Here is a 71,048-nt window from a genome sequence, read left to right on the forward strand (position 1 = left end):
GTTACTTAATACTTACTCAATCTGCCATTCACACCTGACAGTAAACTGGACTAGTCTGGGCAGCAGTTCCACATATGATCCATTAAACCCATTGCCAAAACTTAAGGTAGATCAAAGCAAACATGCAAATACACATAAACAGTGTGGAAAGATTAAATCAGACCATTTAATATGTAAGCTTTAATATATTTTCTTTATTCCTTGAGAGGATAACAAACATGTTCATATTTTGGGTGATGGGAATATTTCAGCCAATTCCTAATTCAGTCACTGTAATATTAGTCCACGGATCCGATCACTGCTGGCGAGAGCTTTTAAACAGCAGTGTGAATCACATAATCATGGAGGTTTGGATGTTTTTCCATTAAGAAAAATATTGTAAACATTTATTCTGTATCTGACACATTTTACATTCTAGGTCAATAAAAGAAGTCCGCAATAGTGCATTGATCCCTTTTTCTTTTAAAGAAATATACGTGTGCCACTTTCAGAGGGCACGAACCTGGGTGCCAGCCATAAAGATGTCTGTTTGAGTCGATTTCATGAGGAACCTCTCTGCAATCAATAATACTTCCCAAGATTAAAAGAGACAGAACAAAAAAAAAAAATGTAAAAGAGAAAAGATTTCATGCTACTTAGTGTATGGCACGCCAGCACTTGATAGCGATGAATTGAAATAATGCATTTGTATTGGCAAATGATGGGCCTTTACCGAGTGGTGAACTAACCTTTCAAGGACACACAGTCAGACAGCTGAAGTGCACACTCAGGTTTGAAGAGAGGATGACAAAGTTGTGCACGGCCGTCCGTTCCACCCTGAGAGTGTGTGAGGAAGGGGCTAGCTTTTGGTTTGGCACCCACTGAAAGGTTTAGCTTAAAAAAACCGAGCTCAAGGCAACTGTATAGATTACCACAAATTCTGGCATCCATCTTAATAAAATAATAACTGATAACACTAACCGTCAAGATACTTATAAGAGGGAGGAGAGGAGAGGAGCGGAGATGAAGAGACAATGAGAGCATGGAGAAAGGAAGGAAGGAAGGAAGGAAGGAAGGAAGGGAAAGAACAGAGAACAGAGAACAGAGAGTGGGCAACTGATTGATACAAATGGAATATATGGTTGACAAAAAAAACAATGAACAATGACACCTGACAAAAAAAAATCCTGATTCCACCAGAAAGTAGACAAAATAAACACAAAATAATTGTGATAATGATGTCTCTCCATGGTCCTGTATCCCTGCATATCTGAATAATTGCACTGGCCTGGCTCGTGAACAGTACAGTGCAGTTCTCTCTCCTAGTTTTTCTAAGTCTCAGACAACAGAGGATTTCCAGTTTAGAACAGGGCTCACACAAAGGGGGTAGCTATTTCATTAGCCCATGAAGAAACTCTCACACATATTGCATTTAATCTAAAGTCTTGAACTTTTATCGATATGTTGCAGTTAAAGTCAAGGCTACGGTAGTTTAACCTTCTTATAGGGCCCCCTCTGCTTCAAAAATATAATCAAGGTAATTTGAGATGACAAGTTGCACCATCTTTATCTACATTCTTTTTGAGAAGTGAATTTGCGAAATAGGTCCACACTAGCAGAGCCTGGCCGAAATTTTGTCCACATGTGACAAATCCAGCATGAGAAATTCTGATCCGTCTTCGTGGGGCCGTTCATGTAGGGAATGCCAGGTATGATGATGGCCATGCAACACACACACACACACACACACACACACACACACACACACACACACACACACACACACACACACACACACACACACACACACACACACACACACACACACACACACACACACACACACTGCAGCAATACAAATAAAAACAAAGCTAGCACCCGGACGAAGATTCAAGTCACGTTCCACATCTGAAACACACACTTACCACACACTAGGCTGTGGGCCTTCTAAATAGGAAGACCCAGCACACACAGCCTTTTCTAACAATGTCTCTGACCTGAAAAAATGGTGAGCTATAATGTGTCCATGAGTGTATGTGTGTATGTGGGAGTGTGTATGTGTGTGTGTGTGTGTGTGTGTGTGTGTGTGTGTGCGCCTGCGTGTGTGTGTGCCAGGTGCGTGCGTGTGTGTGTGTGTGCCAGGTGCGTGCGTGCAAGTTGTCACACACATCAGCCTCCGCCCAGCCTCTGGGTCACCACCTCGCGGTACATGATGGAGATATAGATGAAGAGGAGCAGGATGACGAAGAAGTCGTCCATGAAGCCCAGCAGGCCGAAGACTGCCTCGGGGATGAAGTCGAGTGGCGAGGCCAGGTACGTCAGCGCCCCCACCAGACACAGCAGTATGCGCAGCCGGAACATCCAGAAGAGCCCGCCCACGGAGAACATCTCCCGGAAGGCGTGGCGCAGCAGCGTGGGCACGTCCCGCAGACGCTCCATCAGCTACGGGAGGGCAGGAGGGACATTAGCGACGGAAGGAGAGGAGTGTAGAGAGAACAAGGAGGAGGTGGGAAGCAGATAAGACGAAGGGGAACCGAGTGAGAGAGAAAACAGGACAGGAGAGTGAGAGGAGTGACCAGAGGCGGGGAAAAAACTAATTTAGGCTGCAAAGATACTGTATTTTAAGACTACATTATCAGACTATAGTAATTAGGGCTATATTGGCATAGATGGATAGTTGGCACAGATGCCCCGATTTGATTTGATTACAATTACGATTCACAAGCTACCGATTTGATTCAATCCAAAAATGTACAGATTGACAAATAAAAAAAGGATTAATCACACCACTAACATTAATTATGTTAAAGGATTTTCTGCATAATATTTTTTTTTACCACACGCCAAAAACAAAGAAAAATAGACAGCTACATATTGAAATATCTCTGTTTTACTGCTCTCCCTTTAAGAACAAAAGTGTCTCTTTCCAAAATATTCCATAAATCTAGAGCACCAAGCTAACTACCTAAAAGTCAACAAACCTTGGGAACACCAACAACAGCACAGTTGACACTGTTAAAATCAAACTAGCCTGCCAACTGATGTTTTGGTGATCGATTTGGTAGAAAAAGCTACAAAACACATTTTTGCAGGGTTTCTGTTAAAGCAGCAATAAGGAACTATGTTCCAAAACTAGCAAGCTAATTACCTAAAAACCTTGCAAACACCACCAACAGCCCAGATGACACTGATAGAAGCTTGCCAACACACTAACTGGTGTCTTTTGTCAGTAAAGCTGGCAATGTCCTGCTGTGAAAGCTTTTCTTCCATTTTTGCAGGGTATTCCAGCCCGGTACACAGAACTACATAGGGCATATCCTGGATGGCTAGTGGGAAAGACACAGGTGTTTATCTGTCCTTCACATGACCATATGCTATCAAACTGAATTTAAGGATGGTACCAAAACTAGTTGCCTATAAAACCATACCTCAAAAAGTGTCAAATTGTTGCATAGTGTTACTTTAAAGAGCGCCGAACTACAGAGTGAATAGCCGAGGTGGCACGTGCGATTGCTAAGTGTTTTTCTGTCCTTCACATGACCATACTTCATCAAAATAGATTTCAGGATGATAATAAAAAGCAAACCTCAAAAAGCTGCATACTGTTGCTCTACATTAAATTAAAAGAATAATCGAGATTGCCACATCAAAAGCCCCAACCCCAACCCTTCCCCATTGCCACACGGAGCAATCACTGATCTGGGCTGGCAGGAGAACCCCCCAACCCTTCCCCATCTCCACGCGGAGCACTCACCGATCTGGGCTGGCCGGAGAACCGGCGGTTATAGTCGGTGAGGTCCTGCAGGATGAGGTTGGCCTCGGGCTGCCCATCATCCGGATGATCAGAGGGGGGCGGCTCGTCCGTCCCGTGGAAGAGCGGGAACATCAACGTCACCTGACCACACAACAGGGAGCAGTAAGTCAAACACTGACACAGGAGGTAAACCACGGGTTTACACGTGTAAGACTATAGATGCCAATTTGACTGGACTCTACCCCTTAATAGCTGGGTATAACTATATATAATTCTAAGATATACTATCAACTCAACTTTTTGAACTTCTAATATCCAGAGCTAACTCAGAGCTATCCTGAGCTAATGCACTGGAAGCAGAAGTGGAGAACAGTTCTCTTACCGTTTGTCTACATATGGGACAGCTGATTGGCCCAAGCCACGTCCCATACCGCCAGTACGCAATGACACAGGAGCCTGGCGATCAGACCAACAGAGAGAGCAGAATGTCAATCAAGAATGTCAGGCAGGAGGTTCCTCAAGATGCCATCCCCATGAGCAGACCCCCTTCCTTATGAAGTGATGGCAGAGGCCAGCCAAGTCATTACAATGCTAAACAACCTGCTTAGCAAAACTAAACAACATGCAGTATGAATACAGGACCATGTTGTGATACTAAAGATTCCTAAACACTTTCCTTTAAATTTTATTTACACAGTTCTGTGAGTCAATTGAGGTGTTTGCCATCAATTATTTCTTAACAACTGACTGCTGTCATACCAATGTTTGCTGCATTGCTAGCTGTATATTCTTTGTGAAAATAGTGGTCTATTTTTTTGGGTAGGTGTGTCATGAACTGGATAAAGACATCAGTTCTAACTAAACAAACTAAAATGACCCACTGCCTGGAAATCAGCTCTTACTTAATTTTTATGTAAAGCTAAATGCCTACATAACAGAATTTCATGAAAGCTATCTTGTTTATAGAACTAAATATAATTTACGTTAAGGATGTATCAGTGAGTTTAATGCAGCACCCCCTTTTCTACCTTATTCAGTTCTTTGCAACCAACCTCTGAAACAAATAGAAAGTAAAAAAAAGCCACAACCAGAAACCATGCCCTAGATACACCAGCAGCTTATCATCACAGAGTCCCAGCCGTCAGAGGGCTGCTACCGCCATGCTCACCACAGAAGAGGTGGCCGCAGTTGGTCTCCACAGGTAGAGAGGCCTGCTGCAGGCACACCGGACAGGACATGTCCGTGTAGAACTGGTGTCTGGGCTCTGGCGGCGTGTCCTACATGAAAGAATACCAGACAGACAGGCAGACAGACACACACACACACACACACACACACACACACACACACACACACACACACACACACACAGTAGGGACTATTTAGCTGCATCATTTCCCTTCACGCTCGGTGTGTGCATTCACGCACACACACCACTATTTTTTTCACTCATCTATTTCTGAAAGGCTCACATAAAGAAATAATTAAGGCTTTAGAGCCATGCTGGCACCATGATGCTAGGGCAACCATAACCACGACCTTAAATGTCAGTGACACCAATATCACTTTCATAGGTTGTGGTATTGTGGCTTTAAAAGAGAGTGAATGACCGTGATGTTTGATCGGAGAAAGAACAAAAGAGGGCTCACCTGATCTGTCTGTAGACGCTGTCGCACTGCACGTACATGTTCTTGGTTTTCTGGGTGGATTCTCTGTTGTTGTTGTTCGTTCCTTCATGAAAATATGAAGAGGGAGAGGGGAAGACTCGTTAAGACTTCCACTGTAACAACCGAGGTGTTTAATGCCTGCGCTGCCTTGGCTCCATCTCAGGAACAGCACAAAACACACAGAGAGATGATCTGGTCCTAACTGTGACACCATCTGGGTTGTTTAAAGCCTGTATTGCTGTTTGCTAGAGGTATGGACATATAACAGAACATACACTCCATGTGTTCAGAGGCACACTTTCTAATTCTGCACTTACCTGAATAGCAGTGCAGCCAATCCACCAAGAAAGGCAAGGCTCAGAACAACCACGAAGAGGACGGGGTTACTAACCCCCTCTATGAGAGAGTCTTCATCTTGTAGGAGACGACTCGCTTGCAGGCACTGGTTTTCTTCCATTCCAGCGGATCATAATCTGTGACTCTTGATGCATTACACAATGAGGTCAACTTTTTGACAAGAACCTTTCGTTAGCTACCCGATGGGTTTGCTAAGCACATTTAAACGATTTCGTGGTAATATCATGTTCCAGTGTAACAACAATTTGCTACAGCCCATTTTCTGACTTGAGTCCATTCAAGTTTGATAGACATGACAACGAAAACACTTAATAGTCAAGGACCTATATTGTAACGTTAACTAATACTTTAATTACCTACTACTTTTAATTTCAACATGTTTGCTACATGCTACGTGTGTTGTTAACTAACGCTGTCCACTGACAACCACAGAAGATTAACCTGGCTAAATAAGTTAACCAGGTATCAACAGCCTCCAGACGGGCTGTCAGCTGGTAAGCTAATGCAACCTGAATACTGTCAGTGACAATATACCAATTCAAAAAAGTATACAGACATCATTCGTCTGAACATAACACGAATATGTGTTACTAATGTACACGTACATATTTTACCACTAGACAACAATAATTTAAGCATAATGTTGCCTACCTTGAATTTTCTAACGTACAATGTTATCAGAGCTGTATTTCCGCATTCCTATTGAGGACCTCGTTTAGGTATGAGTTGTGCGCTTACCAGTAAAATAGGTTGAAATTAAAATGATAAAAATAACCATTTGAATTTAAGATTTTATTTATAAACGCATAAATGAAATTGATTTTAAACTAAAGTTATCCTTTGAATTGATGTGTTTTCTTTTCATTTGTTTTTTTTTATACAGGCGCAAGGCTGTCCATATTGTGCAGGGTGGCATCTTAAGGACCCCGACTGGGCTGGAAAAAGGCACAGAGGGATAAACCGGTGGGGTGGCTGTGTGTGTGTGTTGGCGTTTTGTTCTTAACAATTGTTTAATTCCCTTTTCGAAACTGCAGACCGATACACACGCGAAAGACTAAGAGGGGTGTAAGTTGTCCTGTACCACTCGGACGAGATCGCAACAATTCGTCACGTTGTTCTGATCAAACCGATCAGATCAGACGTCTTCGGAAATTATCCTGTGTGGATACGTTCCCCGTTAGGATAAAGACAGCCTGCCAGCAAGCAAACTAGTGCGGTGGATTAATCTAAAGAGACGATGAGTACTCTGGATTCTGTGGATCGAGTCGAGTTGTGCGAGAGTCTGTTGACATGGGTGAGTGTATTCGAATGCTGCTTGGCATTTTTATGATCGCTAGCTGTCCAGCTAACGTTAGACGAATAGGTTTAACTGGCAAGCTAACGGTAGGACCAGCTAGCTACCTACCTTAGTTGTATTGATGAATACAGTGTGTGTCACACCGGCCAAATGTATTTGTGTGTTCATAGCTAACTTATCGAGCTAGCCTTATGCTCATTCTACGCAGTCATTTTACGCAGTTTTCTTGTCTTTAACATTGAGGTTGCTACTTTGCCATTTCTTGGAAGGGGAAACACAGCTGTCCAAGAGAAAAAAATATTACCTAAGCCTAACGTTATAATTAACATGTGAAAGTCAGAACTGTTATGTAATAACTAAAATGTCAATTAAATGTCAGGACACAACGTTAGCTAACATGGTATGCTATGTTTGTTGCCCCATTTGTAATTGCCTTCTGCGAATGGAATGCTTAATTAGAGGGTTGCCCACTTTATGTATGTAGGTAACTTCCTACAGTAACGCCACTTGTAAAGATTCTCAAGATGTCATCTTTCCCGTGCTGCTGTTACGCATGGTTTGGCCTAAGCAGATTTAGAAACCTTCCTTGTGCGACGAAAAAGCTGTATTGCCACCCACTTAAATTACACCAGAATATCCTAAACATACCCCCCGCCCCAGCAAAACTGTTAAGTTTGTATTCATAAGATTCCACAGGCAGCTCTTTCTTAAACAGTGTGACTTCAGAATAGATATCAATTTTAGCCTTCGGATAGTGTTCAGTGCGCTAATGTTTTCTGGCTTTTCTTAGTTATACCTTGGTTATCGGCTCCACTCCCCAGTACAAAGCTTTGTGGAGGCACTGCAGTCAAACTGGTCTGATTTCTACCTGAACATTTTGAACAGTAACGCTGCTGCCTGTGGTGTCAATCAGCAACTCTGCATTCCTCTGGCTCTGTTATAATCACATCACTCTAGTGCTTACAAATAGGTCACTGTAGGACTACTGTTCTCAGACTTTGGTAGTCAACTGAGTTTGGGCACATCTTAGCTCCAGTTTAATGCTAATATATGTCAAAGCCCCGAGTCAGCAATTAACATTATGGCTGTGCTGTGGACAAAGCACAAGATGAAGGGGATGAGTATTTATACAGCACACACTGAAACATGATCGCGAAAGCTAGCCAGGGAGGGCAGCATGTGCTGAGGTGATGTAATCAAAACAAGCACAGTGCAAAGGCTACTGAGGGGATTGAAAGGGGACCCTGCCTGAGTGCACACACGACAAAGCTAGAGAAGGGTACCAGCCCTGACTGACAGCAGGGCCTTAGACAGAAAGGGACATAAACAAGCCTTGTGAAGAAAACCCAGGACGATGCCTTGGGGCAGCACTTATCACGTCATCTCTGTCTCGCTGTTTGTCTTTCTCTCCCTCAGTCTCTCTTTCTCTCTCTCTTTCTCCTGTAAATGTCTTGTAAACATCTAAAGGCAAAAGATATAAGAGATGTGTACAAAGAAGGACAGCTGCATTAACTGGATGGGCAGTGGTGAGCAAACAGATGTTTCACACTATCAGGAAACACTCTCTGCCTCTAGACATACGAATAAGGAAACATGGTTGATGACCGCTTAGGGAATGGATAATGGCTGTGCTGTCAGCACACATCGTGATGCCTCAGCTAAAGGAGATGGACATATAAACGGCTAAAGACTTGCTGATTCACACCCTGAAAATGTCAAAGGCAGCATAGGCTGGCAGTAACGGCATAGGCTGGCAGTAACGGCATAGTCTGGCAGAGGGGATTAAGGGCGAGTGGAGGACAAATGGCCATGGGCCGTGTCTGATGTGATGGTCAGTAGATTCAATCTCTCTCTCTCTCATATTGTGACATTATCATAAATGATAAACTAAGCCCTGGGTGTTTGTATGCTGCTCCCACGTCGACAACGCATCACATCTTGTCATGGTGTGTCAGATCTGTGGTCACAGAACTCGCTTTGACATCACTTGAACAACCACATCATCTTCTCCTCCTTCTTCAAGCTGTCAGTGAAAAGTAGGGGTGGGAATCTCTTGGCACCTCACGATTCGATTCGATTCGATTCCGATTCAGAGGTCAACGATTCGATTCAAAACCGATTCTCGATTCTAAACCGATTATCGATTATCAATTCTAAACCGATAAAACGATTATCGATGCATCTCAATTTTTAAAACATTTGAGTTTGCTACTCAGAGTCTCAAATCACTTCCTACTTTGTGTTTGATAATTAAAGAACAGATCTATTTTTTTATTAGAGAAAAAGTTTTTCCTTGTTACAATTATGACTTTCTATGAACAATGCAATAATCGATGCAGCTTGCATTTCATCACAAAATTAATGTGTACAAAAAAAAAAATATATACATTTTTTTTTTTTGAAGAAGAAGAAAATATACATTTTTTTTTTTTTTTTTTTTTTTTTTTTAATTCAAAAATCGATTATGAACTTTTCTGAATCGAGACAGAATCGTTCTAGAGAGAATCGAGAGAAATCGAAAAATCGATTTTTTTCCCCCACCCCTAGTGAAAAGGTCCTCCGGGAGAGGCCGACGGGTGTGAAGCTATTTAACATTCAAGTGGTCTTCAAAGGTGTTTTATAGACTAGTGGGACAGGTTAGAACTTTTGTGCCTCAGGGCCGAAGGGAGGGGCACGCTGCAGGTGAAATGAACAGGTTCCACAGTTGCTTTCTCACAACATAGCGGTGGTGGAGAGAATGTGTTGCTGCTTCTTATCAGAAAGTAGGGCAAGCTGCAAGTCATGAAATGCACCAGTTTGTTTTGTGTGAAAGGACCTTTCTCCTTCCTCTGGTAGTGAGCTAAGTGATCTCTGCATCAACAGTGGAAGTGGTGACTCAGGCCCTCGCACTTCCTGTCTGAAATATTTGTGCTCTCTGTGCCGAAAGCCTCTTATTCTCATCCATAAATAGAGCGTCTGGTGCTCACACACTGTTTTGTTCCCAACCGCCAGTTCTCTCAACGATCTGTCTCTGACTCCAGTGACGGGGCTATTGCTCGCTGTCCGACACACAAATACTCCCAGCTGGCCGGCTGGGCCGAGCATATGGCTTGGGAGCCAGCTAATAGACCAGCACTGGGACTTCTGCGTGATGCAACAGGCTTGGCCCGGGGCTGTGCCATGGCCCGCAGGGACAGGGTAGATGGGCAGATCGATCCAAACCACCATATCATGCTGTCCTCATCCATCTGTCATTCAGAGAACGGGGGGAGAAAAAAAAAAATCTAAACTGAGCTCTTATCATTGACATCACTTTCAGGCCCCGAGGGGAGTTGGCTGTCGGGCTACTCTGACTTGGCTTTACCAGTGACTTTGCCTGGATGTTTGTCAACAGCAGATTGCCCATAAATGGTGCAGTCATGGGCCTGACAGACCACTGAGTTGGAGTGTGCATGAGGCTCTGAAGCTGTCGTTTGCTGGTTGAAACTTGATATTTCAAATATTGCACGTAGACGTTGGTGTAATGTTGAGACAAGGCAACTTGGTCAGTTTTATTGCCGTTTTAATCAGAGTTATTATGCATGGGAATCGTTTGTCATTCATCTCGATGGCCCCTCTGACCTCAGCAGAAGCCCCATGGCAACAGTTTGACTGACACTGTGTCACACAACAGTGTCCACCTTGTTTGGTGAGAAGAAAGGGCTGGTAACTGACAGCCAGAGGCCACTGTACAGTAGGCTGGGCACGCTCAGTGGAGGCAGGGAGCCAGAGCGAGGGGCCTGGGCGGTTGAGACGGGTACGCCAGCAGGTCGGACCTGTGGCCCATTCAGTCGAGACTACTGGAGCGTAGCACCCATGGTGCAGTGGAAACTGTCTGGAGCCCTCAGTCAGCACTTCAGGCACGCCTAAAGATACTTGTGTTCTTTGTCTTCAGTGATGCACTGTTCACAGCGATAATTGTTCTTTAAAATGGTTGAATAGGCCTAAGGTCTCCACACAACAGAACAACAAGTGTTTCGAGAAGCAGCGTAGTATTTATATGCTTATGGTTATCTTTTCAGGATGATGGGCTTTGGTTTTGTTTTGGATGGCAGCTGTTATTGTTCAGGTGTTAATGGCTGCCAGTTGGGGTTTGTCCCTTGGTTGTCCCTAAGGATGTTTTTACAGTGTTAGTCTACGAAGGGCACACACAGCCTTCATGGCCTAGAGAGGCTTGTAAAGACAGGGAAAATGTTTCTCCTACAGCTGGAAATAATGTGGTTTGCTCGCATTCCACACGTAGCTGTGAGCAGCGCTGAGGGAATGAGAATCTCACTGAGCATCGCAGTCCTTTCCAGCCATTTCATGAGGGCCGTAGAGCTAGCCAGCTAACCTCATAGACCAGCTAAGCTACACCCTTAACCACACATTTTAACAGGGTGAAGTAGCGAAGGAGCTAAGCCCGAAGCCAACAAGCTAATTTCACATACAGCTTAGGCAAGAATCTTTCAGAGGCTACCAGTCTGGCTGAGACAATTGACAAGAAGTGTGCCTGCTCATCAGGAATTCTCTTTATCTGGTCATGTCTGCATGAGCACTCCTAAGCCTGGTTGTTTGTGGCTGCTTGCTTTGACAGGCAGGGTTTGTAGGCTGTATTTTTGGTAGTTTTCCTAAGAGCTGGCCAGCCCCACCCCTCCCTACTCTCTCTCTGTGTGTTTCCTCACAGTCTGAAGAGATTATGGGTGTAGACTTCCTCTGTTGCGTCATGAACTTGAGACATCCTTTCAGCAATGCAGGCAGGCCTACTTAGGGCATTTTGAGGTTTTTTGGGGGGCTCTTTTAATTTGTATTTTATTGTGATTAGGTGTTTTAGTGACTAGTTTAAAAGCTGTGGTTGAATGTGTCCTGTTTGTAGGTGTCCTGTAAAATGTGGGCAGGGTCTAGACCAATGACATCACTGCACGTTTATGGGTAATGGCTGCCAGCAGGCAAGAGCTGAAGGGAGCCTGGGTAAATCCTCAAGAATCTGGGGAAGATTTGGGGGATTATTTGGTCAATGGTCCAATCTCACTTGAGTATCAACCCTGTGCCCTGGTCTTGACCAAGGTCCTGGTTTGGACATTATGCCCAGGATTTGAATAGTCTTTTATTCCCCAAGACGCCATCATGATGCCATGTGCTGGGTGTATATTATTACCATGTGCAAGTAATATCATAACAGCAAGGTCTCCTGTACTGTTGGTCTGCATCACAGCCACATCACTGAACAGTATGATCAGTTTGATCAGCCACTGCCTTTGTGTGGTATTGTGTATATGGTTTGCAATCTTTCTTGAATTGATGCCCATTCCTACCCTGGAGAATACACATTGGTGGAAGAACACCTTGGCCCAAGTTTAACCCCATTTGAAAATGTTCGTGATTTGTGTATTTGGTCGGAAACTCCTACTTTTCCTGGGATAGCCCTGAGCCTTCTGTTTTTCTAGCGTCTGTGGGTGTTTCAGGAGAGGCGCCACGAAGGCTTGCGAACGCTTCAGCTGTACTCCTGAGCAGGCTTTCTGTCACTCACAGGGGTTAGTGTTTCTCAACCAGCATGTGGGAGCTAAATATAAAGCCTGGGCAGTTCGGTCACCACGCAATGGCCTCTACAAACAGACTTGACTGGTCGGAGGGTTGGCCTCTTTCCAGATCAGTCTGATATTTAAACCAACAACAACAAAAAAAAAAATTAGCAAACTCAATACTGATGACATGGATTTAGAGTGTTTACAACAGGCCATGTGTTTTACATTGTGTATAGAGTAATCCTTACGTAATGTGTACTCGGCTGGTCGAAGCCGTACTCTAATCTCGGTTTCAAGCAGTTCTTTCATCGATCTAATAATACCATTCAGTGCTCTTTGCTGTGAAGTGTCTAGAGCTTTGTCGTCTGCCCTTGGACTTGTTTGCGCCGGTGAAGAGGCTGTGCAGCGATGAGAGCGAGCTGAAGCCGCTACCCTGTCGCTCAAGCGCGTAAATGATTTCCGCGAAGGTTGCGCTGGTCAATTCAGCGGGAACCAGTGTTGGCCTCCTCATTCATTCGCGGATCAAGGCTGATTAATTGCGAGCCCTAGCGAGGTCATGGCAGTATGTTCATTAGTGCGGATTCCCACTCACTACCCATGGGAGCCTGCATGGTTGTTTATATAGTGAACACACAGACACACACACACACACACACACACACACACACACACACACACACAGTGTGGACTATTCAGCTGCATCATTTCCTTCCTCGCTCGGCCTGTGCATTCATGCTGCTTCTCCTCCATGTATCGCTGGAGCAGCCCTGATGGTTGAACGGACACAAGTATACACACACACACACACACACACACACACACACACACACACACACACACACGCAGCCCTGATGGTTGAACGCCGGCCCGGCCACCCTAGACCACCCCATTGATTCCACCTCCGGCCCACTGTGTCACGTCAATGGGAAACGTTCTCTGTTTGCAGACCCAGAGAACCAGCCTAGGTGGAAGCCAATGAACGAGGACGACTGAAGCGAGGGGTCCGTCGATACTGGCGCGTACCAGAATGCCTCCATCCCCATCTATCCCAGAACCCTCCAGCATCTGGCTGAGCGTGAAATGGAACAGGCAGGAGATGGAGGGATGAAAGTGGGGCAGACTGGGGGAAGGGGGAGAGTGGCATGGGGGATGGGATGGGGGCGATTCCCCCAGCTGCTTCCAGAGGCAGCCAGGCAATGATAACGTGTCTACCCTCATACGCACACACACTTAGGGAAGCCTCGCTTCACAGACACCTGCAATTTTAATCGGCTGCGCTAAGCCTTTGTGTCTGGCACCTCCGTAGATGCCTGTGGGAGGTGTGTCTGGCTGGCTGTCTGTCTGTCTGTCTGTCTGTGTCTGCGTGTGTGTGTGTGTCATGAGTATGAGTTTTTTTTTTCATTTAGTTTTTTTCAGAAGTAATTAGAGATGCATTTCCGGAACAAAATGTGACTGTGCTGCAGCCGCAGTCAGTCATACCGTGACCTATGCAACTACGTGGATGCTGACACTTGACTCTACCACCTGCTGAATATCATTTAGCAAGGCGTAGGGCCACGGTTCGCTGATATCAATGACTCAGTGACGTTCTGGCACACATAGGCAGGCAACACATCATTTGCCGTAAGTCCCCACAAGGCAATGGCCCATCAGTCTGGATTGTGCAGTCACATAATGATAATAAAAACAATGTGTGATCGCTTGCAATTCATATCTGAGAATAAAGTTGTAGAGCTGAAGGCTTACACATTGGACATCAGACATCACATTCCTATTTTTTTTTTTTCAAATAAATATGTCAAAGCCTATATAATATATCTCCTTTATGTTTGAATAAGCCTCCCCATCCTTCAACAAAGATTCCTAACTTTACCCAAAACGGCTCTCAGTAAAGGCAACCATGATAGAATGGCAGGCCTTTCTGGAACTGGACTGACGTGGCCAGTGACTCATGTGCCAGAAACAGGGCCCTGTTATGGCAAGAGACACACACACACACACACACACACACACACACCCCTGTGATCAGGAGCAGCAGTGTTCTCTCCCTGTCCTGCTGATGAATGGTGTACTCTGCTATCCCAGCATGCTCTGGTGGGAAGTATGTGCTTCTCTTAGAGAGGTGTGTGTGTGTGTGTGTGCACGTGCGTGCGTGCGTGCGTGCGTGCGTGCGTGCGTGCGTGCGTGCGTGCGTGCGTGCGTGTACGCGCACATGACGCAGTGAGCTACCCTGGGAATCACCCCCAACAAGGTCTCCCAGCCCAGAGGATCAACACCACAGCACTCTGAGCTCATTGGGAGAAATGTCCAGTCTGATGTTTCCATGGCTCTGGCCTCTGCCTCGGCACCTTTTGTTGCGCTGAATGCACTCAGGTGACTGCAGGTCACAAAAGACAGAAATCCACCAAAACGGCCCCGCAAGCGTGCAACATACATTACAATGTTTTGGGTGAAGAGATGATTGTTGAAGGATGCATGTGAGTGTGTTTCAAATAGAATTCCATGACTGGACATTCAACAGTGGAAGTCTCCTGAAAGGCCTTCTTTCTGCCTGTCATAATACCCTTCCCTCTCTCACCCTCTCACTTCTCTGTTTCCAAAACAAAGCCCCCCTTCTTTCTTCCTCACTGCTCTGAGCTCTGCTGAGTGGGCCTGGCTTTACTGTATGTTTCTTTTGTGTTTGTGTATGTGTGAGGGGGGAGTGAGAGTGAGAGTGAGAGTGAGAGTGAGAGTGAGAGTGAGAGAGAGAGAGAGAGAGAGAGAGAGAGAGAGAGAGAGAGAGAGAGAGAGAGAGAGAGAGAGAGAGAGAGAGAGAGAGAGAGAGAGAGAGAGAGAGAGAGAGAGAGAGAGAGAGAGAGAGAGAGAGTGAGAGAGAGAGAGAGAGAGAGAGTGAGAGTGAAGGAAAGAGAGAGTGAAGGAAAGAGAGAGTGAGGAGGGGGGGAGAGAGAGAGAGTGAAATAGATAAAGGGACAGAGAGGGGCCCCATCCCAGTTCATGACGAGTAGAGCAGCTTGTGCTTGTGTTACGTAAGCTGGAGTCGAGTGTTTGGGTTCATCCCCCTCTGGCCTCGTGCCTGAACTCAAAGCACAGGCCCGTATTCCCAGCTGCTGCTGCTGACGCCGCTAGCGAGCAGCGCCCTCCCTGTCTGCTGGGCCTCCTCTCCTCTCCTCGCCTCTCTTCCCAGCCTTCTGATGTGGCAGAGGGGGAAAACAAGATCTGCTAGTCTGTCTATCTTGTTCTGAGAAACAAAGATGGCTGGTGCCATAGCATTCTAATGAAGAGAAAGTTGGGTTTCAGGTGGACACTTGAAGTTGCATTTCCTGATACTAATCCAATACACTTTTTTGTCAAATTCAGCAAATTGCTCTTCGTGGTCCTCTAACTGTCCATTCTGTGTGTGCGCTCACAAAAACTCTGGTGTTCATATATGATCCTGGCCCTGATGGGTGACAAACACAGTAGCTCGGACCAAGCCATAAACAATTCCCGCCAATCTGCATGTTGCTTCAGGAGCATGGAAGGAAGTGGTGTAATTCGATTGGCTGTTGAGCTCAAATATCCGCAACCTTTTACCAAAATTGCGGATTCTGCTATTAAGTTTCTAGGCAGTGAGTGCGACCTGTTTGAGGTGTTGAAAGCGACCACCTGCCCTTGCTCAGTGGAACTTTCAGTGAGGGGGTTTCCTGTCGACATGCGAGTGAGAACTGCCACCCACACTTCTCTGGTAGATGTCACCTTTACCATTTGTCACCCTATCAGTCAGATGGACTCGGTGGCCCCCTGTCGAGTGGGCCTGCTAAAGCTGGCGCTGTAAAACCTGGCGGTCGACTCCAGTCATGACAGGGTTGGTCTGAGGAAACAGAGACTGTGTGATTTGTATGTAGATTTGGTGGTATCGATTAGTTTGTTTTTTTGTGTGTATTCCTCTGTTTATTTTGATCAAGCTGTGTACAATGACAGTGACAGTGATCACAGGAATGCCTCTGGTCTGTGGATCTTGTGCTCCCCTACTTCCTTCCTCCTCTGGATCTGAACTCTTTAAGTATGCTAGCTTGTAAAACTAAATGAGTATTTTACCTGAAGTCTAGATGGAAAATCCAAATGTGTCCACAGATGTTTTGCAGGGCTGTTGGTGGCGTGTGTGCGTGTGTGCGTGTGTCTGTGTCTGTGTCTGTGTCTGTGTCTGTGTCTGTGTCTGTGCGTGTGTCTGTGCGTGTGTCTGTGCGTGTGTCTGTGTCTGTGTCTGTGTCTGTGTCTGTGTCTGTGTCTGTGTCTGTGTCTGTGTCTGTGCGTGTGTCTGGGTCTGTGTCTGTGCATGAGGAGGCTGGAAGAGCATGTGTTTGTCTTAATAACACCCTTAGGGTTGTTCCAGAACAACACCGCTATGTTGGGACAGAGTTAAAGTACTGGCATGCACGTTAACACACGCACTCACATACACTCAAGGAGTTTGATACTCCACACTTGCTTAGGACCTGGCCCAGACAGACTGGAAGGAAGAGTGGGAGCAAGAAGGAGTTTGCCAGTCAAGGAAACAGAGAGAGGGAGAGAAAAAGAGAGGGGACAGACAGACCGACAGACAGAGAGAGGGAGTGGGAGATACTTTTCTTCTTGGAGCTCTGAGCAGTGTTCCAACATTCCAGTGGGCTGCACTGAGCACGTGCAGAGGGGCGTTGTACAAGGGGTTCCTACCCATGATGAAGTTTATGACCTGGTGTGTGTGTGTGTGTGTGTGTGTGTGTGTGTGTGTGTGTGTGAGAGAGTGTGTAGGGAGACACACAGAGGTGTTACACGTCATGAAAGAAACGTCAGCGTCTTACTGTTTTGAAGAAATGACCACCCTACTAATCCTGCTGCTGGTACACACTGCTACTAGTCTTCAGACGAAGGCCTCAGTCTTAGAGGTGGTGTGTGTATGAGAGAGAGAGAGAGAGGGGGAGAAGGAGAGAGAAACGGAGAGAGGGAGAGAAGGAGAGAAGGAGAGAGAGAAGGAGAGGGAGGGAGAGAGAGAGAGAGTGAGAGAAGGGGAGAGAGAAGGGGAGAGAGAAGGAGAGCAAGGGGGAGGAAGAGAGAGAATTGGGAGGTGAAAGAAGGGACAGAACAGCTGTGTTTACCCTACACCACAGAGAGCGCTGGGGAGGGAATGAGTTGTCAGTATGAAGCGGACGTGGTGTCTGTCTGCACACTGAGGAAATTGGAGGCTTTAAGATTAGAGGAAGCCTAACCCTAACCCTGTCCAAAAGGGAAAAAGAGCTCTCTCAAGAGCTACTGCTGTATCTGATCACGTCGAAACTCTTTTGGCCTTTTATTTGAGTTTTATACTATAGACTTATACTATACACACACACACACACACACACACACACACACACACACACACACACACAGAGAGAGAGAGAGACATGCAAATAATTAGTTATTACTGTTGTACTACTAAAAGCATTTGTAAAGGCCAGAGTTGCTATACTTATTTGAAATGTCCTTCTATTGTAATGTTGCTGTGGACTGTAGTGGTTGCCCTGTAAGCAACAATGAGGCAATGGTCACATGCTGTCACTTCACCAAACTTGAAATGGGAAGTATGACGTTTCAGAATTAAACATATGGCCATAGCATGCTTGTGGTTTATCACAGACAGGAAGGCAATTATGTGGTGGTGTTTGCATTACACGCTCTTAGTTTCAAGTGTGTGTGTGTGTGTGTGAGATTATCAGCCCTGCCTACTTCTCAATAGTCTTAAGTCCATTGTACATCATGGTCAGAGAATGGCCTCACAGTGCAGAAGAAGTGGGAGTCGGGGTTGAGATTTGCTTTCGGTTTTGCATATTTGTGACTGTGTTTGTGACTGCTTGTTTCTGTGTGCCCCCTCAGATTCAGACGTTTGGAGTGGAGGCGCCCTGCAAAACAGTGGAGGACCTCGTCGGCGGGGTGGTTATGGCCCAGGTCCTGCAGAAGATGTGAGTCTGGAGCCCTCGGCTGCTGCTGTGTACATTTACCACTTTTTGTTTCCCCTTCCCTTCTGTCTCTCCCTCCCCTTTTGCCACACGACCCCCCCCCCCCCCCCCCCCCCCTTAAGCAGATGGGCCCCCCCTTTATGTACCGCGGTTCTGCTTAAGGTTTCTTCCTGATTAACAGGGAGTTTTTTTTCTTGCTCCTGTCGCCATTGTGCTTGCTCTAAGGCGGGGTTCAGGCACTGGGCTCTGTAAAGCACCTTGAGACAATTGTATTGTTTTGGTGCGATATAAATACAATTGAATTGAATTGCTGCTCATCTCTATATGGAGAGCAGTCACTAACTCTTCCTCCAATAGGATCACAGCTCTCTCTGAAAGCAACCAATCAGCATTCCCCTTCCACACGATAGGTCTGCTGTCTCTAGCCAGTCATTAGCACCCAGCAGAAGTCTCTAAAGAAGCCTTTTAAGTTTAAAGTAAATCGATTTATAAAAAGGTCAGAACAAATGAACATGTAATCAGGAAATGTCACAAACCCCTGGGCAGACTTTGCCTCTTGTGTAAGTGGTTGAGCAGCAGCAGCAGCAGAAGCCTATCTTCCCTGATGGTGGTGTGGGTGGATTTTTTAAACATGGCCTGCGGTTGGTGTTTATATGTTGGGGCATTCACAGCTGTGCGTCTGAGTATCCTGTTTATGTGTTTGTGTTGGTGGATTTCACCATCCAAGGAGGTGTTTTGGGTCTCTTATGACAGGGCAGTGGTAGAGGGTGATGTTGGGCATTTTCACTGTGTGTGACAAACACCTGATGAAACGGCTAACACTACTAACTGATTATCATGATTACTCAAAGTTTCACCAGTGTAAATCACATGTCTCATATGTCTGTCTCTCTCTCCGTCTCTCTCTCTCTCTCTCTCTCTCTCTCTCTCACACACACACAGAGATATTGTGTATTTCAATGACAACTGGATAAGCCGGATTAAGTCTGAAGTGGGGGATAATTGGAGATTAAAGGTATGCCATACGTCAGTCTCGGGTTTTCAGAGAAACCATTTTATTGTTGGGCCACCCCAGTCTCAACTCATGTAGTGAACTCACACACTCTTTCTGTCCTTTCAGATCAGCAACCTAAAGAAAATCTTAAAAGGAATCTTAGACTACAATCAAGAGGTAAGAGTGGGCACCTGTTCAGCCTGTGTGTGTGTGTGTGTGTGTGTGTGTGTGTGTGTGTGTGTGTGTGTGTGTGATTATATCATATGTTACTAGCAGACTGGAAGACTAAATGGATAGTTCCTGCACTGTGTTCTATGTACGCACCTTTGGCTCACCTCTTGCTGCTCTCTCTCTCTCTCTCTCTCTCTCTCTCTCTCTCTCTCTCTCTCTCTCTCTCTGTGTGTATCCTCTCTTTTTTTCCTTTCTTCTCTTATCTCCTCCCCTCCCTTTCTATTTTGGTCCACTTGCAAGTGTTTCTCCTCCTCCTCCTCCTCCTCCTCCCACTCCTCCTCTTCCTCTCGTTTCTTGTCCCTGCTCCCGCTCTCATGTCTCCACTCATCTCTGTGCTGTGCTGGGTTTCATTTCCTGTCCTCTCTGTAGATCCTGGGCCAGCAGATTAATGACTTCACTCTCCCAGACGTCGGCCTCATCGGCGAGCACTCAGACGAGGCGGAGCTGGGCAGGATGCTGCAGCTCATCCTGGGCTGCGCCGTCAACTGTGAACAGAAGCAAGGTGTGGAGTCTCTCAGAGTGTGTGTGTGTGTGTGTGTGTGTGTGTGTGATTATATCATATGTTACTAGCAGACTGGAAGACTAAATGGATAGTTCCTGCACTGTGTGTATGTGTGTGTGGAGTCTCTATTAGTCTCTGTCTGTGTGTGTGTGTGTGTGTGTGTGTGTGTGTGTGTGTGTGTGTGTGTGTGGAGTCTCTATTAGTCTCTCACTATGTGTGTGCGTGCTGCATGTGTATGGATGTTTGTGTTTGCCTCTCGGCGTGTCTGTGTTTGTGTGTGCCTGTCTGTGTGGGTATGTGTGTGTGTTTGCATGGGTATTTGTGTGTCTTTGGGTTAGTGTTTTTGAGTCTCTGGGTGGGTGTTTCCATGCTTTTTGTGTTTGTGTATTGGGGTGTGTTTGTGTATGTTTGAGCATTCTTGTTTGTGTGTATGTGTGTGTTTTGGGCATGTCTAAGTGTGTGAGAGAATGTGATCGATTTTTGCATTTCAAGGCTGGTTTGCAGCGGTGTGCTTGTTTAATGAGCTCCATGTCTGCTGGTGAGGCTCGATGCCTGTGAGCTCAGGGCTTCTGTTTGGAGCAGCGCTTTGATGAATATGATGAGGAGCTCCCTGGTGGTTTAGCTTGGCTGCAGACAGCTTGCAGGCTCTGCCACACACACACACACACACACACACACACACACACACACACACACACACACACACACACACACACACACACACACACACACACGCACACAGATGCAAACTCAGACAGGCACACACACTTATACTCAGACACATACAGAGAGAGAGAGAGGGTGTGCAAATCAGTCCAGATCAGTCAGATTTATCGAGTAAGTCTCCCTTATACTTGAATCATCACAAACACTCTCATCTCAGAGACTGCTGGGCTGCTGAGTTTGCGGAGAAGTACTGAGTTCAGGATGACCGTGTCACATTTTGTGGTCCTGTTTTTTCACAGAGTACATCCAGACCATCATGATGATGGAAGAATCTGTACAGCACGTTGTCATGACGGCCATTCAGGAGGTATGCGCCCCCCCCCCCTCCCCGCCCCCCACACCCACAGTGCTTTTGAGAGGGAAGACAGTGGGTCATTATAATGTTACATCATCAGTCTCGCTGAAATAACTAAAACTTATTTTCTGCCACAGCTGATGAGCAAAGAGTCCCCGGTCACAGGAGGAAGTGATACCTACGCGGATCTTGACCGACAGGTAACACAAACATGACCCATGTGTTTCGGTTCGCAGTCTTTCGGTTTTCCATCTTGATCTTTGTGGAACCAAATGATTTATGTGGAGGCAAAGGCTGCCTTCACAGACCTTTGCAACTTTGTCAAAGTAAATAGTTTTCGTGACAAAAAAAAAACAAGTCTGTTGACCTCTTAGTGTAGATTAGTTTCTAGACAGAATCCCACAGTTTAAATACATATTTTATTCCATTCACTGAAGCTGGCATTAAATTCATTAAAAAGTCATGCCAATCACAGTGTTTTGGACAGTGCTAATGATTTTTTTTCCCCTGAATAACACACATGATTGAGTGTTTTGTTGATGTATTTATGGTTACCATCGCTGCAGATGTCTTAGTGGAGTTGTCTGTTGCTATGGCGTGATGTGAGTTTGATGCATCCTGTGGTTCTGCGTTCTGCAGCTCAAGAAGACCGTGGAGGAGCTGAACGACGCTATGGCCACAAAAGAGGAGATTGCCCAGCGCTGCCACGAGCTAGACATGCAGGTACGGGCAGTCTTACCCACACACTTCCCCCTAACACTCACAGCACACACACACACCCACACACCCCCACAGCCAGCCCAGCACACACCCCACAGCCAGCCCACAGCCAGCCCAGCACACACTCACAGCATCAGCTGAACATGAAGAGTTCATTTCCGAATAGGACATTTTTTTTAAATGAGTAATTCGGGGAAAGATGAAGGTCTAGAATTCCCCCATCCTGTTAAGCCACGAGAAAAGGAAGTAAGGCTTTTGAAAATATTTCATTATTAAATTAGATTGGATTATTCTTTGATGGTAACTGAGACAAATGTCTTCTTAAAATATTAAATTACTGCAGCTGCTTTATCTGTTTGTAGCTGTAGCCTAACTTGTTCTTTTGCATAATGGACATAGTGGAACTCCTGCTCTCAAAAAGGAAGGTGCCAATATCTCGCGTTCAGGAAATGGCTGTAACCAATAAACAAGCTAGACATGTTTGTACTTGGGCAAGTGGAAATTCTCATAACCACTGTTGGGGAACATCCTGATATGGGAATAGCCTCAGTTATATTATCTATGTCTTACGTCTGAGAGAGAATGAGTTAGCAAAAAACAATATTAACATTAGGCATTGTCAACACATTAACTTAGGCACGACACTTTCAGAAGTGAACAAAATGAGGGATGCTCTATTTACACATTGATGGAAACAACACAGATGAGGAGAAAGTGGTGTTTGTCCCATTTAGGAAAGCAACTCTTCATGGGCACAGGCAAGATCTGGCTTCTACATACACACTTCCACATACACAAAAATTCTCTCCATCCCACGGCACTCCATATCCAGGACGTGTCTGGATTGCCATTTCCAAATGTGCAGTACTCACATCAGACTCATATACATCCTCAACACTTTCTAAGTTGTTGCTGTTCATTTTCTTGTGTTATCCCACCTGCTTTCTCCTTCACTTTTCATCAGGCCGTACACTTCATGTAGTTAAGAGCTTTTAGGACAGTGGCTCCCCCCCCATCCTGTGCTTCTCTTCCTGCACGGGCAGATCTGTAGCTGTTTCGCTTAGGTTGCAAATGAAACCTTGCACGGCACAGCTCTTACACAGCATCACTGCTTGCTCTTCCATGTCAGAGCAGGCTGCTTTGATGGGTAAAGGACACTTCCACCAGTCTCACAAATGAGCAGTTAATAATGGATGCTTCAAAAGAAAAACACCTAAAAACTGCTGAGCGCATATCCTCTCCCCAGCTCTTGGGGTCTCTCGTTCCATCCCAGCCCCATTGTAGTGTGTGCTGACCATTAAACGCGTAGCGACGGTAAGATACAAGCTGTCCCACAGTTCTCTTCTGCCACGGCTGTCCTGTAGAGGGTAAGGCCTTGTGTGAAAAGATGTGTTACTGCTCTCTCTCTCTCTTTCTTTTGTGTGATTCTTTTTCTTTCTCACCCACTACCTGTCTGACGGTATCCTCTGATCTCTGCCTTTGCTTTAAAGGCCTACCTCGTTCAAGAGGAACGTGATAGACTGAGGTTAGAGTATATTGAACTAGAAGAAAGGGTAAATTTGACACTTTTTTTTTTATTCTGTCTTCTTCTGTTCATTCTGTTCCTACCTCCCCGCACTCACTCTCTGTGGCGTTGGCGTTGTCTGATGGCCCTGGATTTGCTGTCTGCTTTCATAACAGAACACCTGAGTGGCGTGGAGGCTCCCTAACTCTGTGTGTGTGTGTGTGTGTGTGTGTGTGTGTGTGTGTGTGTGTGTGTATGGATGTGTGTTTTATCCACTACCCAGTCCTAACTGCTGAGTGGTCACACGCACACAAGAGGACTAATGCCCCCCCCCCTTCCCTCATCTTAACCTACCTGTCTGTGTGGGTTCCCATGGCAACGGCTCAGAGTGCTTAGCAACGGTCACCTTTTGCAGTCGCAGCATAGATGCCACGTGTAGAGAATGCAGAAGATGCTTAAAAGTCGCTTTTTACAGGCACCAGTTCTGTCAGATGATGATTGTTTCACTACATGTTTCAGTAAGCCTTCAAGGTGTTCAGAATGGGTTTTGTCCTGAGGGCTCTTGGACAGTGGCCAATGAAATCCTTTTCATTAAATCCTGTCCTAATTCCTTGTCTTCCCACCACATGACCAGGCAATATGACTTTAATCCGTCATGCTATTGAAACATTTTCAAGCTCAGGACAGAAGGAAGACATTATAGAACCCAAGTTCCATGTTAGGATTCTGACTCATGAAATTAGAATCTCATTCATTCAGTTGTACTTAGCCTGCCACAAGCAAAGGCACTTTTAGTTGTCCTGTTTGCCGTCACGTAAAGAGAGTGTGTGTGCTCCCAGCACTGCCGCTTTGCTTTGGTGTGGAATCTGACCCTGCTCCCCGTGTCTGGACAGAGCCTCTTAAACTGCATGATGCCCTAGTCGGCTCCAGACAACTTTGAGTTTTGGTTGTGTTTTAACCTTCTTTTTTTATTTTTTTTATCTGCTTGCTTTGACATTCATTGTTTTGACATTATTCATCCTTTATGTTAAGTTGTTCAAAAATGTGTTGGCCACTTATAAACCAGTTCAGGCTGATTTTAAAGTAAACCAAATATAACAGAGTAGAGACTTCAGAATGGATGTAATTTCTGGCTAGTGGCTAGTCTGTTCGTCACCAGTCAAATCATTAATCCTATGATAGTTTACTGCACATTTATCTAAAGGCCTCAGTAATTGTGTTGAGTAGTGATTGAGAGGTTAGCTCCCTCTTACCGTAATGGATGTTTTATTTCACTCTGGTTTTAGCCTTGTGCAGGTGTGCTCAATGGACTATAGGATTGTTTACATCAAGGTAATAGATATCATAGCAGGAAGGAAAGGAGTCATCACTAGTCCACTGTAGCGTGAATAGTTCTCATCTGTGTAGAGACCTTGGCAGGTAGAAAGCAACACAAGACTCAATATCTGGCCTGCAAGAGGTTATCTAATGCTATTATGAAGAGGGAGGCAGCTTTTTGAGTTACCACTTAGAATCAGTCATATTCTGAACAATTCCTTACTTCTCTTCACTCTTCTCTCTCTATCTCTCCCGATCGTTCTCTCTCCCCTTCTCTCCGTCCTGACGGGCAGGTGGCAGGGCTTCAGGAGGAGAAGAGCAGCCTCCTGGCCGAGAACCAGGTGCTGATGGAGCGGCTCAACCAGTCCGACTCCATCGAGGACCTGAACAGCCCGGCCGGACGCAGACACCTGCAGCTGCAGACCCAGCTGGAACAGCTACAGGAGGAGACCTTCAGGTGAGAGAAGAGGAGAGGAGAGGAGAGGAGAGGAGAGGAGAGAACAAGGGATGAAGGGAGGGGAGGCATGAAGCAAGAGAAGGGAGAGATGGGAGGTGGAGTGGGGGAAAGGGTCCTGGCCAGGGAAGAGGAGGTGGACAGAAGGAGGAGGAGAAGGACGTAGGGGGCTCTGCATTGTTGTCCAAACTAGCGTTCATGTGGAGAACACTGGAGGCAGAATATGGAAGGGGACTGTGATTGAGATCTATGAAACATACGGGTGTAGCATCCAGACCGGCTGTACCGCCCTACCCTTGCTCTCTCACGGTCCTGATTTCAGAGGGGATAGAGCTGTGTGTGTGTGTGTGTGTGTGTGTGTGTGTGTGTGTGTGTGTGTGTGTGTGTGTGTGTGTGTGTGTGTGTGTGTGTGTGTGTGTGTGTGTGTGTGTGTGGAGGAGAGAGAGATCATAAGGAGAGAGAGGCCTCGCCGTAGCTGTGCAGTTCAAAGCAAATCCAATGATGTGTAAAAACCACCCGATCAATACATCATGTGCTTATGCTACCATGGTATGATCTGTCTACCACAAGTAAACGTGTTGGGGCTTTGGCGTGGGGCTTTAACAGTGCAAGCGCTTCAGGCAGTAGGCTCTCTGTGCTGGAAAAAGTGCGTTGGGAGCCATAACTCCATGCGGGCAATCGATGCTGGGAAGATATTGATTTCTCCTCTCTGCGTGCCTTGCCAGAGGCGGCGCTCTGTTGTCAACAGATTAAAAGCCCATAAAGGCTAATGTAATTGGTCTGTTAAATGCGCTGCTGATGTAGTGGCGTGAGCGCTTCAGGCAGGGCCGGGTGCTAACTGCGGCTTTCCCAGCAGGCTTAGCATGTGCGAGGCGTCTCAGTTCAGCTGCGACCTGCAGCCTCTCCCCCATAGCCTGCAGCACTGGCCTCTCAACTCCACCCTGATGCTGCCCCAGTGGAGGTAAAGGCTCCACCATGACCACTACCCCCACCCCCAGCCCCACCCCCACCCACCCACCTCCACCCCCACCCTCCCACCTCCACCCCCACCCTCCCACCTGCTCTGGGGCATCATCTGGGTCCTGTCTGGGAACTTTTCACTCTCTTCACTGAGGTTGGACATAGTCACTCTCCTCACTGAGGTTGGACATAGTCACTCTTCTCACTGAGGTTGGACAGTCACTCTCCTCACTGAGGTTAGACATAGTCACTCTCCTCACTGCCCCTCCTCACTGAGGTTGGACATAGTCACTCTCCTCACTGAGGTTGGACATAGCCACTCCCACATATGGTGCTTGAGGTGCTTCTGTATTGTGTGCACATGTGTTTCGTTTCAGAGGTTGGACATTGGTCCTTGTTTGTTTTGTTTGTTTGTTGGGGTCCCTTTTGTCTTTGCAGACAAACAGGTTCACTAGACCTGGGTTTGGGTTTGTATTAGTCAACTCTCACTGACAGAGGCGTGGCACTATTAAGGGTGTTGTGCCATCCTCTCCCAAACTGCCTCTGTTAACACAAATCTCCAAATGAGATTGTCTTTACCTGCTAACCTTTGACCTTTGAACTGTGGGCGTGCAGGCTGGAGGCGGCGAAAGACGACTATAGGATCCGCTGCGAGGAGCTGGAGAAGGAGCTGGCGGAGATGAGGAATCAGAACGAGGAGCTCACCTCCCTGGCTGACGAGGCGCAGTCGCTCAAGGATGAGATGGACGTGCTCAGGTGAGAGGGCAAAGGTCACTCCAGGGGTGTGAAGGGGTCTAAAGTGAGGGATTGTGTCTTTATATATGGGAAATGCAGTTGCATATAATGATGTTTGTAATGTTTGCAATAAAGGATGGGTAAAACATATCTATGAAAAATACCAAAGTGACATGCTGCTACATCCACAAGCATTATAATTTCCCACACATTTAATAAACCACAAACATAACACAAATCTGCACTTTTTAAACATAATAATCCCACAAATGTAATATAATTATTATTCTTGCAAGTAATACAATTATTACGTCTGTGGGAAGGTACATTTTTTTTTTATTACGTCAAAGGTAATACATCATAACTCTACCTGCTATCGGTTGAAACATTATGTTCATCATCACCATCTGATGATTTTGCCAGACACAGGCTCAGTTTCCACTGAGTGTGCAGTAAATATGACTCTCACAAAGCATGAAGGATCAAAACACATTTAATATCCATTTCTCACCATTTGTTACTCCATCTTTCTGTCCTTTAATACCCTGTCTCCTTCTTTCTGTCCTTTAATACCCTGTCTCCTCCTGTGTGTGTGCTCCTCCTGACGGACAGGCACTCCTCTGACAAGGTGTCTAAGCTGGAGGGGATGGTGGAGTCCTACAAGAAGAAGCTGGAGGACATGGGGGACCTGCGGCGGCAGATGAAGCTGCTGGAGGACAAGAACAACGTCTACATGCAGAACACCGTCAGCCTGGAGGAGGAGCTGCGGAAAGCCAACGCTGCCCGCGGCCAGCTGGAGACCTACAAGAGACAGGTGAGCGCGCGCACACACACACACACACACACACACACACACACACACACACACACTCACACACACACACTTTCAAAACCGTGCTCAGTTAGCTGGAGACCTACAAGAGACAGGTGAGCGAACACACACACTCACACACACTTTCAAAACCGTGCTCAGTTAGCAGGAGACCTACTAGAGACAGGTGCACACTAAATCTATTCTTCCTCCCGGTGTGTCTGTTCCTGTGATTGAACAGGTGGTGGAGCTGCAGAACAGACTGTCGGAGGAGTCAAAGAAGGCCGACAAGATGGAGTTTGAGTACAAACGCCTCAAGGAGAAGGTCGACTCCCTCCAGAAAGAGAAAGACGTATGTACCATTTGTGCGTAATGGAGACGCTTCAGTGATGCTGTTTGAGATTGTCCTGGCTGTAGATAAGATTCAGGTGTAACAGACTTCCCCTGTCGTCAATGGGGAATGGGGAATTTTGGCAATGTTGTGTGTGTGTGTGTGTGTGTGTGTGTGTGTGTGTGTGTGTGTGTGTGTGTGACATGCCTGTGTGCGGGGAAGATAACAGGCCTCCCATCTGAAATCTTTGATCTCGGCACAGGCAGTGCTCGGGGTACATTGTGCTCCAAAATAAAAACATCAGAAATGAGCATGTGGATGTGTGTTTGAAGGGAATATAACAGGAAGCAGCTGGGGCAGATCAAAGTTTTGTGTGTGTGTGTGTGTGTGTGTGTGTGTGTGTGTGTGTTCATCATAACAGGAAGGCAGAGGTGCAACACTGATAAGCGTTGGCCTCTGTCTCAACCGATCGCTCTCACACAGCACGTTGTGATGAAATGGGGGCTCGTATTCTTTTTCCCACTCATTGGGTTATTGTTACAGTTCATTCCTGTTGTTCCTCCGTGTGTGTGTGTGTCACAGTTAATTCCTTTTGTTCCTCCCTGTGTGTGTGTGTTACAGTTCATTCCTGTTGTACCTCCCTGTGTGTGTGTGTGTGTGTGAGAGTTACTCTCCTGACTTTCTCTTTCTCTTGTCTCACTCTTCCTCCTCTTCAGCGTATGAGGACGGAGAGAGACTCGCTGAAGGAGACCATCGAGGAGCTGCGTTGTGTGCAGGCCCAGGAAGGCCAGCTCACAGCAGGTGAAGTCCCCAACACACACTCTCACACACACACACACACACTCTCATTCACGCACACACACACGCAAACACACACACACACACACACACGCACGCACGCACGCGCGCACATAGATCTCTCTCACAACCACAACACTGTCAATATCAGACCTCCCCTGTACGAGTCAAGTAGTATAAGACACAAAGTTAAAAAGTTAAAATCTGCACTAATACTAATAGTAATGACTAATAATGAAGGTGGCTTATGAAAAATGCCACAGCTCCTTTTCCATAAAATAAAAATGGGTGCTCTGCATTTATTATCAAAGGTCACACAAACACACACATAGAGGTCATCTTGTCTAACTGTGTGTGCATCCCTTTCCACAGGCATGGTTCCCCTGGGCAGTAACGAGGGCTCAGATTCACTGGCTGCTGAAATCATGACCCCAGAAATCCGGTATGTCTTTATTTCTTACTTATTTCTTGCTATGTCTGTCTCTCTCTCTCTCTGTCTCTCTCTCTGTGTCTCTCTCTCTCTCTGTCTGTCTCTGTCTCTCTCTCTGTCTCCAGAACATTCTTGAGCCTCCTGCCTGCACAGGGCACTTTTTTTTAATCACACACAGGCGAACGCTGCGGACATCATCACTTTAAGTCTTGCACTCAACGCATTTACGTCGTTAAATCGGATTTAACACGGGGCGGTCCGTATTATTGTTTTAGAACTCCGGAGGAAGTCGCTCGGTAAACACGCACTGTAAATGATGTTTGAAGTCTAGCAGCTCTGCATGCGCGAGAGGAGCTTTTTCATAAAGCCCCAGTGCTCCTGGCTGATTAGATTTGTTATGAAGCCTCTTCAAAGGGAGGGCTCTCCGCTCCGCTCCCATTGGCCAATTAAGGCTTTTTCTTTCCTCCTTCATGGCTTGTGCTGTCTCTCGTTCCTTTGGGTTCTTCCTCTTCCTCTTCCTCTGTTTGACGTTTCCTTTCTTTCTCCATGAGCCCGCAGGCCTCGCTGCCGCTGCCTCTTTCAGCGACTGTTTTGTCCGTTGCTTTCTGTGAAGGCATTGAAGCAGATCAGTACTCGTGTGTGTGTGTGTGTGTGTGTGTGTTTGTGTGCGCCTTGTAACTCGAGCGCTGCTCTCCAGATGCTGAGGTTGCTGTCTAACGTCACTTGCTTTTCATTTGCCTTTTGGTGATGACCGTGACACACACACACACACACACACACACACCTGCTGTGGAAACATTAAACACCACATTCTTAAACTCCAAACAACTTAAACTGTGGGCCTCAAGCTAGACTGGCTCTGACATGCATTTTTCATAAACACATGGGGCTTTAGAAACCTCTTTGGACAGAACCATTAACAAACTCCTTATCAACCAGTGATCCTTCTCAGAAAAGCCCATGTGGATTCCTCTCACCCACTCGCCTTTCATAAGAGCCATAAAACACCACTGATGAGGGGAGATAAGGAGCTCCACACCCACAGTCTTGACATGATGGAGTTTATTACATGTGTCTGAACGATTGTCTGTCAAATCCCAGTCTTCAGTCCTTTAGTCCTGAAGTAAATTGAAAAGGCTTTTCTGTGCACCCAGTTGAGGGTATAAAGTTAGTTTCTAACTTTGTGTGTGTGTGTGTGTGTGTGTGTGTGTGTGCGCTCAGGGAGAGACTCATCAGACTCCAGCATGAGAATAAGATGCTGAAGATCAACCAAGAGGGTTCGGACAACGAGAAGATCGCTCTTCTGCAGAGTCTACTGGAGGATGCCAACAGCAGGAAGAACGAGCTAGAGACCGAAAACAGGCATGTACACACACACACACACACACACACACACACACACACACACACCTTACATGGATACACTTCACACACACACACACACACACACACACACACACACACACATTTATGTGTGGACAGTACACAAAGCACGAACACACGTGATTTTTTGAGCAAAAATAGACCTGTGGGTGAAACCTACATGCTCACACAACGTGCAGAAAAGGCGTTGTGTGTAAACATGACATGGCATTTATTTATTTATTTTTAAATGCTTGGCATCTCCTGAGCGATGTCTGTTGCCGTGGGTTACTGAACGCTGCCCTCTGGTTGCAGGTTGGCTAACCAGAGACTGCTGGAGGGAACGAGCCAGGTGGAGGAGCTCCAGAAGAACCTGACGGAGCAGGGCCTCAAGGCTGACGATGTGAGTCCTCACAGTGACCCCTGCTTAGCGGCACGCTGTCACCAGTCATGCTGCCTCACACCTACAGTACACCACACGCTCACAACAGGCCTCACACTTAGTACACCACACACTCACAACAGGCCTCACACACTCATTACGTCACACACACAACAGGCCTCACACTTAGTACACCACACACACAACAGGCCTCACACTTAGTACACCACACGCTCACAACAGGCCTCACACACTCATTACACCACACACACAACAGGCCTCACACACTCATTACACCACACACACAACAGGCCTCACACTCATTACGTCACACACACAACAGGCCTCACACTTAGTACACTACACACACACAACAGGCCTCACACTTAGTACACTACACGCTCACAACAAGCCTCACACTCATTACACCACACACACAACAGGCCTCACACTTAGTACACCACACACTCACAACAGGCCTCACACTTAGTACACCACACACTCACAACAGGCCTCACACTTAGTACACCACACACTCACAACAGGCCTCACACTTAGTACACCACACACTCACAACAGGCCTCACACTCAGTACACTACACACTCACAACAAATCAATCAAACAAATGTACAAAATGAAATAATTGGGAGTGTGTGGTTTGTGAGCGACCCACACATCAGTCACAGTCTCTCACTTGTCTCGGTTGATCAATGACGTACACAGTTACTGTTTGCACGCAATTAAATTAAATTAACTTCATTTACTCAATAATAATACTCTACATGTAATGTATAGTGATGTAATACAGAGCGTGGGGCGAGCGAGCAATGAATGATCACAGAAATGCTATATGTCGGTGTGTTGGAGATGGATGAGGCCATAGCTCTGTTGCTTTGGTGGGATGTGACTGTTCAATGTTAAAGGTGCAGTGTGAAGCTTTGGTGGGATGTGACTGTTCAATGTTAAAGGTGCAGTGTGAAGCTTTGGTGGGATGTGACTGTTCATTGTTAAAGGTGCAGTGTGAAGCTTATCAGGCGTCCTGAGAAAGCCTGGCTCTGGCGTAGGCCTGCTCTCTGTTAGGAATGACTGATAACTCGAACTGCGTCATCCCTGTCCAGTCATTGTGTTGCTGTGTGCACGTGACCTTACTAACACACTCACATGTCTGTTTTGTTTTTTTGTGTGTGTGTGTGTGTGTGTGTGTGTGTGTGTGTGTGTGTGTGTGTGTGTGTGTGTGTGTGTGTGTGTGTGTGTGTGTGTGTGTGTGTGTGTGTGTGTGTGTGTGTGTGTGTGTGTGTGTGTGTGTGTGTGTGTGTGTAGTCCATGTCCATCTGTAACGTCATACATGTTATAGCGTGGAATTGGAAAGTCACCCTGTATGGAGGTGAAGGTCCAGGACGGCCGTGCATGTGTGTCTCCGCTCATTCGTGTACATGCTTTTCACTGACACCCTAATGGCCTCTCACCACCTGACTGGCATGACTCTGTCCTTCTGTTTACGCATTCGTTCACGCATACCATACAGCTCATCCATTTCTCTTGTTTTTTTTTTTGTTTGTTTGTTTTGGGGTTTTTTGCGTTGCCGGGTGATGGACCGCTTTTCAAAACATGCTACTTTTTTCTTTCTCCTTTTTTCCTCTCTCTCTCCATCGTGCGCATCCTCAGGCCATTGTAAGTATGGTGCGCGGATCTTCGTGCGGTTGTTGCTGCATCTTCTCTCTCTCTCTGTGTGTGTGTGTGTGTGTGTGTGTGTGTGTGTGTGTGTGTGTGTGTGTGTGTGTGTGTGTGTGTGTGTGTGTGCGCGCGCTTACGGGACTAACGGATGTAGGGGTGTGGACTGAATCAGTGGGAGCGGTGATGTGATGGGCATGGGCTTCGGGGTCCTGTTGTCTGTCAGAGTTGCATCTCTAATGTCTGACTAAGGCTCGCAGCCTTTCAGTAAAAAGTTGTGAAATTTGAAAAGTGATTTATATTTTTAATTATTTTTTTTCTCACGGATGTTGTGCCACCCTTCCTAATTCCTCTAAACTGAATGAAGCTTAAAGTATATCTGGAGTTTACCTGGATGTGTGATTGCCAGTGCATGGCTTTAGCTACGTTGATTAAGAGTGATTTACAATCATACTGACGATTGAATCAACAGGTTCTTTATTATTATTATTACTTAAACCCCACACTGAACTGGTTACTTTTCCGTTACCGCTGTTTTCTCTGCGGGAGAGAAGTGACTCCGAATGAAACGTTGCATTATTCACCGGATGTTCTCAGTTCCTCTGACTTGATTAAATAGTTGTCATCATCACCCCCAGAAATCAGAAAAGCGTCTTGCTCATGATCAAAAATTGCCCTCACTGAATACAAATTCGTCTCACAGTGCCCTCTGCTGGTTACTTACCTAAAGCACTTTCTATTAAATTGGAAAAGGCTTTCCATATGAAGTCTCAAGGGGTTTTATATATGCAATTACTTAGTTGAGCTCCATGATTTGTGTTTAATATGAAGACATCAATTATACACTTAGGTTGGTCATTTGTATAAGCTCATGGTTTATGTGGGATTTCCCCATCTTTATAGCATCCCAGCAGAGGGCATAAATGCATCTTGAGTGCGTGCGTTTCTGTGTCCCCCACTGCGTGGCCTCTATCTGAGCTAATGAATGTCTCTTCATCCTCTTACAGGCGATCATGCTGAAGAAGAAACATGATGAGCAATTGTAAGTGGTTTTATTTTGGTCCTTTTAAAAGTGTATGTTATCCTTTAAAGGTGTATATTGTCCTTTTAAAAGTGTGTATTGTCCTTTTTAAAGGTGTATATTGTCCTTTTAAGGCGTATATTGGTGCTTTCAAAAGTGTATATTGTCCTTTAAAAGCGTAGCATCTTAGCTACCTGTACCCACCCTACTTTTAACTACTTTTAAGTTTGGTGTCTTACTTTGCCATCATCAGGATTAAACTGAAAGAGGTGAGCAGTGAACTTCAGAAGAAGAATGCCCACATCGAGGATATGGAATCCAAAAGCAGCCAGACCAGTAAGATAAGAACGAACATCTTTTGTGTTGTTTATAAATGATCGCTCGCCACCACTTCCTAACCTGTGTTGCCTGCCGTGTGCTTTTACAGCTCAAAAGGTGGAAGAGCTGGAAGAGGCCTTGAAGAAGAAAGACGAGGACATGAAACAGATGGAGGAGAGATATAAGAAATATCTGGAGAAGGCCAAGAGTGTAAATATCTCCTCTACCTCAGCAAATGTTATTCCCATTGAAATAAGTATGAATGGGTAGTAAGAAAACCAATGCAAGTCTCTCAGCTTTGACCGTCAGTTCTCAACTCTCACAGTATCTCTGGACTCTCAATCAAACCCTCTGAAATTAACGATTAACACTTCCCACTGACTGTTTTGATTGATTAATTGATCAACTGTTTGATTGAACTGGCAGGTTATCCGGACTCTGGACCCCAAACAGAACCAAGGTTCGGCTCCCGAGGTGCAGGCCCTGAAGAACCAGCTGCAGGAGCGAGAGAGGATGCTTCATTCCCTGGAGGTGAGCTCCAGATGCTTCACTCTAGTGAAGTAGTGGCCTTAGAAAAGAAGAAATAGGTTGTTGGGCGCCAGACGCTCGGAGGGAGCGTCACAGAGAGAGGAAAGTTACAAAAAGGCCACTACCACTGCCACTACCAGACCCAATACCGCACTAAAAGGAATTAGGCTAATATTAAACCTGTAGTGGCTAGCTCAGGGGTTTGGTGAAGGCAAGGAACAAGAGGAGAGCATGGGAATAGCAAGTGTATTGAAGAATGACAAGGGGGAGGAGCAGTTTGACAGCATACAGGACGTGGCCACGTCAATGCTAAATGAACCCTGTGGCTCTAGATGCCTTGCTTCACTCTGCAGCATACAGGACGTGGCCACATCAATGCTAAATGAACCCTGTGGCTCTAGATGCCTTGCTTCACTCTACAGCATACAGGACGTGGCCACGTCAATGCTAAATGAACCCTGTGGCTCTCTGCCTTACAGAAAGAATACGATAAGACGAAAACACAGAGGGACCAGGAGGAGAAGCTGATTGTGTCTGCCTGGTACAACATGGTAAGTGTTCACACATGTCAGTCAGGAGAGTGGGTCATTATACCAGTGTTGATATTTTACTAGAGCAGAGGAAGAGCCTCAGCTGGTACTGGTGATCCAATGCTGACTATTTCTGTGCAGTTCATGATGTACACACTGAAGTCATTCAAGGCACTTGGAGTTTTGTCATAACTGAATGTATGGGGTTTTGCCACTAGATGGCGCTCCCCACCCTTACTTTGAGGAGAGGTGACTATGTATTGCACCTAAGTTCTAGGACGCAGCAGTGGCCCGCCACATAAAGATCCTCTCTTATATTGATATCTGATCCTTTATGCGGAGATCGGTGTAATAAAGAAAAATAGAAAAAAAACATTCCGCTAGCAATTAGCATTTCATATGCATGGTTTTTTCCTGTTACTCACTCACTCACTCTCTCTCTCTGTGTGTGTGTGTGTGTGTGTGTGTGTGTGTGTGTGTGCAGGGCATGGCCCTCCAAAAGAAGGCGGCAGAGGACCGGCTGGCCAGCACAGGCTCGGGTCAGTCGTTCCTGGCCCGTCAGCGGCAGGCCACCAACACGCGCCGCACCTATCCTGGCCACGTTCAGCCCACCTCAGCCAGGTAGATCCAGCGGCCGACACCTCTGCTTCCCAACAACAAACCACCCCACCCCCTCCTCACCCCTGAGGTGACCGCCAGGTCTCCTCACCCTCCTCACCCCCTCTCACCCCTGAGGTGACTGCCAGGTCTCCTCAGTCTCCCCAGTCTTAGGCCCACCCCATGCTACAGCGCTAGCTAACTGTTACAGGGTTAACCCCCCACCCCCACCACCACCACCACCACACCCACGCCCCCCCAGTGTTACTGGTCCCCTTGTCGTCTGCTGGTGCTTCCCACCCGTTTGTTTTTATCTCCCCATCACTCGGGATGTAAGTTAGAGATGCCATCCGTCTGTTTTTACTGATTGATCTTTGTTTTTTTTTGTTGTTTGTTTGTTTGTTTGTTTTTGTTTTTTTGGTTCTTAGGACATAGTGTTCTTTGTGAAAATGCAGAGCGTGAGGCAACCTGTCGTGCTTTTAGCTCCCTTACAACAACAAAAAAAGAAAGAAATCTCTCTGTTCTTGAATGTCAAGCTCTGTGGTGTTTTATTTAAAAGTGGCCCTGCAAGGGAGACATGGTGCAGTATTTATGGGGGCAAGTAGTTACTGATATTTGAAAGTGCTGTAAGTGTTCTTCTGTTACCCATTGTGGTAGCACATGGGGGAAATGAGTCAAGAGAGAGAGACTGTTATACAGCAAACTTTTATAAATTGATGTAATAACAGATGCGAAGTTACTTGTAATGCGAAGTGTTCTTGTAATGTTTGAAGAGAGGGCTCACTGTGTGTGAGATTTATAAACAGTGTTAGGCATAGACATTTTGTTTGCATATGCAATGTACATTTTTCCAAAAGAAACAGACCCAACACAACATATCAACTTGAGATCTCTCTGTTTATTTATGAATATTTTTTTTTTTTAATTTTTTTTTTTAAATAAGTGGGCATCTCTGCTTAACATCCCTTAGGTCAAACCTACATGGGAAATGAGTGTCTTATCTCCTCAGTGTTACAGTTGTGTGTGTTTGTGTAATCTGTCCTGTACTGTTTCTCCTTTAGCCCCCTTTGATGTTGTCTGAACAGTGTATCCCACTAGAGTAGGGCACTGTGAGAAATGGACGATGGCTGTCTTGTCTGACTTTAGTTAGTATTCTATTCTATTCTATTCTATCCTGTCTTGGTGGTTTAATATTGGTTGTTTGTTTGTATGTAAACCCTTTCATTTTGGGCAAAATGTTTTGAAAAGCAAACAAAAAGGAGTCAAGGAGGAATGAACCAATATCTATGCAGCGGACTCTTGAGTGTATACAGGTTCTTGTAGCCATGGTGACAAGATGGCCAACACAAACGATTTTTTGTAGTGACTGGAGTAAAGATATTGACTGGCACAAAGACGTGTTAGATACACATGCATATAAAGATACGTGTTTGATCTGAAGGAACTCAACCACTTGTTACAATTTGGAATGCTCTTGAAGGAGGAGGAGGAGGAGGAGGAGGAGGAGGATGTCTTCACTGACTGGCTCTTGTGGATATGTTATGTCTATCGTCGTACATCTTACGTGCTCTGTACTTTTCAATAGGCCCTGATGTAAATCTGACAAATATGCATTTCTTTTTTTTTTTCTAACTGAGCAGCAGGGTGGAGGGTTTATATTCCTAATTCTGCATTTTCAGGCTTGTGTGTCATTTTAGAAGTTGTTGGTTGCACCCACCCACTGCGTAACTCACTATGCCTTACGGCTGTGCTAACATCAGCTGCTGCTACCGCATACTTGAAGATTTACAATCCCAGCTACCCAAAGCTCCCCCAAAACTACCCTCTGCCGATGGACCCGCTGTTGTGGGGATTTAATGGCGTTTGGGCTCTGATGGTTGCACCGCAGGCACAGAACCCTTCTGGAACTTTCCATGAGGCCACTGAGTCATATGACCGTGATTCTATAAACCCATTCGTCCAATTGTGGCCTGCCATATCTCATTTCAATAAGTTAATTAATAACAAGGGAGGGGGGGGCGGAGAGATTAGAGGAGGGGGGAAGATGTTTCCAAGGTCACTATGACATGCCACACTATATACTTTTTTTGTAATAGGCCCGGTAATGACTAATGCTCTTTTTTTTTAATTATCATCTTTAAATATCTTACTCAAAGCCCCTTTCATTATTTCCCCTTCGCTGGAAGCGGCTACTGTTGATGCATACCCCTCTAACAGCCATGACCTGCTAATGAACTCATTCCCTCTCCTGCCATGTCATTGCACTAATTAATTACCCAAGTCTTCAGTCCGACACTGTCGCCTAGCAACAGAGTCGGCCACTGGACTAACACAGGTGACAGTAGGCCCAATGATTAAGCCAAAGACTGATCAAATGGTTGTTTGATCAAATAATTTAACGACTGATCACTTGAGTGATCGATCGTTTGATTGATTGATTGATTGATTTATTGATTGCATGATTTGAAAGATCAATCAGTCTCTTGGTAAATTTGAAAAAGCTTTGTGATTTGACTTGTGTATGTCTTCCCCCTCTCACTCCTTCTCTTCCTGTCTGTCTGTCTCTCTCTCTCTCTTTCTCTTTCCCTCCACAGTGATGTGATTGCATGACCGGCAGGGCGGGCTTTGGTGGAAGTGGGTGCATGACCGTGCTGCTTGCATGACTTAATTTGCGTTGAGCATGCAGAAATAACCCAATCAACACTAACCCTCCCACAGCCTCTCCCTCTCCTTCCCCCGCTTCCCCCCCCCGTTATGTGGACTGTCGTGGTGGGGAAGGACATTCAGTCCTAAACTCAGACTCTCCGGAGACTCCCTCAGCCCTCCCCTCCCAAACAAAGTTACAGTCCCTCCAACGCCACAACACCTCCCTCGGCCCTGACCGTCTCTAAAAGGACGGCCCGCCTTGCTTGGGGCTGTCACTCCTCAGGCTGGAGTGGGAGGTGCAGGTATGGTGCATGCTGGGAGAACAGGGAGTATGTGTTTTCACTACTTCCAAGATGGCCCCTGACAGAGGTCTGGACAGATCCAGAAGTGGCAGGACTAGTTGAGCGGGGTGGAGGGTATGGGTTCATGTTAGCCTCTTACACTACCTACACGACCACTTTGACTAATTTGGGGTAGTCGGCTGGACACCTTAATGAAACTGCTCAGAGAAGCGTGTGAAAGGGTCCGAGACTGTTTGTGTCGTTGTCTCCTAAGGATCAAGCAAAAAACTTTGTTGCTAATATCAAATGAAGACTACATGAATCCGGTATTTTCCCATTCAGAACCCTCTCTAATCCATTTTCCTATTTTCTTTTTTCTTCTCCCGTGTATAATTTAATTGAATTGAACTGCCTCTTATTCAATGGTGTTACTTTTTATGCTTTGTTTGTGTCCCTTCCCCAAAACCCCTTTGAACAAACTGCTCTGAAGATAGCAGTGTGAGATCTAAGGACAAATTGGACTCTATGAACAAAACCAAGCCTTCGCAAGCAGAAGCTCTATTTATTTTTTCCTGTTTTTGTTTGTGTTTTATTTCCACCCTCAGTATTGACAGTATTATTCTATGATTTTTCCGAGTTTTTGTTTAGTGACGGTATAAACAAAGGAGCCTGGATGTTTTCCAGTATCCCAGTCTCCGTGTTTGAGAATGTCCACTCTTGCAGGTCTTGCGTACGTCAAAAGACAAAATAGGAAGGTAGACTCCCAAGGGTGTCTTTCTCAAACTCTTTTAAGACTCAAGTGCTTTTTTACACCCCAAAATATTCAGTGTGGATGGAAAGTCTGAGGCCCCTGGTACTGGCATACCTTTGGCACATCAGTGAAACTGTAGTCTACCACTACTTTCTGTTGACTTTTTCCCCCAACAGATTATAGCAGAACTCTGTTCATGTTATGCGATAGATTTTCAGACTCTGTGTAATGTGTAAGATTTGTGTCGGGCGGAGAGATGTTATGGAGAAATGTTCAGGTTTTTAAGTATTCTTTAATTCTCGGTCAGGTGTGGCAAGAGTTTGCATGTCTTATGGACACAGAATCTGTATCAGTGGTCAGAGATTCCTTGTCGTCTTTTAGCTCTGAAATCCACATTAGGCCTTTCATTACCGTCCACAGTGGAAATCTTCAAACCTGCTTGTCTGCTACCCAGTCCAGGAAACCTAGGGCAAACATTAAAAAGCAGGTTGTACAATTAACTAAGGTTGTAATCTATCAACAGGTTTTAATGGTGGCTGTATTTTTTAATTAATCAGGAGATTCCTTACTCTCAGTAGCAAATAACCTTCCATTTGCCAAGTTTTATATTGCTTGTATACAATATGTAAATAATGTATGTCTGAAACAGTGGTGGAATACCTGATTATTAGATACAACATAGAAAAAAGAAAAAGATCTCATGATTTGAGTTTGGTGGATTTCATTGTATATCTCCATTAAGAAACTTGTTGACAAACAAATTGTGCTTCCTCTGCTGCAGAAATGTACAGTTGTTAATCCAGTTGTAAATAAAGCTTGTATAAAACTTGTGCTTTAAGTGTAATGTATTTTTTTCTTCCTGAACTACCAGAAAAAACCCCGAATCATTCATTATCTGTGGACCTGCAGATTTAACGATCCTACACTTGCATACCAGATTACAGTAAACTCCTGGGACGAAACAATGGAAACAAACCCAAATTCATCATTGATAACCCCATCATCTCCTAAACTAGATTTACATTCCATGGGAAATTGACAGCATTTTGAAAAACAGCAAGGACATCGGCCCTTTAACTGTCACCATTGTTTATGTTGCTTTGCAGAAGCTGGACCAGTTGAGTACTTTTCCTGCCAATGCTGCATAGTATCAAGATAGCACACAGATAGAAACCCCAGTGTATCAGTAGACTGAACGAGGAAAACACAAGGGACGCAACAACACAAGTAGCATACATTTGTGGAAAACCTTATTAACGTTAAAGATTTAGCTACTAGCTCATTTCCATCTGCAGTCCCTAGGCAGGTGAAGGAAACGTTAAAACACAGAGCAAAACCTAACATCACCACTATAAATAGGCCATAATCCTACCCATGCTGGCATGCACAATAACTTCACAGGAATAAACAACAGAATATAGAAATCACGTATACATGCATCCATAGCCAAGTCAGCAGAATGTCAACTGACTGTTTACTTAAAATCCACTTTTTAACCTTGAGAATATATATAATTTTTGTGTTCCCTTTAGCCTGTCTTTATTGTGTAAAGAAAGAGATTAGCTTCGGCCTCCCTAAATTGCCACATATTTGTTAAGGCCTATAGATATCAAACAGTCAGTTTCCTGTCCTGATTTTAGAGATTTTATGAGGGTTGCATCTATTTTCTTCATCAAGTGCTATAAAGCATCATTAAACCAAAACAGATTCAGTTTTCATTATTTTAAATGTCATTGTTTCACTGAGATTCATTATGTCATTTAATTATACTTATACAATACTTTCTCATCAGTTTGTGTTTCTCAAAATGCTCCGTGTCCTTTTGAATAATTGAGATATATTTCTTCCCTTCCGATTTAGTTTTCATTATTCCCCTCCTTTCCACACATAACCTACCATCTCTTGAGGGAGAGGTCAGAGGTCAGGTCAGACGCCTTAGTGAACAAACAAAATGATATGGTGGGACCCAAACCTGTGCACCCTGTTCAAACCTCCACAAGTGCAACAGGGAATTTTATATGGTAAAGCACTCTTAACACATCAGTATTTAACCCTCATTCAAGACCATACACTATGTTTAGGCTACCTACCAGCCCTATGCCAGAGCAATGCGCCAGTCGAACATTGTAGCTTAAGCCATGGCAGTACAAAAAGGCTGATAATAGGGTATTACGTCCACTAGACACGTTTAATCTCTTCTTTCAACTGGTTCTTCGACTTCTTTGTGAAATCATTCGAAAATGTTCACGGCGTGAATCACCTCAACAGATGATTAATGTTTAAAAGTTAATGGTCTTTGGTTGGACTAATGCACAAAGCAGGTTCGGCGTCTCTGTTACGACCGTTTCCCTCAGGCAAGAGCTGTGTTTTGAATCAGGGCGGGAAGGGATGCAGCCTCTGGCGCGCGCCTCCGGATGGATTTATTGCTTTCGTGTGTGCTCTCGGGCCGTTAAACACAATAGAAGCCCAATCCGACGAGGCAATGAACTCTTGGCCTGAGTGCCAGGTAAGGACAGGCATCTTATGATGAACGTGAATAACGCGTGACCGCAACTGACGAGTTTGTGCTCCAAGGCAGATGGCTATAATGAAGACAGACATTTGTGGTGCTGATATCCATGTTTTCAAAGGATTGTGTAGCTATAGAACTGGCATATATATGAGGAGTTAAGTCTTCACCGCCCTAAATTTCCGTCGGGATCAATTAGATAAGCTTATCTATAATCTATCTCTGTCTACTTGATAATGGACGTGGTGAATGACTGAGAAGCTAATTTTGTACAGAGCTAGATGTGCTGGCCTCAATGTAATGTACCAGGCTATAGTGGAAATAAATAGCCTACTATGGAGTTTTATCTCAAGAAAAGACTCCTAGTGAATATGTGTTTTGTTTAACCTCTATGATAATTAGTGGGTTATTGTGCAATGTTTCGCTTTATTGTTATGGTCTTAGCTCAAGTGCAGCCTGTCTGCTCTAAAATGGTCGGAGTTGTGGTGTGGTTTACATGTTTTCAATGCAATCCTTAATTGAAAAAGACTATTGACTCATCTGTTTCTCATCTTCAAAGAGGTCTCACACAGTTGTATGGGGTTTCCCATTACTGGCACATCTTTCCCCAGGATTTCAGTTTTTTTGTGTGCCTGATCGGAACTTCTGGCGAGGCAGAGAAAGACTAGGCATGTGGATCGCTGTTTCCTCATACACTGCTGGGCGCGCAGGACATGCGAGGGCTAGAATCCGGGGAGGAGGCCTCCGCTAACCCTGACTTCAGTCGCCGAGATCTAAGGTAGAGTGATTTAAATGGGCAGTGTCACAGACCTTAAACCAACGTGGATAGCCTCAAACATCTGTTAAATATCATTGCATTTGCTCATTGTGTTTGTTGTCTTTGTATCTAGTACAGCCATTTGGCAAAAGGGAAATCACCAAGTATAATTCAGCACTGACTTGATGCACATGTAACTTCAGTTGGTCAACGCTGACATAAACAGCTTTAGACGAATATTCATAATTAAGAATAGTTGTGAGACAAGTGGCACAACTGATTATTCTATCCAGAAGCCTTCAAGCTCCTTCATGATTTGGTTAAAAATTACAAGAGGGCATAAATGCCAAATTATAAACTTGCATAGTTTTCCTGAAACTAACATGCAGTTGATTTGTTTGTAACATCTAAATGCTGTGTTGATAAAAAAAAAAAATCCATTTGAACAAATCAGTGGGACGAGTTTAAAGAAATGTTAATGTGAAGAAAAGGTAGGGCACGTCACATGTGGTAAAGGCAAAATATGAATCAGAATTGTTAACTTCTCCAGGCCTTTTGTAAGGTTTCTATTTTAATGCCACCTTCCTTCATCAGTTTTACTGAAGTGCCATTACATCAACTCAATTTCATATCCATCAATGTTCATGCCACTGAAACCCATACATATCAAAGCCACGCATGACAAACGAGGGCCGCCAAAACACCAGCCCTGCCACTTCACCACCCAGCCAGCCCATCAGTCTTCGCCCTGTCCAGAAACCCTCTCCTCACAACGGCCACATTTACGGCTGGCTTTTTTCGATTTCAAACAGCCATCAGCCGACGACAGCACAAAGCGCCGGTTGATTCTGCGGTGTGTGAGAGTTTTCAGGGCTAGTGAGGGGCACGGTTGGGCTGCGGCGAGGGGCCTCAACTGCGTCCGACACCAGCCTCCCCTGCCCCTGCTCGCCCCCCCCCCCCCCCATCCCCCCTTTCAGTCTGCTGCCAGCCCTCCTCTTCCCTTATAATTTTTGGCACAGCAGTAATAAAACGCAGGTGAGAGGTGCAACTCTAGAGCCTAGGGCACATGCTGAGGCTGTTTACAGAAGGCAGGGGGCTAAAGGGTAGGGGGGGGGACTGGAAGGCCTTCCTGGGGAGCAGTGAGAGTGTTTGACAAGTCCGTTGCCTTCCACCAGCATGGGAACATTTCTGCAGTGCCTGTACCAGTTTGTCATTTGCGGAGGCCACTGCATAAGTAAAGGCCTTCCACGCTTTGACAGGTTTGATTGGGTTTTTGTGTGTAAGAGCTGAGTGACTAGACCGGCATGACGTGTCTGTGTAGATGTTTCTGGGGCACACTTTGGGCTGATCTCAGAGGCATGCCCTGCCAGCGTAGATGTTTCTGGGGCATACTTTGGATCTGGAATGATTTTCGTTCAGTTGCCTCGGCAGTTTCCCAGAAGTTTCGATAAAAAATATATAATTTATAATTCATTAGTAACATAAATTCATCTGATTTATCCTGCAAAACATACTCTGTGTGTACAGTTTTTTGTAACATTCCATTAATTAAAAAACAAACAAATAGACGAGTCCACTGAATCTTTCATATAAGGAACTATACGGTGAAACTTGCCTTCTGTTGATGTGTATAGAACTGGCTCCGTTAGAGAGGTGTGGAATACAGAGAGTGTTCTACTTTGACCTGTGATGCATGAGAATTATCTGGACATTTGGAGCAGAAGTGACTCATGTGTTGAGCCGCATCCAGTGAAATCAAAGGCTGTTTGAACAGCTGCAGTTTTCTTTCTTGGCTCATCCGAGTGGTGGGTGAAATAATCCTGATTAATAAAGTCACCTTAGCTTCAGTGGACAGACATCACGAGTACCTCCACGGAGGAGAAAGAGAGCGAGCCGAAGCGAGTCGACGGAGAGAGGGGGGGATCAGACAATGCGGCGCACGAGTGATTTCATGAAGCTTCGGAGGAAGTGAGGTCATGTTGGACTTCATATGGGCCGCATGCAAGGCTGCAGCATGGAAGTTCCATTGCTCCATAAACATCTGAGCAGAGAGTTTATTTACAGTAGTGCTCAGCACATGTCTGCTGTCTGTGTGCATGTTTGCAGGACAGGGACTAAAGACGTAATGTGATTGCAGTTTCAGACATTTTGCTTGGCCCCAGACCAACTTGCTCTTCCTTGGTGGACGCAGGCTTCACTAAAGGGATTCATCTCTGGTAATTGCAATGAGAGTTTTCAGCCATGAGGAGGGGTTAAGCGGAAAGGGAGAGAGAGTCTGTGGCCTAATTCTGTCTCGCTGGAGTGCAAGTCGGTACATTAGGAGAGGGAGAGGTGTGCTGTGTGGAAATTGTTCAGTTTTGATCTATAGACGTTGCTGAGGAAAAGGTCCCTCGATGTCCAACAGAGTGACTGCTGGGAGAGAGGCATTTCACAGACTTCTTCTCCACACTTCTCCATTTTAGTCTTGAGAGGTCATGTCTGGCTAATTTTACCTCTGTACTTTTAGTAGAGTGAGTGCTGTACAGCCAACAAATTGTCAAAAGGCTAATTACTTCAAATCACTAGAAATAAATGTGCTTAAGATTTTGCTAGTATGATAAGAGACTTATGGTTTGTACCTAAAGTTTTCCAAAGAGGTTGTACTTTTTTGCTCTGAAATAGAAATAGACAAACTAGAACTGACAAAGTGATTAGAGAATCTCAAAACAAAATAATGCAAAATCCTCTACGCTTGCTGCTTAAAATGAACCAAGGCTAAGAGACTCAATCCCATCTGCAGTCCTTTGACAATGAGACCACAGCACAGAAGAGTGCTGTATATCACTTTCAATTACTCACACTTCGATTTTCCCCCTGAAGTAAACAAAAAGGCTTATTCAACTTTCAGTACAGCCATATGATACATGTTGGTGTTTATAGACCACACTTATGCTCACTTTTATATAGACAGTCCCTCCAGAAATGTATGATCTTGCAACCACAAAAGTGAATGCAAAATTAACCAGTTGTTGATGTCTTGTTATTTGCTGCAGCCTTTGGTTTTGAAAAGAATATTGCTAAAACTTAACAGTTGTTAAACATTTATCCATTACATGGCCATCAGTTTTGCATACATTTGTGTGTGTCTGTCGGCGCTGCGCCTGGTCAGCCTTTGCTTCTGTACTCTATTGTGCTCTCCTCCATGTGCAAACGTGGCTTCAGGGCATTCCTCCAACAGTATGGAGAATGGCTACAACCCTACTTCTGATTTGCAAAACATGAATTCATGTATTCAAAGAACCATTCATTTGTCATCTTAGGCAGACAGAACAACCACTGTTTGATGTCAACCATAACCCATGGATTAGTCAGAAGTTTCAACAGATCCAGTGACAAATGGGTCTGACTCAAACCAAATAAAATGTCTTTATGTGGTAATATAGTTATTGATCCAGGGATTGGCTCTTTGTAGTCGTCATATTATACGGATATGTGCCGCGGCCAATGTTATGCTTAGAGAAGCTCCATCACCACAGGGGACATGGCTGGCAAAGAGGAGCATGGTCCTCATGACTGGTTATTTGTGGACTGGCTGATTCATTACCTACTCAAAATCTTTACTGGAAGCCTTTTATTCATGTGGTTGGCTCAAGGATGTCCAAGTTGTCTGGTATGTAAGTGCATCCTCCTGTAAAACACTTCCACACGCGTGCCTTTAATTCAGTGCACAGCTTCATCAATCCATGGGAATGGCCCGGTAATGAGGTTTTGCACGGTTTAACAAGCATGAAATGAGCCTTCCAATGTGGGCACGGAGAGAAATGAAGAGACTTGAGTGAAACACGAGGAACATATTTGTGTCTTATTTATTTCATCTGGCAAGAGTTGCCTCAATAATGACAGCAAACCAGCATGGTGGTTGACTGTTTCAGGTTTTTTTTTCTTCCCCCCCCATTCATATTCATGGTAACCCAGTACGCCTGTAGTCCTCTCTACCTCGCATTCCTCTAGTGCCTACCCCAACTATCTTCCACCCAGGACTGCTTTGAAAAAAACGAAGACAAACTCTTCCATCCCCGACTCGGTTTCACCCCTCCAGTGGTTCCCACCTCATGCTGGTTCTACCAGGCTAAGCAAAGCCTCGTCAGCAGTTGGGCACTCGTCCTGGGCTTCCACATCAAGCGAAGGCAGCGACACACAAGGTTAAGTGGGTGCATCCTCCTCTGTTGTTGAGGAAATGGTACTGTGGTTTTCGGCGAGAGAAAGAGAGGGCCCGGGGCAAAGGTGCGGTGGAGAGAGAAGAGATGTTGACATTTCTTTGAAAATGTTTTGCCTCTCGGGAAAAAAACCTGGTTCTTGGTCCTCAAGGTTGGAAACATGAATCTCGATCGCCAGGGCACCCGCTGGACTCCTGGTGCTTTGCCATGTTTGAGGCTGAGAAAACGCTGCGAGGAACTGAGACTGTTCGAAACAGGAATAGATAAATAAAATGGTTTTGACTGGAGCTGTGTGGTGCATGTGGCGTCCAAGACCATGTGGGCTATTTTCTCAGGGATTTCTTCTTTCAGTCCATGGTCGTTCGCCATACAAACCCGGCCCCGACATTCGAATGTTTGCAGTGGAAGGCCCTTATCATCTCATTAGGCCTGCAGATTTGGCCTTCGCGCTGCGCCAGCAGCGTGTCAACAGTGGTAAATGACTTACATGTCCCACACTTCTTTTCTCCATAGATCAGGCCCTCTCCCGCCGCTCTCCCGAGCTGACAGTGCACTTATGATTTAATCTGAAACACATTCCCGAGTGCCGGGAGACGGGTCGCAGTCATCCTCTGTGTCTGGTGAGGGTCCCAGACAGTCGCTGGCGGAAGGGCTGTGTCACACTAGGAATGGAGACAGAGGGATCTCTGGTGGCGTGAGGATAAATCAGAAAAAAATGACACTGGTTCTGTTGGACCCCTGATTATTCCTGATGGGATCCAGAGCATGAATAACACAATTTCATCCATTTGGTCACTGGCAAGTGCAACAAGTCCCATTCATGTTAAAACTAGTCCTGCCAGCACAAATTGTGCATATGGATTCTTATTTGTTTATTTTTTGGGGAAAATGTGTGACAGCTGTTGAAATTTTAGTACGGACACATGTATCCAGTCCTAGAACTTGTCTGGCAAGTCTTGTGTTTGTTTTTCGATGAGATTAGAGGAGAGAGCATAGGAGACATAAAGGGCAAAGAGTTCGGACGTATGGAGTGCGCTGATATGTTTTCCCATGCTGGGATAGAGAGAGAGAGGTAGAGTGTCTCTGTTCCTCCGAAAACACTCAGAAAAACTGTTCCTATGCAGAGTGCAACTTTGGAGGCTGGGGGCCCTTTGCATCCGCGTTCTTATCATATGAAACGGACATGATGAGTCACATGTGCGAATCAAAACCTCGTGAATTATTTATGGGCAGTGGCGGAACAAAAAGAAAAATATTTGTTCTGTCCCTTTAAAAAGGAACAGGTCGCCTTTTGATCCACGCCGAAGAATTCTTTCAAGTAACTCTACAAAGATAACGCATTCTGGTCTTGACTAAACAGACTTGACATTGAGAAAAACAAGAGCCCCGATGCTTTGTTTTTCCTTCCTCTGATGCTGAATGGTCGGCCTTACCACACAAAACATCAGATGTTTGTGAAAGGAAACGTTCGTACATGATGGATTGCAATGCTGCAATCTCACCAGTTTGTGGGTCATTTAAATGTCAATACATTTAATGAGGCAAAAAAAAGACACTTCTGCAGCTCCGTGATTCATATATGTTGTATTCGAACGCTACGATAAAAATGTTAACAACCACTTTTCAAACAGAAACACACTCGTCTCACACCTTAAATGGACACGGCACTGAGGGCTCGATGCCAGAAACACAAGGAATGCGTTGGTGACCCATGGATGACACCCAATTAGGCTCCGAGATGCTCACTGCTGCTCCGCAGAAATGTATTAGCGCTCAGGGAAGAGTTTAAAGGATTAGAACAAGTTATCCTTGACCTGGAGCAGACGCCCTTGGCCACAAATCATGCATATTCTCTGATGATCCTTCCTTTGACGTTAAATGGAGCGCTGATGCAGGTGTGTTCCATTGGCCTGTGCGGACCTCCTCCTCCTTCTCTTCATCCGCCGCTTTTTTTGCGAGCCGTCGGCCTTCCCTTCATGTGGCCTTTGAAGAGCAGGTTGGACAGAAGCAGCTGTTGCTACAGGTGAAAGACATTACCCACCGCATGCTCCCATGGCCAGGGCAGACCTGGACAAAGGCCAGAGGAAGGTCTTTGCACCAAAGGTAAGCGCAGGGATCTGAAGAGTGCAGCGCATCAAGCGGTGTTTTCAATTTGGGCCGCGGAGGAGGAAAACAAATGAAAACACCGCCGTGTAATGGCCAAAACTCATAACAAGTCAGAGCGGGGACAGTTAGAGGAGATTTAAAAAATAAGTCCCGAGGTAAAGGAAACAATCTGGCAACGAGACGATTAAAAGGGCAACATGATGTCATGAGGGCTTTTCTCAAATTATATGTAGACATTTTACAAAATTAAGTTACGTTTGACCATATTCATTTTGATGTGTTGGGTTTTCAGAGCATTACAGATGTAATTTTAGCATTTATGATCTTTTATTTAATGGTCCTCATTACTGATTTTTCCACAATCTGGAAACAATAAACTGCCAGCTCATACACAAGAACGCTTATCGAATACATCCCTGTCCATGGCAGAGTAATGGCACACTGCAGACTTTGGTTAGAGGATGAGAACAGATGGCAGATTCATTCTAAATGGAAACAGAAAATGAACTCGATGTTGCACATAATATTTGATCCGACACAGACCGTTAACAAGAGTTCCATTTACCAAAGTCATATATTTTGTGTCTGCTCAGATGTCAACACTGTTAAAAGAAAGAACAAGTCATACAAGATATTTCATGCAGTTTTTCAACAAATAGTTTGTAAGGGCCAAGTATGTGAAATGTTTCCATGGCTGGCTTGATACACAATTGTGTAATAATTTAAGGGTGTATTTTTTCAGTGTTCCAGCATTGTTAAATAGACTTTGTTGTGTTTAGGTAAATATGCACCAGAGATGTGAAATAACTTAAACTTATTACATCACCCTGCTGTCATTACATTTCAGAGAGAACTTTGCCAGCAATATATCACTGAATCAGTTTTTATTTTGTTTTCAAACTCATCTGATAATCATGATGACTATAGAAGTTAAACAACAACAATGGAAAGCCGTAGTTTTACCAACTTTAATTCCGTAATAATAATTTGATTTAATTTAATTGCAATTTTTTTAATCACATTGTTCTATTTGTTCAATGTTTGCCTGAGAACATAGCTCTATGGAAGATGAGTGGAACCAAACTTACAGTATGTGCCATCACTCACACACAGACACACACCCTCCAAGGAAGGACATCAGTCCCGTTCAAACCTAATTTAAGATCTTCACGCTACAGTTCAAACTCAGCACCTCATTGTATTTTCATTTCCCTCCATATTGGCACTGGAGGTGCAGGCGCGGGCGTGGCGTGTTTGCGCTGCCTCATGTTGGCTCTACGCGATTACGGCCATCTTTGCGATGAAACACAACGGGCACAGTTCAGAGGTGGAAATATGTTGTAGGATGACTGATTTACATGCGTGACGACTTCCTCTGAGGAAGAGTTTAGTCACATGCTTTCAACTGTTGGAGCACTCCCTGCAGATGCCGTGAGCAGTTACTGTTGGCACTGACCAGTGCTTTGGGCTGCTCCGGTGATTCAGAAAACTTCCGAGACAGAGAGCGGGGAGAGCTCTCTGTGCGTGTTTCCCGGCAGAGCTGGAGAGCACGGCCCTCAGTAAATCTCTCCCCCTTCAAAGTACTCACCACTCAATACTATTCAGCATTGGGAGGATAGGCTTTTTTTTTTACCAGCTGAGCCAAAACGTTGCCATCCTTAAAGCAGACATTAGAAAATACCCATGCCTCTCACAACACCAGTAATGTGACATTTTCACAGCTAAGTGGAAATAGGGATCATATTTGCTGTGCTTTATGTTCTATAAAGTATACACAACAGAGGGCGTCTTGAAGCTGTGGACAGTTTGATGGACGTGGCGTCTGAAGTCCGTGTATGGCTATTATGTGGCGGGGGGTGGGGGTGGTGGTCAAGAAACGCATTCTTAAAGACCGGGCCACAGTTGCAAAAACAATAAATACTCACAAATGTACTCGGTCTCTTTGACACGTTATTTAAAAGGAGTGGATGGTGATGGCAAACAGGCAATAAAAGCATCATCACAGGCTAATCACGCATTGTCCCTGTGTTTTGGTGGGCAGTAAACATATAGTAAAATCAGCGATAAATCACCAGTTTGGGGCTCTCAAATCTGGTAATGCCCCGCCATAAATCTTTACAGCTGCAATTGAGACGTCTCTGTGTTTTTTGTTTATTGCTTTTTCTATATATATATATATATATATAAAAAAAAAAAAACGCTTTGAGTTTCTTCAGTATTTTTTCCCCCATAATGAATGAACATGCCCTCCAACCCTTTCTTGACTTTTTCTCCCTGTCAGGGACAGCGCGGCGCAGTACAGTTTGTTGACTCTTGTGCCGGCTGCCAGACCGTTTACCGTGTGATGACAGATAAAGCCAGCAGCCAGGCTGTCGTGCAAAGCCGTTGGTCTTCACAGTGCCTGTGAAGTGCACCACACACTTATAGCGTGGCATTGCTAAGCACAAATCAAAATAATGACTTGGTACGTTTCAGTTTTTTTTGAGTGGAGTATCTCAACATGAGATCTCCATTGCAAAAACACTACACTGGTCTGGTCTTCGTGACCTTCACCGCACCCATGGCACGCTTCTCTCCGGTTTCCATCGGAACTTGAGCCTGTGAGGTCTCACGGTATTCCAGCTAACCGCACCTCGGCAGACTGCTTTAAATCCCTCCGTTGGGCTGGGACTAGGCCAGGGTCACGGCTTCACATATAACCCATGAGCTTTTGTGCTCCTCTGGCCGAACACTTTCTGCCCCCAAAAGCCCTCCAAGAAAAGTTTATGGCGTCCTTTATCTCTCCATTCCACTGATCTAAAGACGGCACCAGTAGACAGAAAAATGTCCGCACATTAAACAGCAGACCGCAATGGCACAAAATTGTCATAAATTGTACTTTGTTCTTGTCATTTTTAACACACCCTTGGCCCCAGCAAAAACACCCAGAGGCCACATAAAGAGATGTTTAGCCTGCCTTTTTCTGGTCAACATCTAAGCCTTAAATACTAAGCTTAAACATAGCTTGTATGCGCACAGCTAAACAGTGATGAGCAGTGCAATTTATAAACAGTGATCATCACCCGTTGAACAGATCCACGTCTAACTTGGCTAACCGCATGATGATCAAGTGTTTCCAAATGAATCACCTGCTGCATGTCCTCCTGTTGGGTGAGCCAGACCTGTATGTTAGAGAATAGAGACCTTTTGAGAATAGAGACGTGCCCAACATGTCTGAAAAGAAACAGAGAAAATAAATCTTTTAAAATTAAAATTTTTATGATTTTATCAGTTTTATAAGGTCCAGAGGCCAGCACCTTTTTTTATTTTTTTTTTAATCATATATCACATTACGGAATTTGTATCACTGAACTCTTTGAGCAGATTGCTCCTGTAGATGAATATTCTGAATCCCTGTCAGCAACGACGACTCTTGAGCATACTCACATTACATCCATGCATCAACTGCCAAGACAACTGCATTAGACACCCGCTAAACAAGCCCCCATGGACGTCTAAACTTGTTCATTGTCATTTAATCACAGGTGACTAACATTTAAACGCCTCAATAAACACCCCTCGTAATTTGGTGATTAATTTGATCGTCATGCGATTAGCCAAGTTAGACGCATTCAAGGGAAAAGCACTGTTCGTAAATTTGGCTCGTGGTGTTTATGGCTGGCGGGATACATCCATGCAATCCTTTGGTGGGTCTGTGTTCGAAGAAGGTCATGTAAGCATGCCATGGTTGCTGTAGGGCAGCAACCAGACAAACACAACATTGCAGACGTGTCGGTGGTCTGCCTCCACCATTCCAGTACCGGCGCGGCAGTGAACTGCTTAACCCAGATGAATCCCGCCTTGGCCCTCAGCGGCAAATTATTGAAATGTTCCCATAAAACATTATGAAGCACGACGGCCAGGTTTGGAGGTCTCTGCATCGCTGACTATAGGGATGGCTTAAGGGTAACTTTTGAATGTGTGTGTGTGTGTAGGGGGGGGGGGCAATATCTCACTTAGTGAACCATGTAGAATTGCCATTCAGGGGTGGGAGGATTGCAACCCATATGGTGTTCCACTGCCAACCCAGTGTGTGGAAAGTGAACCCGTCCAACAGTGTCAGTGAGGGTCCTTCACACTCGACAGAGTGCCACACGTAGCCTGTTTATAAAGCGCATCCACTGCAAACATAAAATCTGCTGTAAAAGCTGGTGAATGATGGACAAAACAACGTGTTTAAACGGTCCATATTTAACATTTGTCTGAAGCTGTAAATCTGTCCTTGTGTCCTTGCTGCTATACATCAAGTGATTCCCAGAGCTGCGGGGATCCCGGGCCTTGTTTACTAAACAGTAAAACATCTGCGTGATCCAGCAGGATCTGTGGCTTTTTATATGACCCATGCTTTTCACTGGAACTTCATGCCACTGAAAAGAGACCCTATTCTACAAGTTCCAGGCGTTTGTGAAATTAGGAAGGAGTAAAAGAAGCAACAGTAGTGCTATAGTACATGTAAGCAGACTTGTGGATTCTGTCACCAATGTTTTCGTAGCTCTGGCACACTTTGCAGTTTGCCCCCGCACTACACTTTTGGGGTTGTGAGCGAGGATAAGAGGCTAGTGAGGAGACTGGTCAAGTCTTTTGATTCATGCGCGACAGCCCACATTGCCTGGAGATGGCACATCACCACACACACATCATTTTCTGCTATTATTTCAGCAGGTCATTAAATGAACTGTAATAACACCATTTTCCTATGTAATGCTTTGCCAGTTGGTTCGTTCCTGTCAAAACAATGTAATATGTTAAAACTGTGCCGGGCTAAACCCAGCTCCTCTGGACTTTATGATCTGTGTTGGGTCAACATGGAATGTTTCATAAACTGTGTAATTTTCATGGCTTGTTTAACACAATTGAACCATTACAAAGAGATTATGTCATAGTGGGTATGTTAGCTAATTTAATTCTTCACCGATCTACGACGTAGTGCGCCACATAAGGTTCACTGTTAACAAATTGCTCTGCATGACGTATACAGGATTTAACCTCATATTCCACACCAGTTTCTAATGGCCAGTGGCTAAATCTACAAGTGCTTTAAACGTTTACCCCAGCGTACCAGTTATTTCAATTCAATGCAAACATTGAACGAGTTTTCACTAGATAAATATTTTATTGTTTAGCAGTATAACAAAAATATTACAGTTTCCTCATGTCACAGACTGTAAATGTCGGAATTAGAGTGAAAATGGTTAGTGTGCTATACAGTTTCATTCTGTAGAGTTCATTTGGAAGGATTTGATGATAGAACATGAGGAACTGTCAAAATAAACATATTTTCCATAACCTAAAAACTATATAGTTAAATAAATTAGATGAATAAGCTCTATGTCATACATACAATCAAAATTCTCTGAACAAACACACCAAGAGGACTCCTCGATAGGATCATAGTTATTTCCTGTGAGAAGATTTCCTGTATTTAAGAGAAAAGGGTGCTGAACATTTCATGATGATGGTTAGTACCTGATTTTTAGTCACAAAAATATAAGGACTCTTATTTATATAAAAAAAGACAAAGAAAAACATTCCATACAATCATTTTCATGTGTTTTTTTTTTTCTTCAATATTTCTAAATTACATCTATGATACATAGATATATATATATATATACACGCGCCCCACAGTTTTATGCAATACAATGAACGATTCTTCGACAAGAGAAGAATAAATAATGCACGGAGAACACATCTGTACCTCACTCCTGTAGTGCAACCCCCCCCCACCTTCTGGGGTTTTCCTACTTCAGTCTGAGCCAAGCCTCTGCCCTTACTCACACTGAGTAGGGCTTTTATTTGCCTGTGTGTGCAGACAGGCTGGCCCTGATAGGTGGGCACCAGCTGGCCCCTGGCACTATTCTAGAGGTGGAGGAGCAGGAGAGTCTGTGCCACCAGTGCCCACAGGCACAGGGTGGCGTGGAGCGGGGAGGGCAGCGGAGCGACGCCTGAGAACGTCCTGGTGTGGTGGGATCGGCCGTGTCCCTTGGACTCGTGCGGTCGCACCGTGATGTGACCATTGATGATGCGGACGAAGGGTGGCGGGGGAGGCGGCTCCATCGTTGTGCTGAAACAGACACATAAAGGAGGCCACATGTTAGCGCCGCTGCTGTGAGTCAAGAGACAGGGCGCTGCAGCTGGAACGCCTGGTCACATCCACAATTCCATTTGATTTGACGGAAGGAATCGTGAGGGGTACATCAAAACAAAGCTCGCCAACGTTCACTAAACGGAATGGAGTGAGTGTGGTTGAGTGTGTGTGTGTCTGTGTGTGTGTGTGTGTGTGAATGTGGTTGAGTGTGTGTGTGTGTGTGTTTGTGTGTACAGTATTTGATGAGCTTGTAAACCCATGAGGACACCATGTGTGGGACATACACAGGCCTGGGGCAGAGGTTAATAATGTAGCATGCTGCTCGTGCTGCTCTGGTTTTCAGAAACTGCAGAGTTTGCTTCAGATTTGCTTCTATTTATAACCCAGCAGAATAATCCTTCATAACAAGCCCTGCTAGCGCTGTGTGGTCTGCTGTTGATGAGCAAACTACAAACACTCGCACACGCACACACACACACACACACGCACACTCACAGCTGTGCAGCAGCACTCCAACACATTATCTGGACACAGGCACTGCTGTGCATCAGGTCTTAACAAATGCACACTCACATACAGTCACACGCATACATAGTTGGGTGTCCACACTTACATGCATGCACACACACACACACACACACACACACACAGACATGGTCTGTCATATAAACACACAAACTCTGTGAGCATGGAGCGCTCCGAGTGCGCTGCTAAGAGACCCAGCGCCACGCTCACCACTGGAGGCTGGCTGAGTCCCAGCTGCTGAGCTCCGCTGGTCTGCCGTGGCCCCTCGACATGTCACTCAGTACGAGGCCCTGCTCTGACCACCACGCTGTGACATGGGCATCTATTTATGTTTTCTCTCTAGAGAAGACACACACACACACACACACAACGAACACACACACACAGTTTTGGAGCCTGACATCGATTGTTTGCTAACATGTCTGGAAGTCATCACATTTAATCTGATTTGCTGTCTACGCTCCCCACACTCTCATGGGTTTGTACAGCATGCACAGTTTTGACGTTACAAATGCGAAGGTCCTACCCTTGCAGAAAGCCCAAAACAGCTATTAAAAATGGAGATGGCTGTGATTACGCACACACACAAGACCAGGGAGAACGAGAAAATGGGAGAAGGAAGAATGGAAATAATAACGCGGAGACTCTGGGGGGGGGGGGGGGGGGTGTTGGCTGGAGGGGGTACAGGATTGAGTAGGCCTCTGTCCCCGCAGACTGTCCTGCTGAGCGGCAGCATTAAATCACCGCGGCGGCTCGTTTTAGATCTGTGGTGCGCTCTCCATCAGGCATGGCCAGGGCTGAGCCGCAGCCAGCCAAAACAAAACAAAAAAACTCAACCAAGAATGAACGAAACAAGGAAAGGAGAAAAAAAGCCCCGACAGGTTCTTAATTCTCGGACCACCAACTCCGCCACCCACTATATTACCCCTGTCCATGCGGATAAAACAGCACCTCGTCAAACTCTTAAGTAGATCGGCGCTTGCTCTGATGGACTCTTGGGCTTCAACTTCTACTTTTTGCAGTACAATTTGCCGTATCTGGGCTGCTGTCAGTACACAGGAGAGAGAAAAAGAGAGTCCATATATGGAGTAAAGTCTTCCAGGAGCAACTGGGTGGCTCACAGCTGCCGAGGACCTGCGCCCTAAATGAACTCGCATATTTAATCAGGCAGAAATACAAACGTTCATTTTCATCAGTGCCATATGCTAGCAGTTAATAATATTTACTTTGCATTGATTGGCCCTGGCAGCCGTTCCTTTGGACATACCCCTGTATTTTATGCTTATTTTAGAAATTACATTCCAACATTCATTTTTAATTTTTTTTTCTCTCTTTCTTACCCACCCTCCCAAATGTCTCTGAGGATTTTTTATGTGTTAACTTCTGAAGGTATATGGGAGTTTATTTTTCCTCAACCTGCGCGGAGCGTCTGGTGCCAGTGAAGTCACCGTCACCAGCTGTAATCGCCGGTGACGCCTCGCACGAGGCCACGGATCAAAGGCAACGAAGAAAAGTCCGCCTGTGCTCGCTGGAACCTAGATGAGGCTTTCTGTATGTTTTCTGAAGATTTGAGGCAACGCGTGTCCGTTTCAAAGGGCGGATTAAAATAAAAACCACGTATACCCCCCTAATGACAATGAGGAGGAGGAGGACAACGACGAAGGCGGCTAGAATATCCAGCATGACAGCAGTAATTGGACCTTCAGTCGTTTCAAGCGCCACTGTTTGCAATCATATTTCTTAATCTTGTCAAGCTCATAGACCGTTTGAGGCTTTTTGGTTTATTAAATATCCACCCACAATAAACTGGTTTATTTTCCATGGGAGTAAAGAAAAAAAGAAAAACATAGTTGGAAACGGGGCCCTATCTGGCAGAAGTCAAGGCTAGACTAAGTTTGCAGCTTTTGGTAGGACGGAGGGCTGGGAAAAAAGGAAAAGAAACACAGATGAAAGTGGAATAAACTGTTTCAGTGCCTTCAAATTGTAAATGACATTCACATCCTACATCTGTGTCAGCAGCGGCTGGAAACAGATGGGTCCGTGTTCTCCGTCCAGTTTCCACTCCTCTCTCTCTCTCCTACACTGCCTGCGTCTCTCTCTATCTCTCTCTCTCTCTCTCTCTGTGTCTCCCTTCTCTTTCTGCGAGCTGCGGCTGCTTTTATGGCTCCATCTGGCTGTGCACGAGCAGGATGACCACTCGGCCTCAAAACAAAAAATATGGAGAAATGAATTTGAGTGATTTCCCTCGGCATCCCTGGTCAGAGAGCGAGAGGGAGAGAGACAGAGAGGAGGTGGAGAGGAACCAGTGAGCTTGGACCTGTGTGTGTGTCTATGCATGTGGTAAACACTTTTCTTTATGTGTAATATATGGCTAAAGGACTGTAGGCCCCCATAGCAAATTCCGAGGTACAGGAGGTATCTGTGTATTATGGAATGAGGCAGGCTGGTCTTTACTGGTGGCAAAAATAAATAGAGTTTATATTTAGTACTGTTTGTTTTCTCTTTCAGGGTAATTTAACCTAGTCTAAGTACAGTTAAACTGGGAGTTTATTTGAGAAAAATTCAAATGTATTTTTTTGAGAGCCCATAATATGTGAGGTGTATAGGTGTGTTTATATTTTTAAATCAACACAACAGATGTTGGGTGATTTGTTTCCAACTATAATCCATGCCATATTCTACTTGAATAAAAATTGTTGTTATGGAAACAACAATATTAGATATAAAGGATTATTTTTCTCTTCCTGAAGTGTCGTCATCGTAAACATAAGTATGTGTATCTAAAGTCCACATATACTTTTCATCCTGACATAATTGTATGGTAGGACCCAAGCTTTCAGAGATGGTGGTGTGTGTGAGTGTGTGTAGCTGCATGTCAGTCACAGCTCACAGGCCCACGGACACACTGCTGCTGTTCCCACGCTGAGACTAGCAAGATGGAGGAAAAAGGTGTGTGCGTGTGTGATAGGGGAGATTTATTTTAAAAATGTTTGCTGCAGGCAGGGGCGTATGGAGCTCGTAGTCCAGCCACGCACGTTAAGGAAAGAAGACGACATGGAGCCGAGGTGGGACAGATCACCTTCCCACAGGGCTGAGTGTGTGTGTGTGTGTGTGTGTGTGTGTGTGTGTGTGCTCTCAGATCGCTCACAGGGCTGAGAGTGTATGTGGTGTGTGTGTGTGTGTGTGTGTGTGTGTGCTCTCAGATCGCTCACAGGGCTGAGTGTGTGTGTGTGTGTGTGTGTGTGTGTGTGTGTGTGTGTGTGTGTGTGCACTCAGATCGCTCACAGGGCTGAGTGTGTGTGTGCTCTCTCAGATCGCTCACAGGGATGAGTGTGTGTGTGTGTGTGTGTGTGTGTGCACTCAGATCGCTCACAGGGCTGAGTGTGTGTGTGCTCTCTCAGATCGCTCACAGGGATGAGTGTGTGTGTGTGTGTGTGTGTGTGTGCTCTCTCGGATCGCTCACATTGGATCTGCTGATGGAGCCGCCCGGGCAGCTCCCGCAGTGGGAGGCCCGGGAGCCGGGGGGCCGGATGTGATGCGATATGATGGGCTACTGTGACCCTCCCTGGGGGGACAGGGAGGAAGTATCACCTCCGTCAGAGAGAGAGAGAGAGAGAGAGAGCAGCTCCCAATTCCTACTCTCTTCTCCCTGTGTCGTCTCCAACACTGACATCTGAGATGCCACACACAACAGCATTACATCCATACGTACACACACCTGAAGTAAAAAAAACAAGCTCACACAAAGCAGCCTATCACTCAAATACACACACACACACACACACACCTGCACACAGCATTACTCACAATGGGCTGCTGGTCAATCTGATCCCCAAATACACCACACCGTCTGGCTCTGCCACTCAACCTCTCGTTGAAGGTTTATTACAGCAAATTATTGGGTGTGTTTATGGTCATAATTGAGGAGTTATTAACTCCCCAAGTTTGACTTTGGCTGCTTGTGCACAACACTAAATCCATCGTAAACCACATAACCTGAACAACTTTTGGAGACGAACGACAGTGAACACACCGAGAAGGAAAAAATAATAACCCTCGTAAATCACATTTTTGTGTGCCATAAAATTCGGTACAACACAATAAATCATATTCGTGCAACGTTTAGAAGAAAACTTGCAGAGAAAGTTTGGACACTGCACACTCATGTGGGCCATTGTGTGGAGTTCCTCATCGAAAATGTTTTCCACAAGAATATCTGTAGCTTTGTGAGACAAACTTAACACCCTCATCATTTTAACAATGGACCAGTAGACTAAATCTGAACATTTCCATATAGCTTTCCAAGCCAAATTGTTTTTCTTTAAATTCTAAAAGAATGTATAGCCGAGTTCTCTCTATTTTCATTTTATATAAACTGAAACTATGCAATGTTTATCCTTATCCTAATGTGTACTAAGGAGCTCTTAATTTGGAAACCCCTCTTACTCTCTCCTTCATCTGGTTGATGTATCCTAACAAAATCCTCCCTCATCCCTGAACCTATAGACATATCAATATCACATTCCCTTTAAAAAATCCCTTAAAATCCAGAATGCAACTGGAAGTGTTCAAATTCTTTAAAATATACATATGTTTATACAATATATATAAATATATATAATGTTTATTTTATATTGCCTTAAACCATGACATCATTTTAACGTGTATTAAGGGGCTCTTAAATAAATTCCTCCCTCCTGCTCCTTCTTTGATGTGCTAATATGTCCTCCATCCCTGAGCCTACCGACATGTTGCTATTCCCTTAAAATCCCTTAAAAACCTGAGCGCTCACCTCTCCTCGATGCGGACCCACAGGTCATTGAACTGCCGGTGTCGCTGCTTCTTCTGCTTGCGGCGCCTTTTCTTTAGCTTGCGCTCCACCTTCTCCAGCAGCTCCAGGCTGTCAGGCAGCAGCATGTGCGGCATCCCGTCCTCGTCCTCCAGGGGGTGCTGATCCTGGGACTCGTGCAGAAAGGGCTCAAGGGGAGAGGAGTCTAGCTGGTCCAGATCCTGACCCTCCGACTTGGAGCCTCTTCTGTTGGATTGTGTTTGTGGAGAGGGGAGGGGAGGGGGAGGGGGTGGGGTGGGGTGGGGATAGAGACGGAAGAGTAATTTATGAAAAAAGGGCAAAGTTTCAGAGTTCAGACAGGATTCAGAGTTATCACATTTAACTACAGGGTTGGGAAGAGGACGGGTCTATTTGAAGTTCTGTTCATGTTGAGATGGGAAAGAGAGACTAACCCTAGAAACGGGCCTTCACAGGCCAATATCCTGTCAGAGAGGAACTTCGGAAAACCCACTGATACCTTTGTTACGTGTTACACTGTTAAAAGGCTATTAGGAGGGACACATGGACAAAACTGCCGGGGAAATTATGACTTAGTGATGAGAAAAAGATGCTGTCCTTGATGCTGTCCAGCTATTTCCCCACAAAAACAGACATGACAACAGATAAAAAAATAACAACACAAGAATGCCCTTGAAAATTTTTGCTGAGCTGCCAGAAGCAAATTTTGTAAAGGAGAGAGGCAGGACAATTTGCGCAAACACTCCCATCTGTTTTAATGTTATTTTCTCTAACAGGAACATTAAGGAGGTTGATGTCTGCGGCCTCCACATTTCTGGTGGAAGTGGTCTGGGGAAGTTCGGCACTAATCCTGGCCACACAGAGATAAAAGGGGAGCATCTGCTTCTGATGAGCGTATTACTTTGGCCATCCTGATATTTTTCTTTATTGGCGCACATACATGTGGCTTCAAATGGTGTCTCAAACATTGCAGGAATTCATTACAGCTGCACTGGCACAAATAAAAGCGGTAAGCCAAACCCCCATCGACTTGTTGCGCATATTTACAACGGAACTTTCCGGATGCTAGACTTCTAATGTCTCCTCCAATCTGGCATCTCATCTATATCTAGTGTGTGTGTGTGTGTGTGTGTGAGTGCATGTATTTGAGTGTGTGTGTGTGTGTGTGTGTGCACGTTGTGTGAGTGTGTGGGAAGAGCAACTCCCTCCCTGGCTTCTTGGAAGCATTTCTTAGATCACCACTTGATAAGAGAGGGATTGTTTTTCCAGGGTCGGCTGCGATATATCTCCCCACCATCTCTCCCCGTCATCTCTGGTCTCTGATGTGTGTCGGCCTGTTGGTGGCTGAGAGTGTACAATAGGAACTCACAGAGACGTGACCAGGCGTGACCTGGCGTGACGGAAGCACAGTGAAAGAAAAGAGGAGAGAGGAACGTGGGAGATCTGGAGGGAGAGATAGCCACCCACGGAGGACAACCATGGGAAAAAGAGGCGATGACAGACGGACGGACGGATGGGAAAAAGACCCGATGACAGAGGGGCGGACGGACTGGCTTGGACTTCTTAGGCACGGAACAGGATCCGTGGTCACTCTCTTAGAGCAGAGGAGCCGACATCTAATTAAAAACCATTAAGAGCCAGGCTCTCACCTCTTTATGGGGCAGTGTGTCTTAGAGCAAGTCGACATGTCCGGCATGTCTGGACCTTATCTGAGGAGGGGTTTATTTAGGCTAACTGCTGACAATGCGAATCAAGGAGAGAGGACTGCTTGACTGCTTCACAAGAGCTGTAAGCCTTACCATGGTATGTGACGAGACCCATAAACACAAGCTCTCTATTAAATCAAGGCAAGGAGATTACCACAAGCCACTCCATTCTTGTGCCATAGACAAGCCATGAAAGGCATTTTCTACAGCAATCAGTAAAGGGACCCACACACAGCCTGGCTTATGAGGGCTGTTCATAACTATGAGGGCATTTATGACACATAACTCACAACTTTTCCTTGTTGCTCAATCGTTTTTTTCATCCAGCTCTTGCTGAGCCTACTTAGGCCTCAGAATTGGGTGGGTACACAATCGCTGGCATAATTTACAGCGGTGCTCCACACACCTCGCTGGGGGCACGTAGCATTCTAAACCGTTTCTTCACTTAGTTACAACGGAGAAAGGAGCCAATCAGAGTGCTGGTCCGAGCCGAGGAGCCGGCACATGAGTGGCAGCTGAGGCGCATAAAGGGTCCTTTCTAAGCAGCGCGACCCCACGGGACACTCTGCAGCTGATTATGTGGGTTTTGGGGGGCTTTTTTGTGTCAGCGGTGCAGGGGCCGGGGCCGGGGCCGTTTTCTTCGGCTGTGGTTCCACTGCCCACAAGGAGGCATTCTCATACCGAGAAACAAAAGAGTGCAAGCGGCCCCGACTCTTACATGGGACCGCAGAAAGGAGGGAGATCAGGATGCAGTTATACCAGAAAAAAAGACAGCTTGAAAGAAAGAAAGAAAGAAAGAAAGAAAGGAAGAAAGGAAGAAAGAGGGGGAGGAACGAGAAATTGCTGATTTCCATCCGCGCAGTAATGTTGAGTTTAGATGGCGGGGCAGACAAAGGCAGGAGGACGTATGTGACGGAGTCAACACTGGGGCTGACGCGCTGACCTCACTGTGCAAATAACGCATGTCACACTTGTTTATTTTTACTCGAAAAAAACGGCTAACCATCTCAAGTTTAAAACAGGACCAATTATACGATTAAGTGGATTACAGTCCTTTTCAGCTGTAAATGTCCAATTGTGACCTCACGTCTATTTGGAATGCATCAAGGGCGATTAGCGCGGGCCCTATGACTGACACCGTGGGCTGGGGAGGATTCGATTTTTTGCGCAGCGGGGCTTCAATATCGGAGCTAAAGAGAAGGGTTGATTTATAAGTGAAATTTTTCGATTACTTTGCAGACAACACATTTTTCACAACAGTCCGACCAGAACAGGAACATCTGTTTTTGGTCTGCGGGTGAAATTACACAAACTTAGGAGTGCGCTTACTTGGAAAATGATTTCCATTTGAAATCCAGTCGGCGAAACAGAGAGACAAAAATAAATAAATGCCACGCAGGGCCTGGGGGTGCGGGAAGCACCATGAAATGCAGCGGCGCATGTAACCTTACACCAATTTAAGTGATAAAATATGGCCCCGCCAATTTTACAGAGCCAGGTTTTGAGAAGAAATCATAATAAGTTACAAATCTGCAGGAGAACGATATCCAGTCCCTTTCTCTGGTGGAAATTTGTCAGGATAAAGGTGGAGTCGCGCTGCCTCCGCCGGCTGGTAGCCTGCGCGTCCTGCAGCCTGGATGGTTTCATGGCAGTAAAGTTTAATCGACTCTTGAAAGCGAGGGTAAACCTGAAAATCCCACACAGCCTGAGAGGCAGCGAGGCGGCCTCTTTAGTGGCTTTGTGGTCCGAGGTTGTTTTTCACCCCGGGACAAACAGTGCTCCACACAGGGATTAGTCAGGGACACGGGCTTCATGACAGAGGCCAAAAACCCAACAGTCACCGCAGAGACTGTTCCAGAACTTTCCCTCTGAACTCAGCTCCATTTCCCACAGTTCATAAGGGGAATGTCTTGTTCAGAACATGTCTCTTTCGCACTGCATGCCCCTTTCTGACAGTGTGTGTGTGTGTGTGAGAGAGAGAGAGTGTGTGACTGTGTATGTGTGTGTCTCTTTCGCACTGCATGCCCCTTTCTTACAGTGTGTGTGTGTGAGAGAGAGAGAGAGTGTGTGTGTCAGTGTGTCTGTGTCTCTCTCTGTGTGTGTGTGTGTGTCTCTTTTGCACTGCATGCCCCTTTCTGACAGTAAATCTGCCGCCAGCCCTTTGAAATCAAGAGCTTCCATTTCCACACAGCTGCTTGCGGGGGTTATTAGATTAGATTAGATTAGATTCAACTTTATTGTCATTGCACAGAGTACAGGTACTGAGGCACTGAGGTACTGAGGTTATCTGTAAATGCGATCTATGAGGAGTCGCCGTGGTTTTTCTCATGAAAACACGTGTAGCTGCTGATTGGAAAGAGATAAACAGAGAAAGCAGCTGCTGTTCGATACGGAGCCACCTGTGGCAGACAGGTCAGTGGTGAAGCCCCCCCCCCCCCCTGAAACTAGGTCCAGAGGGCAAGTCAGATGGTGGAGGGGATGGGAGACAGGGGGGAGGTGGGGAGGGAGGGTGATGGAGGATGGGGGTTGTGGTAGGGCTGAAGGTGGAGGTGGTGCTGGTGATGATGATGATGATGATGGTGATGGTTATTATTACCTGTTAAGGGGCTGCCCCGCAGGAGTGTGCTCCACTTCGTAGCCTTGACTCCGGAGCACATCAATCACCGTGTTGTTGCCCAGGAAGTGACCTGCAATATAAACAGTTCTCCTTTCAGTCTCCCAGAGCGCCTGCGGACCCCAGAGGTGTCAATCAGACACACACACACACACACAGAGACACACACATTCACACACACACAGAGAGAGACACACACACACACAGACACACACTCTTCTCTCTCTCTCACCCACACACACCCACACACACATACACACAGACACACTCTCTCTCTCTCTCACTCACACACACACACACACACACACTCACAAAACCCCACAGAACGGAAGGGCAGCACCATCCAACAGCCGTCTAACCACCTCCACCCCCCTTCCCTTCTTGAAACATAAGCACTTGTGTGTAAAAGGATACTATATGTGAATGAAGCCATACAATGGTGCAATATTTAACAAAACAGCTGACTTCATTTACATGTAAACACTCTTTCTCTCTCTCTCTCTCACACACACACACACGCATATAGTATATACTCATACACAAATAAATGCACACACAGACTGTGACTTGAACATATCATCAATCTATGAGGGTCGACAGCGGTTCAACATGTGGGTTTGTTAGACGCCATTTGCTCTGTCAAAGCAACCCTTGACATGCAATTTCACCCCATGAAAAAGCAGATCAACACCAGGTCCACAGCACTGGCTTGTGCTTCTCTGTGTCACATTCATCTTTTCAAGTCATCGTCTGAGCAACTCAGGCCAGTAGAACTCAGGCCATTACAACTCGGAGCATTACGACTCGGAGCATTACAACTCAGGGCATTACAACTCAGGGCATTACAACTCGGGGAATTACGACTCAGGGCATTACGACTCAGGGCATTAGAACTCAGGGCATTAGAACTCAATGCATTAGAACTCCACAGAAGCAGAGCCACTCTCCTCCTCACATGAGTGCAAAAAATGTCTGGCTGCCTTCTCGCAACCCCCCCCCCTCCTTCCCCAACCCACTCCTTCAACCCACTCTCCCCCCCCCCCCCCCCCCACACACACATCCCCCCTCCACACACATTCCCCCTCCACCTTGCCCCTGCTAAGCTAGGTGAAGTGGGGCATTGTGGGTTCAGGTTGCCCATGTCAAGGGGTCCCCATTCTTCTCCACCCCGTCACAAAAGAAATGGGAGCTCATTGTGTGCACCAGCTCAGCCATGTACCGCGCTGCTGTGTCAACAAAGGCCAGGCCTTTAATCTGACTCTAATGGCGTGCAGGAGGAGCTCCCGGGCCCGCTGATAGAGAGGTTTAAGCCAGCCGAGCGAGCGAGCGAGCCAGAGGGCCGGTGCAGGTGGGCACAGAATCAAATCAAGGGGGGAGAGGGGAGAGAGACAGCAGACAGGCACACCAGTCTGAGGCCCTGAAAACTGTTTTGGGGGAAATTACTCTTTATATGGTAAACACAAATACCATTACTGCAGAGATGAATAATTGATCATATATGGGTTTGTGTACAGCAGTGCTAGAAAGGGATGAGATGCGTCACTGAGCTACTGAATATAAACTGCAGGCAGGGTTATGGTGGCACACACACACACACACACATATATGAAGAGATCAGGAAAAACTGATGTTCTAAGCAAAACCGGATGGTGAAAACAGCCTCCCGCGCTCACCGGGGGGCTTGTGGGGTTGTTTTCTTGAAAGGGGTGGCTTCTTTTTTTTTTTTTTTACCCCTCTATCTCAGGGGGAAAAAAACTTTTCTTCTTACTCTTTTCTATGCATCCCTTGCCTGGCAGACCTGAAGAAAAAGTGACATAGAGAGCCCCACACAGAAACTCTTTCTCCCTCTGATTTATGGGTGTTCATTCTGTGAGGGGGGGGGGGGGGGGGGGGGGGACAGGGAGGAGAGGGGGGTGAGGTGGGACAAATGGAGGCCACCTCCACAATGAGGGAGGCTCAGAGGGGACGACTTCAAAGAAGGCCGACGCTGGAGAGAGAGCCTTCTGAAGGGGGTGGGGGGGTACGCCTGCTGACCGCTGGACCCCAGCGACACTTCAGCTGGGCCTTTCAGACGGAGCAGCAGCCCATCACAGGGGGCTCGGCTTGGCTGGCCAAACGTAAAGCAGCAAAGGATCACCTTAGCAGTAAACCGACCCCTGGTACCCCCCTCCCCATAAAGAATCATACACTCTAGGACAACACTCAATCGGATATTCAGTAAAGTTACGGCCTGCCAGTCACAAAATAAAAGCATCTTGAGGTCTTGAAAAATAAAACAAGGACACAAACAAATGCACAAGCGGTAAATTCTGGTTAAATTGAAGATGTGTTGAGAAAAAGTTCATGTTAATCCATATGAGATTAAATTAAGACAATTCTCTGTCTTTTGCTTTATCCAGTTATTTGATAGAAAGCGTTTCATAACCTAGAAACTATTTTAAAATCTTTTTGTAATATTTTTAGATTTGCGCATAATTTTAATTTTCTCTCATAGAAACCAATACGCCTAAGAAAGGCCCTGTTACACATGAATGAAGTGTGGTTTATAAGTCAGACACAGTGGACTTATTTGAGTCCCTTATTTCAGGGAGTTTTGTAATTACACCCCCCTCAGAGAGAGCCTTTCAGCTTCCAGCTCTGTCTCCACCGCATGACTGACACACAGGTCAGAGATTACACAATAACCGCCTGTTATTCTTGGACGCCATAGCAACAGGCCTTTGCCCGCACACATTCTGACACCGGCCTGCTAGTAGGTTTGGAGATCAACAGAGGCATGCTGGAAATGTAGCAGGCTACTGGTGGACAGCCGGGCAGTCCAGACGTCTGATTCGACACCATCAGTCAAAAAATGTTAAGAATATGTAATTCTCCGAAATGTTGGCTATGTCTGAGATATTTCAGTACTCTGAGTGGCAGGTAAACAGTCTGGGAATATCATTTCTGTTAGCACACACTCGGCATCCCGTGTTTAAAGGTGGATGCGCTAGCCAGGGTTGATGCTATCACACAGTGTCATCAAAGATTTGTTGTTCATTCAGGGAACGACTACCACTTGCCTCGGCACAGGTGCAGTAGTAATAACAGAAAATTGGTATGCTCTGTTTTTAGAGTGACAAATTTGGCACGTTTAACTTTGAGAAAATTAATTCCAGGTAAAGTGGAATATGAAAAGAAAATAAGAGTCCGTGAAATAACTTTCCTGCTCCTGAAGGAAGAGACCACGGTGAAGCACAAACAAAAACAGACACCGTTGATTAAAATGATGGATGTCCTGGTGTGAGAAGGAGGAGGAAAAACAGCCAAAATTATGTTTTAATGTTTAAAGAATTAGTGAAAAAGCCCGCACCGGCATGTAGGCTGTGTGTTGTTTGGCGGGCCTGTGGGTGTGCGTGTGGTTTCACGTCTGTTTGAATCAATCACGCAACCGCTGGCGTGAACGGTAGCCTGCTGATCTCATCTGTTAGGCTAAACCTGGGGAGAATGGAGAAGTCGCTGGGCTGGAGCCAGAAAATGACCTGCCGGTAAGTAACCCCCACCTCCCCCACTACACACACACCACACACCACTCACCCTCAGAAAGCTCTCCATTTCTGCCTGAGGCCAGGCCCTGTGTCTCCTCATTAACACTTTGTTCAGCGAGAATGTCCGTGCGTGTGTGTGTGTTAGCTTTTTGAACTGGGCTATACTCAAGACTATAGTGTTTTACTTTTTTTCCCTGTCACTTTAGCTGCAGCATTCACATGGTGCTAATGACGTGTGAAACTAGCACTAGGCTTTAGCAAAGCAAAAGGACCTCCCTGTGCGTGTGTGTGCGTGTGTGTGTGTGCGTGTGTGTGTGTACATTGCTTAGACATCCGCCTAATCCCAGCAAGCCCGCCATGTGTCCCTGACACTGATGCTGTGCAGACCCACGCCTCTTAATTACACCTCAGGGCTATCTCCCCTGCAGGCCCGCTTGACATCCCAACGAGATGTGCTCCTCGTAGCAGGATCTGTTGCAACTGCCTGTGAGAAACCGCCTGAGAAGAAAATCCAAACGCTAGTAAGCAAAGGCTTGTCCGTCAATCATGAACGGGAGATAAGAAGCTCTCCAGTTCGTCCGGGCGTTGGGGGGGGCAGCGAGGCAGGGACACTCGCCCCCCCCCCCCGAAGGGCCCATCTGTCAGACTGCGGAGCGCGAGGGGAAGCTTGTCTGAACTGGTGTCCGCTTCATGAGTCGCCACTGAGATCGAGGGAGCGAAAAGGGGAGAAAAAAAAAGCAGTGCCTTCCAGGCCTTCCTGTGCTTTTAGCCAGACGAGGTGAAAACGTGTGAAATTGGACCCATAACTCACGCCTGTCCCCTGCGCTGCATCGCCCCTCCCCCCCCCCCCCCCGTGGGCCCTGACAGACAGGAACAGATGAGGCCATTTGACAGTACTCAGAGTACTGAGATTTGGGTTCCATCCTCATTTGCTGTGAGTGACTGGCTCTTAACAAAAGAAAATGCTATCATAATTCTCAGCAAGCAAATCTGTGCTGTAGACCTCTGGCCTCGAGTCGAGAACATTAATATGGTGTGGATGGACGGTAGCGCGTACTTTTGCGCTTTTAGGAGGAACTGCTGTGTAGGAGTAGTGCCACTGTGAAACACAAAAGATCAGCTGGAGGAGTGCAAGCGTCTGCAAAGTGATGGGGGGGGGGGGGGGGGGGGGGGGGGGGTTGGGTGCTGTGAAACCCACCATTCTAAACGGGGGGTTCAGCAGTTCAAGTGCGGTCTAGAGCCATAGCCACTCAATGATCGCATTGATCTATGACCATACCTCTTAAGTGGCTTGTTGACTACACGCCAAGGTCAATCTTGAAATACTACGGCCTTTCTTAGTGCCGGCCTCGCGAGCCGCACACAAAGCCTCCTGCGTTTTCAGCAGCGCTCCAGCGAGATGCCGAAGATAAGGGCACGGGGTAGCGGCCTGCCTAAAAGCTTTTCTTCAAGACTGCCTCGGATCCTGGCTCCAAGAGGTCCTTTTTTTTCAATGAACGATGTATATGTCGTTTTTAAAGGCCCTCTCTCTCTCTCTCTCTCTCAGACCAATTTCACTGAGGAGCATTCATCCGATCGGTTAATGCTCCACCAATCACTCTCTGGCACACCGCCGGGCCTAAAAAAGCACCTAGTGTCCTCGGCCCCCTCCACTCCAATTATTAGGGGCATACGACCAAGGGCCTTAAATACGGCTACTTTCAACGCTGCGCAATATTTATATTAGAATGGTAACCGGGATTGAGAGGCGGTTCCCAAAACATTACACAAACCAAATAAATAAGGGGCAGCGTGCCGGCCCGTGGCGTCCCGAGCCAGCACAGCTGTTTGTGTATACATCTACTTTGCGAGCCGCATTCCTGACAGCCCATAATCACCGCTGCCCGCGGGAGACTGATCAAGCCGAACTTAACAAGATGGATGAGGCCAGAGGAGGAGGCGGAGGAGGTGGCACTGTGCCCCCAGTGCCATGTTCCTGCCGTATTAGGCGGTGTGCCATCCCAAGGCTGGTGACTCTCTCTAGGCCTGGGAATGCACTCACAGATCCAGTCTCAGAGAGAGCTGATGTAAGAGTGAACGACAGACTAGAGCTTCCTGCGAGCGACTCATGCCGGAATCTCTGATCCTTCGTCAGCACTCTTGGGTCTGAAGGCTGCAGGCTCTGATGACATGCTCAGACAGAAAGACTCTGTCTGATCTCCATCCCTCCCTCCCTCCCTCTCGCTCTTTCTCTCTGTGTGTCTATTTCCCCTTTAGGCCGTGTCTCCTGTAATTAGGCAGCGGCAGCCCAGCGTTGTTGAGATAACGTTCCCTCTGCCTCTGATGATGCTACTGCTGCTGGCTCCAGACAGAGGCCGACTGGACGGAGGGGCTCTGGAGCCAGAGCGTCAGACACCTCTCCAGCTTCAGCTCCTGGGGGCCCCACCCGGCCCAAACTGTGCGGAGGAATCGCAGGGGATAATGCAAGCGGGTCGGGAGGTCAACAAGCGACCCCCCCCTCCACACACACACACACACACACACACACCAACACACACACACATATATACACACACACACACATATACACACACACACACACACACATATACAAACACATACACACACATACACACACACACACACACACACCCTACCCCCTTCCCCCGCTCTCTCAGGGAGAGGGACCTTGACAACTGTGTAAACAGGGCTGGGAGGACAGGGACGCCCTCAGCGCCTGCTGGGAGAGAGGAAGAGTAAAGGGAGAGAGGG

At 45.9% G+C, this 71,048-nt stretch overlaps 3 protein-coding genes and 1 long non-coding RNA gene across 8 annotated transcripts in view; 2 read left to right on the forward strand and 2 right to left on the reverse strand.

Moving 5' to 3' along the window:
* Positions 1-2,075: 2,075 nt before the first annotated feature.
* Positions 2,076-6,489, reverse strand: rnf170 (ring finger protein 170). The gene is made up of 7 exons (XM_012830174.3): positions 6,409-6,489; positions 5,718-5,881; positions 5,383-5,464; positions 4,902-5,010; positions 4,116-4,189; positions 3,734-3,874; positions 2,076-2,421 (listed from the first exon to the last, which is right to left on the reverse strand). The coding sequence occupies exons 2-7, from the start codon at positions 5,855-5,857 to the stop codon at positions 2,149-2,151; spliced, it is 819 nt and encodes a 272-aa protein (XP_012685628.1). The 5' UTR covers positions 5,858-5,881; positions 6,409-6,489; the 3' UTR covers positions 2,076-2,148.
* Positions 6,490-6,664: 175 nt separating this feature from the next.
* On the forward strand, positions 6,665-40,256 carry hook3 (hook microtubule-tethering protein 3). Of its 3 annotated transcripts, XM_031577228.2 has the most exons (25): positions 6,665-7,051; positions 18,448-18,533; positions 19,473-19,545; positions 19,651-19,701; positions 20,125-20,257; positions 21,223-21,290; positions 21,416-21,478; positions 21,918-22,001; positions 23,489-23,551; positions 25,113-25,276; positions 26,849-26,989; positions 27,581-27,782; positions 28,021-28,131; positions 28,827-28,911; positions 29,281-29,350; positions 30,560-30,700; positions 31,016-31,103; positions 32,749-32,754; positions 33,762-33,796; positions 34,029-34,111; positions 34,203-34,303; positions 34,520-34,624; positions 35,101-35,172; positions 35,636-35,772; positions 38,343-40,256. In XM_031577228.2, the coding sequence occupies exons 1-25, from the start codon at positions 6,995-6,997 to the stop codon at positions 38,356-38,358; spliced, it is 2,235 nt and encodes a 744-aa protein (XP_031433088.1). In that variant the 5' UTR covers positions 6,665-6,994; the 3' UTR covers positions 38,359-40,256. The 3 variants fall into 3 exon arrangements, 2 of the variants coding, with proteins under 2 accessions (XP_031433088.1, XP_012685626.1); XM_012830172.3 differs by lacking the exon at positions 23,489-23,551 and having other exon boundaries at positions 6,666-7,051; XR_004164772.1 differs by lacking the exons at positions 23,489-23,551; positions 32,749-32,754; positions 38,343-40,256 and adding an exon at positions 35,887-36,484 and having other exon boundaries at positions 6,666-7,051; positions 35,636-35,839.
* Positions 40,257-41,529: 1,273 nt separating this feature from the next.
* LOC116222904 lies at positions 41,530-62,300 on the forward strand. 2 transcript variants are annotated; one of them, XR_004164825.1, is made up of 3 exons: positions 41,530-41,932; positions 42,547-42,713; positions 61,230-62,300. It is a non-coding gene; the product is annotated as an uncharacterized LOC116222904 (long non-coding RNA). The 2 variants fall into 2 exon arrangements; XR_004164826.1 differs by lacking the exon at positions 61,230-62,300 and adding an exon at positions 57,036-57,292.
* Positions 60,320-71,048, reverse strand: part of trabd2a (TraB domain containing 2A) — a 47,740-nt gene continuing 37,011 nt past the window's right edge. Inside the window, exons 5-6 of one of the 2 annotated variants that reach the window (XM_031578019.2) lie at positions 64,756-64,846; positions 60,320-60,678 (exon numbers count right to left, since the gene is read on the reverse strand). In XM_031578019.2, the coding sequence (XP_031433879.1) occupies positions 60,435-60,678; positions 64,756-64,846 (335 nt within the window). In that variant the 3' untranslated portion in view covers positions 60,320-60,434. Of the gene's footprint in view, positions 60,682-64,755; positions 64,847-71,048 lie in introns of both variants that reach the window. The other variant, XM_031578018.2, reaches the window with a different exon arrangement.

The sequence above is a fragment of the Clupea harengus genome, chromosome 12 (genome assembly GCF_900700415.2).
Source record: "Clupea harengus chromosome 12, Ch_v2.0.2, whole genome shotgun sequence".
NCBI lineage: Eukaryota > Metazoa > Chordata > Actinopteri > Clupeiformes > Clupeidae > Clupea > Clupea harengus.

Coding starts and splice junctions, on each gene's coding strand:
- rnf170 (XM_012830174.3), bottom strand. CDS start 5,857: ATGGAAGAAAACCAGTGCCTGCAAGCGAGTCGTCTCCTACAAGATGAA. Junction 5,465..5,717: donor TTGGCTGCACTGCTATTCAG/GTAAGTGCAGAA, acceptor ATTTTCATGAAG/GAACGAACAACAACAACAGA. Junction 5,011..5,382: donor AGCGTCTACAGACAGATCAG/GTGAGCCCTCTT, acceptor TCTTTCATGTAG/GACACGCCGCCAGAGCCCAG.
- hook3 (XM_031577228.2), top strand. CDS start 6,995: ATGAGTACTCTGGATTCTGTGGATCGAGTCGAGTTGTGCGAGAGTCTG. Junction 21,479..21,917: donor ACGCGGATCTTGACCGACAG/GTAACACAAACA, acceptor TGCGTTCTGCAG/CTCAAGAAGACCGTGGAGGA. Junction 34,625..35,100: donor GGATGCTTCATTCCCTGGAG/GTGAGCTCCAGA, acceptor TCTGCCTTACAG/AAAGAATACGATAAGACGAA.